Below are 70450 nucleotides of genomic sequence, written 5' to 3' on the forward strand. Positions count from 1 at the left end.
TTTATGCTCTTGTTTTTCCTTTTGCACCATGTCCTAAGTCTCTCTCTCTAAAATACATCTTAGGTGCTGCTGCTCTCGGACAGGGAGGGTATCCCCACGGTGTTGCAGGAAGGTCACCTGGTGAGGCTATGGAATAATTTTACTGTCTGTCTCTGTTCTGATGCCTTTTCAATCTCACTTTGTAATCTGTATTCTTAAGGACCTGCTCCACAAACCCACTGATGCTATGCAAAAAGTAGAAGTTCAGAATCAGGATTTTTCTCCACCTGAATTTGAATGTTCAGAATGTGAATGGAGCTGACGATGCACAGTAGATCATGTGTCACACAGCAGGAAATCAGCTGTTACTTCTAATTTGCCTTGTAAACCAACCATTTGCTTGTGAGTTAAGCTGTGTCTGAGTTCATCTTCACTTTTCTTTGAAGGTCAGAGGAAGAGTTACAGTATCTTTCTTTCCTTTCTGGTGAATAATTGATAGTGCTTTTAAAAAAACATTTCAGTGGTCTCCAACTTGAAGTCCTGTGTATGTTTTTTCCTCTTCTTTTGTATGCATGGAAGTCAGAGCATCAAAAATATTTATTTCGTAGTAATTTTCTGTGTTTCCGTGTCATTTGTCCCAAGTTAAATATTGATGTCTTTTGGTAAACAAATGCAGAAGTAATGAGAGTCTGTCTCAAACAATATGGTTTGAACGTGTGTTATCACAGGCTATGGTGATGGAGCGACAGGATACCTGGGTGCTGGGGCTGGCAACGGCTTTGGTAAGTGGCAACTCAGCAGTACGTGCACAGAGAAATTCAAATTCTACTAGTCAAATTGTGTACTCTGCAGGAGGCAACATAGAAGCTTGAAACGAAGCTTAAGCTTGAAATGTGAATTGTCTGCGTGCAATGACAGAGGATCATTGTTCAGTCTATTTGGTGTCAGAGGGAATCTGCATCAAAGCCGTCACAGACAGGACTGATGATATTCAGTTAAGACAGGCTGATCCTTTGTGTTGAGTCACTGTCTTTGTTCTGTTCTCACTGTAGGTGGAGATGCTGGCGCAAAAGCTTTGTCTACAGGTATTTCACATGCAAGCTGAATACTCTCTTGAACATTTCCTTTATTTTTGGTGCTGGGTACAGTCAGAAATGTCAAATACAGCACTGACTTGAAAATATCAGCTTTTAAATTCAGTTTTTAAAGGCAAATGTTCCTTTTAAATGTTTTAAAACGTAGCCCCTTCTCTCAACAGGTTATGGAAATGGTTACAGCGATGGTTACGGGGCTGGTGAGTGTCATTTAAAAAAAAAGAAGGGAGTTTAGGGGGAGCTCAGTCTATTTAGAGTTATTAGCTTACAGACATAATATAATGCTAATTAGAACTATGTTTCAGGGCTTGGTTACCCTGCAGAGTTAGCTGATGGTGCAGAGAACAAAGCAGGGAAGAGTGAAGGTAACAAAAGTTATAACCTGCTGAAACCCATAAGAGGTGATGGCACTAACCTGTAGATGCTTTAACCTGCAACGTTTGACAGCTGAAAAAATAAGAGGCAGTCAAGGAAACACACTTCTTCTGCTGAACGTGTCCAGTGTGATCTTTTATCCACTGGGTGTAGCTATTGTCTCTTATCTATAGAAGCTGACCAGTTCAATCTGGTGGTTTCTGACTTCCTGCTTCTGTAGATGCTTCTCACACAGCTTTATTTAAAGGTGTGAATCAGTTAATGCATGAACAGTGTCTGACTTGCATGTACTTGTTTTTCTGATTTTTCCAGCCCTCAGTACAGGAGGCTATGCTGGACATGTCCAGGGGGCGTATGGTAAGAGATTTAAGCATCAGAGATGACACTATGTATTCCTCTGGCTGCCATACACTGTTACAAATGGACACAACACATGGAAATACTAGAAAGCACTGAGAGTGTAAATGCCTCCCCCAAGGCTGCACAATCCAATTCATACATACATTTTAAAATTAAACTAGTTGAAAACATCATATGAACAAACAATTGTCCTCTTCCCAGCATGCCAAGCTGCAGGCTCTGTAATGGTTTAAGTTTGTTCATAGTATCTTATTAGTTGATTACCTAATAAAAATCAGCATAGTTCCAATCAGATAACATTTCCAATTACAAATGCAGCATAAAAGCTACAGTTCAAAATATCTGTCTGCCACATTTCAGTCAAATCTATTACTTTTTGAGAAACTAAAAGACAAGATGGAGGAAAAACAGCCTCCTCCAATTCACCAATAAGAGCTCCGTATGAATATATTTTCTGTGATGTTTGAAAGCTTGTCACTGAAGCCCCTCTTGTCGTCTTTCAGGAGCACTTGGTGCAGGACTGGAATCAGCTGGTGGCAAATATGGTGAGCACTGCTGATATGACCCCATCCTTCTGTCACACTGTTAGTCAAGCTTCTGTCAATGTGGCTTTCCAAGCATGAGTCAATCTTGAACTAGTGGATAGCACAGAGCTGGTTTATAGCCTGTGCAGGTGAAAGGGTGAAAACAGAGAAGAGATATGAGTCAGTTTGCCCATCTGATTGTTTACCTGCAGGAGGAGGAGCTGCTCAGGTTCCTTATGGTAATGCTCCAGTGATTCCTACTGGACTGGAAGGTAAGCGCTGCATGTGTTTGCAACTTCATTTGTGTTACGCTTCATAGTAAGTTACCACACAGACGTGAGAGTGGTATTCACCATCTCATCAACTCTCTGCAAGAAAAAATGTTGAACTATTCCTTTAAGGTAACCATTGCAACAGTACTTCTTACTAAAGTTATAATACTAGTGGATCTAACTATGAGTTGTGACAATAAAAAACTTAATGATAATTTAAACAGTGTCTCTTCTTGTTATACCACACTCATCCTGTTTATCACAACATCACAGCTACCTCAACAGTTAAACACAAACGGATTTGTGTCATCCCCTCAGGTGATGGTGGCTACCCATATGCTGCGCAGCAGCTTGGCCTCGGAGCTGAAGGCACCAAAACCGCCAACAAATATGGTGAGGATGACTGATTGTGTGAGCTGCAAAGTGTGAAAAACTGTATGTGATGGAAAAAGTACTGTCTGGCTGTTTCTCTAAAGCAGCGGGCTGTTGGTTAGTGTTCATTTAACCAGATAAGTCCCAGATAATAATGAAAACAATACTAAAAAGGTTAAACTTAATTAAGAACACAGACAATAAGCAGAAGAGTAATTTACAGTTTTTTCAATTGTCATGAATTCAGCCAGAGATGTCAGATTCCCCATCTTTCGTTCCCATCTCTTTTTGTATGTCTTGTGATATGAGATAAGGCTATGCTATGAGGCTGTGCTGTGTGTGTGTTTGTTATATCTCCAAGTATCGACATGTTTTGTGTTGTTTCAGGAGCTGGTGCAGGATATGGAGCTCAGCAAACAGGTGAATTTTCATGCACTCTCTCACCCAAAGAAAGACCTCCTTAATGTCACACCAGTACGTCACATTGCAATTCACAGAGATGGTGGTAGTATTTTTAGTATCGGTATGTCTTGCATAATTAAGATTTAAATTTTTAAGCACACATTTCTCCAGCCACTCCTGAAGTCCAAAAAAAAACACCAAATCACAACATAAATGTATTTTGTGTATTTGCCTTTTGTCCTGGTTTGTTGTAACATCTTTGCTTGTGTTTTATAAGGTTACGGTGCACAGCTAGGAGCAACTCAAGATGCCTTGGGTAAGCAAGAAAACCCCCAGACTTCCTCATTTATTATCAACTTCCACTTGTTGTTTCTAGTGACCTTATTTGTCATGTCTTCTTTCATAATATTACGGTGACAGCACATAGTGCACCGCATATTTTGCTGTGCTACAAAATAGCTTTCGTATCTAATTATTGTGCAGTTTTGCATGTGTCTAAATATTACTGCACTTTCAAACATACACATTTCTTCCTGAGTAAAACAAATAAGGTAATGCTATTTTTGGAAAATGAACTTTTTTACTCACAATTGTTCTCTTTACATGCTCTGAACATGTACTTTTACTTAAATTGCTTTCACACAAAAAGCACAACTGCATGCATTATGGATTATTTTCCACTTTAGGGTATGGCGCCTGCATAGTGAGTTGGCTGAGTCCTCTAATAAAAGTCAAAGCCCTTTTTTTGCAAGATTTAACTCAGCTGTCAAACTTCTTTTTCTTACTGCTGCAGTTTCCTTCTGAGCACATTTATAACATTGAACTGGATTGATCTTTTCACAGGAGAGCAACCTGGCAAATATGGCGGAGTGAACGGGGCCCTTGGAAATGGATACAAAGGTGAGAATGAAAAAAGCTTTATAATTGGTGCCTGAAGGTCCAGTAAAACATCAGTGTAGGTTCTCTCATTTTTAGCTGGTGTTTCTTATTAAAAAGAAAAGTAGACTGAATATACAACCTCTTTGTGTCTGTCTTTAACCAGGCTGATTCAAATGACCTGGACGTCTTCAAGTGGATCGTTTCCATAATGTCTTCAGTGTAATGTTAAAGCTTTTTGTGCGTTTCACTCCATTGTCTGTTTTGTTTTCTGTTTTATTTTTCTTGACCCTGTCGTCTTTCTCTGTACGTGGACATTTGTTACCCATGTCTGTTTGTCCTGCAGTGCCCCACCAGTCTTATTCTGTCAACACTGAAAAAAATGGTGGTGATTGATGAACATAAATAGATGTTAAGTCCACGAAAATTGTCTCTATGTTTTAAGATAAATATTAAAATGATGATTTTACTGTTTGAATCCAATAAATTACATGTCAAATGATGCTGAATAGAAACTTCTGAGTAAGAACATTTTACATATTGTTTACTAGCACGCATTGTTCTCTGTAATAGCATCAGCAAAGCCTCAACTGCACACAGGAAGTTTTACCACTTCCTTTCACATGTCGGGCAACACAACCTTAGACAAATCGAACAGGAACATTCAAATCAAAACTTGAACTAATAAGATGAAACATCAAATACTACGGACAGTTCAGATACTGCTTTTATTCATGATAAACAAACATGTCAAGAATCCATCAGGTGATGGAACTGACCAACGTGATTAAGATACATAAAACACACATGTTTATATAGATAATATAATGCCACAAAATGATTGCACAATACATAACATCTGCTGGCATGTTCTTTTTGAACACATAAAATGAAAATAAAAAACAAAGTTCTAAAGTTCTAAAATAAAGCATTTGATTTCCAAACAGACATACTTCAGTTTTGATAAGGAGTGTCAGTTCTGCATCTCATGAAAAGAGTAATGTTGCTATATAAGCGTGTATATCATAGCTATATAAGTGTTATACCACATCAAACTTTTGACTCTTGACAGTAAGACTCTGGTTTCTCTGTGAGCTTGTTTTGTCCACAAACACACCCATTTCCAACAGCATGGCGTTTGGAACAGGGTGGGCATGACGGGACACATACAGCTTCTTCAGACTTTGACTCATAGGTGAAGGTTTATAGTCCATGCATGAATCTCCTCTCAGACTTGGAGCACATTTTACCTCCAGTTTGTAGAAGAGCCGGCCGTGCTGCAGATTACAGAGATCCTCCTTGACTCCAGCAGACAGAACTTGCTCACAGTTTCCCAACAGGTCGTCGTCCCAGTTGTTGTCCTCATCCCACACTTCAAATCTCACTTTATTTCCTGCTGACAAATCGTTGGTGCCCAGGTCGACGATCATGGCCCAGTGTGGGTTGTTGTTGTTGGGAATGACAGGAGAACGCCGAACCATTAGCCCATTGAAGGACACCTTCACGTAGCCATCCGTGGCTGTGGTGTGGTCTCCCCAAAGGCCAGAAGCCCGTTGTACCGTTATGATGACCCGTGCCATACCCTTACGGGTCGGACAGCAGTCTTGTCTTACAGCAGGGTCGTTGTGGCATTGGCAGACGCAGGAATCCCTCGAGTCGCTCTTGATGCCGGCCTGACAGCTGTCACTGCAGTTCCTCCACAGGCCTTTCTCCAGGATGTAATGGCTAATGGCCGAGCGCAGGTTCTTCCGGACAGGGGTGTTAATAGGCAGTAACTCATGAAGCGATTCCAGCGAATATGAAACTATGTCTGGACTCAGTGGTAGTGTGTCAAGCCATTCTTTGTAGGCTGACGGATTTTTGTCAGCAGAGAAGAGAATGTCTGGATCTGTGGTATGGCCCCCCTTTATTTCTGTGAACCTGTAGAGGAGAGAGTTGCTTAAAGGCAATTTGGCTTTTCTGGTGCTGAAAATAATCATTTATAAGAGTGTATTGAGTCAAAGCGTGCAACTGAATAGAAAACGTGAGAAAATATATGAAAAATGTTCTATACCTGTCGTTGAAGAGGCCAGAGAAGGATGTCTTACTTTCCATCTTGTCAATGTCATTCTTGCAGTGTTTTGATTGAGTACTTATTGTAGCTTTGAAGCTGGCGGACGCCTCGACATCCAGGCACATCTGCACCTCCTCCACGCTGAGGCCCTGCAGGCTGGCCTGGCACTGCCTGATGCTGGTCACAGATTGAACGCTTCCTCCCAACTTTACCTAGAATTATGTATTTTAACACATAAAGCATAAGCAAATGTGTTACTTTCTATAATTATGCCAATGTGTTAATGTTTTTATTTTGATCATTTTGGTTCACCTTGGTGATGTAATGGGTGCCAAAGTTGTCAATCACTTTGTAGAATCGTTGCTTGTATTCAGGGCTGTATGTTTTGGGGAGCTGTTTCACTGCTATGCGAAAATCTTTGTGCAACTTGGGAGTGCTGGACACTCTGTAGCTGTTTGCAATGAGGCACCAGAAAATAAAAGACTGACCAGTATGAAACAGGCATACAACAGTATTGCATTTGAGCATTAAAGTTCTTTCATTTTGTTCATTGCATTAATCTTTGCATCCAGGGGAGTGTGTGGAGACAGTGTTCATCTTCTTACCTGTAGTACTCACAGGATATGCTGTGGCTTGTGAAGCTGAACTTGTCATTCTTCGTTTTTTCCATGGAGTAATCAGCCAATTTAGAATTTGTACCAGCTAGCATCAATGAGCCGCTTCTCCCCTTTACATCAACATCTAGATTGACCTGCCAGTTGTTTTCAACCGATGAGGTGCTGGAACTGACCAGAGACTCACTGGATCGGTGGAGTTTACTGGCCACTTTCATGCTGCAGGAGTGCTTTGGTCTCCAGTCCTCCACGGACAAGGGCAGCTTTTGCTTTTTGTTCTCCAAATAGGGGTTGGCACACAGGGTGCAAGTCTTGTCCTTGCGTTTCCACTGATTCATGTCGAGCACAAAGGCCCCCTTACGTTCCATTTTGATGATGTCGAAGCCCTCCCCGGCCAAATTTGTACCTGGAGCAGATTCTGCATCCAAGCACTGTCTGGGTGTCCCCTCTATGCATGATTGATACGTACACTGAGGGAGGGACAGCATGAGGCTGGCACAGATACAAATATTCAACAGAAACATGTTGCTGGTAAGTTGGGTGATGGATGCAAACTGATGGTTTATTCTGAAAAACAAACATTTTAGTTTAACAAACAGGAGCAAGTGAAGCAGTTGATTAGTGCGCCACTACTACTTGATCGACATATAGTAATTCCGTCACTCCTTCTTGAAGAAGTTTTTAGTAGTTTATCCATAACAAACACCTGGTTGATCAATTGTTATGTCTCATCCTCCTTCAAACATGCAGCGATACACTTTGATCAACAAAACCTACCAATCTCAAACTTGTCATTTTTATCTGAGGTCTTTCTTTTCTTAGCTTGTCTTCTTTGTAAACATCAACAACATTTTGGATAGTGTCCTGTCGACTTAGTTTGCTCTAATAAGGGTAACAAATGACGCTGTGATGTCTTTAGACATTATAAATGACGTGATTTTAATTGTTTTAGATCCCTCTACTGCTTTTGAAAGTTTATCTTTCTGTTCTCTTTGTCGTTTGGCTTATAATCAGGGTATGGTCTTGTGGTTCGAGTCTTATCTGCACAATAGATCAGTTTCAGTTATGAGTGACAACTCTTTATCTTTCTTTTATTCTTTCTCTTGTGGTGTACCTCAAGGCCCCAAATAAGAAAGGAAAAGCATTCAACACACAATGTGTTTTGGTGAAAAATACTGAATGTGAACATAACTCTTGTTTGTTTACAAGATATCTTGGCAGGACACCTTTAAGTGTCTTCTCATTTGAGTCAGACAAACCCCCTGCGTTTTCTGACCCTCGGTTTCCATCTGTGGTTTAACCCACATTCTTGGGGCTCTATTAGTCCCCTCCATTCTCTGCTCTTAGTCAAAATCCAAATGTGATCAAACATTTTCCATTATTGACCCCCGGACTGTGGGACATTTTAGCCCTTACTGTCAGGTCTTTGCAGTCCATTGTCATTTTCAAAATCCTGTCTTAAGACTAATCTTTTTACAACTGCATTTGAGTCTCCACAACTATCACAAGTAAACAATGCTGTGGTCAATATTTGTTGTTTTCAAATGTGCTCCATAAATAAATTGACTTGCCTTACACTGAATATTTGAAACTACTGCTCTCACAAATGTGACAGGACTAAACTATACAATAGAATTTCTCACACTGCACCCGGATGCTTAATAACTCAGCACTATATTAAATAACCCACAGACGGTTATTCAAGTAAAGTGAAAAGATATTTCAATATGAGCACATCAGCGTGGACTCACCTTCGTCTTGCCTGTTCACGCTGCATTTGTGAAACTGACTGAGAGGATGGATATCAGTGCTTTGTGTTTAAATGTAAAAAAAAAACAGGGCAGGAGGTGGTGAGGGGGGTGAGGTGACGGTGGTCTTAAAGAGAACAGGGGAAAAAGGTGGTGTGACAGTTTCAACGATGATGAGCAGACTCAGCGCTGAGGGGGAGGAGCTGGTGATCTATAAAGGAACTCAAACAGATAGCGACAACATGAAAGTCAGACTGGCTTTCCAGTCAATGACGAACCAGAGACCACAAACCTTTCATTTCTCTGAAGTGGTGGGCTGTGGCCATACTCTGTGAGAACTGGAGACTGCCACACTCTAACGATGAAATTCTTAAGTTCATCACAAACACAAAGTAACTAACAGTTGTGTATGACAAGCTGGGATAACATCTGGGCAGTTTCAGCAGCAAAGAAATTGAATCTAAATTAAGATACACCAACAACGTAGAAAGGGGTATTCAAATTACAGGTAAGATAACAAGAAAACAATCATTGAAAGCTGATAAATGCTTTGATTCATACACTGCTCAAACTTTTAATCAGAGTATAGCATCAAGTTAATTAAACTTCTGGGATATTGATCTGGTCAGTTAAGTAGCAGAGGGGGTTATTAATCAGTTTCAGCTGCTTTGGTGTTAATGAAATTAACAACAGGTGCACTAGAGGGGCAACAATGAGACGACCCCCAAAACAGGAATAGTTTGCCAGGTGGAGGCCACTGACATTTTTTCCCTCCTCATCTTTTCTGACTGTTTTTCACTAGTTTTGCATTTGGCTAGGATCAGTGTCACTACTGGTAGAATGAGGCGATACCGGGACCCTACAGAGGTCGCACAGGCAGTCCAACTCCTCCAGGATGGCATATCAATACGTGCCATTGCCAGAAGGTTTGCTGTGTGTCCCAGCACAGTCTCAAGAGCTTGGAGGAGATTCCAGGAGACAGGCAGTTACTCTAGGAGAGCTGGACAGGGCCGTAGAAGGTCCTTAACCCATCAGCAGGACCGGTATCTGCTCCTTTGTGCAAGGAGGAACAGGATGAGCACTGCCAGAGCCCTACAAAATGACCTCCAGCAGGTGTGAATGTCTCTGACCAAACAATCAGAAACAGACTTCATGAGGGTGGCCTGAGGGCCAGACGTCCTCTAGTGGGCCCTGTGCTCACTGCCCGGCACCGTGGAGCTCGATTGGCATTTGCCATAGAACACCAGAATTGGCAGGTCCGCCACTGGCGCCCTGTACTTTTCACAGATGAGAGCAGGGTCACCCTGAGCACATGTGACAGACGTGAAAGGGTTTGGAGAAGCTGTGGAGAACATTATGCTGTCTGTAACATCATTCAGCATGACCGGTTTGGTGGTGGCTCAGTGATGGTCTGGGGAGGCCCCGACGTTGTCAGGCATGCTTACAAGCACGTGGGGGCAATACACAGTACTGAGTATCATTTTGAGTTGCTGCAATGGAATTTCAGCAAAATGGACTAGCCTGCCGCATCATTTTTTCACTTTGATTTTCGGGGTGTCTTTGAATTCAGCCCTCTGTAGGTTGATAATTTTTATTTCCATCAAACGATGTGGCCGAACGATCCTTTCGTTCCTAACACATTACACAGTCCATATCAGTATAGATATCCAGCATGATTTTTTTCCCATTGAGATCTGATGTGTTTTCAAAGTGTTCCTTTAATTTTTTTGAGCAGTGTACATTAAAAATATATTTATATATATTTCGCACTAAGGAGATTTAAAAAACATTGCAAGTAGGAGCGAAACTAACCGACTATGAAATGCATAAAACATTTATAATATGATGGCATTACATGTGCAATGAACTCTGCATATGTGATCTAAACAGTACGCTTTATCATTCTATTCTTTACTTCTCTCTTTAGAAATGGGAGTCAAATATGTCAAAAATCAGCAAGGCAATAATGTGATTAAAATGTATGAAACACACTAGTTCATGTTATAAATGCCTGTATTGAAAGAAAGAAAGAAGAAAATGCTAAAAATAATGCACAGATAAAAGAAATAAAGCAAAAATAAGGTTGTTTGCAAAAGCTGCTTTTAATCAAACTCACATTTCAACAACTTCATGAACTTTTAGATGGTGAACTGAATATGCTTTGCTGTCCTGTTAAAGATCAGGCTGGTGTCTTCAGCATAATGAGCACGTTATGATGCAAATACGTAGATATATGAAACAATATAAAATATAAAAATGTAATTTTAATTTTAATTCATAAAGACCTTAATATAGATTAAACTGAAGTAAAAACTGAACACACAAAAGTGACCAGAGTTCTCTCTGCGTTCAAGCCTGTGCTGAGAGTTCCTCTCAAGTTTTCGCAATGTTTGCTTTAATTTGCGGAGCTGACTTTCTTTGTTTTTATTATCTTCTTTTTTAGAGGTTTAATAGAGTCAAGTATCATTCGCAGTGAGTCTGCAGCACTATCAGTAAGATCACCAATAGCATAAGAGTATTCTGTTATATTGAGACATGGCATTGAATGAAATGCTGATGGAATCACTTCCTTAAATTTAGCTACTGGCGTGTAGTCCAGAAATAGGAATTCAAATGTTACTAAATAATGGTCCAATAAAAAAGGATTCTGTGGAAAAACTATTACATGTTCTATTTCAATGCCATGTGCCAGAACAACGTCGAGGGTGTGGTTAAAACAGTGAGTGGGTTTATATACACTCTGACAGAAGTCAATCGAATCTAATACTGAGATAAATGCAGCACTAAGACTATCATCATCAATGTCCACATGACATTGAAATCACCTACAATAATTACTTTGTCCATTTTAAGGACTGAACCTGATACAAGCAAGAGTACGGACCTGGAGCGCGGTACAACAAATAGAATTGGCTGTAGTGTTTTCCACGTTGGGTGTGAAAGACCAAGAACTAAGAATCGAGAGTAATTCTGAACACACCAGAAGGGGGGGGGGGGGGGGGGGGGGGGGGGGGGGGGGGGGTCGTGTTTGTGGTGTGGTTGCAGGCGGCAACATGTCATAGGGTCCAAGCAGCAGAGAGAGGTGAGAGGTGGCGGTGGTGTGATTCATCCGGCTCCTCAACAGTCCTCTCCTATTAGAGGAACACAGCACGTCACCTGCTGCCTTCAAGTGCTCCTCGGAAGCTTCTAACTCCAAGTGCATGTATTACTTTTGTGCAGTAATAATAGCAAAATCGACCATATCATGACAGTATTTCAGTTGTTGTTTGTAATTAGAAGTCAACAACACGCAGCATATTTGAGATTTGAGCACTGCACTCAAATTGTCATGTGTCTGAGTGGATTCTCTCAAGATGAAATATGAGACTCCCATAATTTCTGTAATTATGAATAGTATTTTGTTTCTCTGGTATAATCATAGTTTTCAGAAAAATTAACATGGAAACATTCTTGAAGGGCTGACCTTAATAACTTTCTGTAATTACTATTATTATTATTATTACTACAGAAATAAGTACATATTTTGTTGCTGTAATGAACATATTTGTTTTTAGTAGTAACTTAGAAACAATAATCATGTTCTTTATGTTAATCATGTGTGCTTAGTTGGTAACTGCAATATTTCCGGCTGTAGTGAAGGCAACTACAGCTCAGTCAGTGTTGGTATTCACACTGCCAAGTGCGTCCAAGCAGCACCAAACTAGTCTCAGTCAATGAGAATAATACCGGAAGTTAAAAGAGTTCGCCTTCAAAATAAGATTTGATCTTTAAATAAGTAAGTGTATTGAAAGTGTTCTCTTTTTTTATATAAAGAGAAAGATGGATTACCAAGTGGGCAAAGTGGGCAGCTGGTTTAGGTCCCCAGACTTCCAGGGGCCCCAAAAGCCTAGGTTCACTGTGTGTCTGTTGGTTTGGGTAATTGCACATTTGTTAGAGAATATGCACCAACAATTAAGATGGACCTTGTGGACCTGTCTTGTATGTTGCATTTATGATTTTTAGTACATATTGTTCCCACATGGCGCATGTTCTTTAATAAAGTTTTATTTAATTAAATTATCACAAAGAAAACCTGGAGCCGGGTAAGTAGTATTATTACAGCGCAGGAATACAGGTTGAAAGAGTACATACACAATGTACACAAGGCAGGAGGTGGAGAACCGGAGGGCCAGTAGTGGCCCAAAAGCAAATATTTGCCCTGGGCCAACCCTAAAGTGTTTCATCTTGTGTATTTGTGTTAACCAGGCTTAGCTAAACTCAACTGAACAATGAACATGCATGATCTTGATGAGCATACTGCCTATACATCAACATCTGTGTTAAAATGTATATCAATATAATTCCATGCATTCAATACTACAGGAACCTGCTACTGCATACTACACACAAATTGGGATTAAGGGCCTTGCTACACAGCGCCTGGACTGTTGACATATTTCCCCTCATTTGTAGACTTGAACCTGCAACATTCTGGGCACCAACACATCTAAAATACCAGTTAAGATAACAACGGCACCAAATGCAGTTTTTATTTCAATGTTTGAATTTTGTAGCCACTGTGCTGAAAATGTGGCATGTCCATAGAGCTTGGTTTTATTTTGAAAACAATGACCGGAAGTGTCATCCCTTTCATAGTATATAACTTGACACTCGTGTAGAGGCGATGCAGGGGACTTGAGGCCGCCAGGGAAGACTCTGCGTTTCAAAGAATACAGCTAGCCAGAAATAATGGTGTTAAATAATTGGATAAAGCAGATGTTGAAGACACTGAATATAACCTTTATGGACCGGACTGCGTGTGTTTGGAGTCAGCCGGCTCAAATATCAGGTTCCTCAGCCACAGTGACAGGACATCGGTAGCCGAGTACCCGGCTTGCTAGCCCGCAGTCCTTCCCAAAATCTCCGCTCCAGAATCACGGATCTCATCTGTTTTTTAATAGCATTACGAAAGCGAGGCAGCTTCACACGTAACTGCCCTCGGCATATGGCGCACGTTTGCTTCTATAAAAGTAAAGGTATGACCTGCTAGTCCTCTATTGCAAATCTGACCGCTAGGATCAAGCTAGCATCATCTGGAGTTGGATGGAAGCACGGCTCACACTCCAACACCCACAGCATCCCTGCCTGGGACGCGTTCAAGCCTGTGCTGCTGCATTGGAATGCTAACTAATGAGGAAGCGGCTTTAACATGAAGAGGAACATTGCCTCTCAACCGCTCAAGGCTTTTAGGTGCTACACAGACATTTTTTAGATGCCAAATGTAATGACCGTCCCGAGCTTGCACCATGTATGTGGCTGGCCGTGTCTGTCTCCAACCTTGCGGATGACACTCACACAGGTACCGGCGGTTCAAAGCAAACAGCGGCGGCGCGGATTCACCGTTGCCGGGTAGTGCTGAAAGACTTAACGAGAGCTTGCTAGCGCCAAGCTAGGAGGCTAACAGCACAATATAGAAACCCTAATGCCAACACCAATGGTATCCCATAAGGTTTTAGTCGCAATAATCTTATTAAATGTGTATATAGGTGTACAGTCTGTTTTTTACTTATTCGGCGGCGTCCTTTTAACGGTCTTGTTTGCTATGGCATTTTTAAATGGACCCAGGCTGCTGGACTGGGCGAATTCACCTCCACATCTTCAGTTTAACAAATACGTCCTAACGGGATACCGGCCAATCTCTTCTGTGCAAGACTGCATCAGAAGCCTGTTTTACCTGCACAATGAACTTGGAAACATATACACTCACGGTGAGTACAAAAAGCAGCATGAACAGCTTAGTCAGCAGGTGAGATTTCTGTAGCCGGTGTGACTTTGAGTATTACCCCACACCTGTACAGATACTGTTCCTGCGGAAGGATGCCAAGCCAGACGCTGCACTAAAACCTGGGACATTTGCATTCAGGAAGGCACACATGACTTAAACCCTTCATTTTTTTACTACATATATTTGAGCTAAATTGATATTTGTGTTTTAAAAATGTGTCTTAATGATGAAAAAGTTGAATTTCATGTATAATATGGGCCTGTTTTTGGTTTATAAAACATTGAGTGTTTGTCTATGTATGAGTGATGGCAGGTTGGTTTTGATCAATACATCAGTCATCAGTGGTGGAAAGTAACTCATTACATTTACTCAGGTAATGTACTATATAATTTTAGGCACTTGCAATTAACTTGAGTATTTATGTTACTTTTACTCCACTACATTTTAGAAGAAAATACTTTACTTTTAATTCACCAACTTTATTAGACCGCTGTAGTTACTAGTTTGCTGATAATGATTTTACATACAAAACATATGATCACCTTATAAAATATGCTATAATGTAGTTAAAATTTACTCTCGCTCAACCAGCTACTGTAAAAGTGAAACACTTACTGTGAATGCTACTTCCCCGTTCATGCATCAGTAACATTTTTTTCAGTATTATGATGTACAACAATACAACAATCACAAGGTAATCATAAGTACTTTTACTCTTTACTTCTGTACTTTTACTAAAAACAGATTTTGAATGTAGGGCCTTTACTTGTAATGGAGTATTTTTACACTTTGTATTGCTATTTTTACTTCAGTAAAATATCAGAATACTTCCTCCACCACTGTAGGCCATATTTGACCAGCCATGTACCTTCGCTAACAAGCGGACATATAGACACATAACGGAAACTGCCATGGCCTTTTCATCTTGTCCAAAATGCCATGGTTACACAACAATATGCCATTCTTTTAATAGCTTGGCGCAAGCCAAAATTAATTGCAGTAATGTGTTAATCTGTGCAGCCAGAGGTGAGACTGATGTGTCAGCTTGTTAGCAATCTGCATGGTGATTTTCTGTTATCAGACTATGATTAGACTGTCAATAGCTTGGCACACAGTAGCATGACTTGTTTCTTTGCCCCCTCCTCTTATTACCATCTAAATAGAACCTATAGCCATAGAGGGTGCAGTAGATCGTCTGTGTGTTCACTGACTTCTGACAACTTCCTCATTTTGAAGGTCATCATTTCACGGGACTTTAACTGCCAGCAGTCACAGAATAAAGTGCAGTAGTGATCATCAGGGAAGTGGCCCTGGAAGGCTTTATTACACTCCACTGACGTCAGCTGAGCATGTGACCTTAAATGCATCCTTAACATCATTGCCTACATAAGGAAGTGATGTTTAATCTAATGAGCTTTTGTCCAATTTTCCAAATTTAGAAGAAAAGATACAGAGCTGTGCTTGAAACTCAAGTGGAACATTGTTGGGTTTTATTTATTGTGTTGTAACATTTCAGATAAGTTTCATGAGCTGGTTTACTTTGCATTTAAACTAAAAAACATCCTGCTAGAAGCTCAGCTCCCAGACACTTCACCACGTTCATGCTGCCATCAGAGGAAGTCCTCTCCACTGTATCCAGCCCTGACTGGGGCTGAGTACAGCCGGTCGGCTCAAGACGAGTGGGGGGAGGAGCAGAGATAACACACTTAAAATAGATGTGTTACAGTAGATGGCATTGCCTGTATCACCTGGCTGGGACAAACGCCTTGACATTGGGAAAGGCAGAGTGAGCGAAAAAGGGGAAGGGAGTGCAATATGATAAATGATTGTAACAACTGTATGTGGATCAAATTTCAAGGTCTGGATTTTGTTCGCATAGCAGTGAACGCCTCTCCCCTGCCCAATAGAGAGACTTAAATTGGAGCTATGTAGCCATTAGCAATATGGCCCTTTACTGCATCAAAATATGAGCTTACTGGGATCCTTGTCTTTCCCCTCAAAGTGTAACACTGATACATTGGTGCCAATCATGTAGGTTTCTGCTCTGCTCCGCGTTATTCTTGCTGTGGTCTGCACACACTCAGCATAGTTGGAAACCCTTCGCAGCGACTCGGTCTTGTACATTTTGACAAACAACATCCAAAGGCCTCAAAAGTCCTCAGCTAGATAATCCATCACAATAAACATGACACCTTAATTTGGTTTTGTCAAAGTTTCCGTGTTGTTTTATCCAATGGTTTTTGTACCAAAGTGCACATTACCTCAGGCTTTTTCTATCAATCACTAAACGGCCACAGTAAAAAATCCTTGAAAAACTGTTACAGATGTTACTGTCAAAAATATGTAATTACATACAGAAGACATTGCAAAATGACTGCACAAAAAGTCAACTAGATTTATTAAGTACATGACACTGTGTACAAGAAAGGAATTCTCCTTTTAAAAGCATGCGTTTCAGGTTTGTTGAGCCTTGACAGGAGCTACACGGGCTTCATCTTTAATTACAGCTAAGGTGTTTCTCTCCCTCTCTCCAGGCATCCCTTTGGTTTGCTTCCTGGTGCTGCTGCCTCTCAACATCCCCTGGTCTCAGATCAGCGTTACATGGTTGGGCGTGGTGCACTTCCTGGCTTGCCTGTCGCCCCAGCTAGGCTCTGTGCTCTATCACCTCTTCATGAACCACGAGGGAGGGGAGCCCGTCTACCACACCCTCCTCAAACTCGACGTGTGTGGAATCTGCATGATCAACACATTGGGTAAGACTTCTTCTTGGCAGCTCAGCATATTTCTCAACCTTTTATCATTTCGGACTCATTGTTGCCCCCCCCTCTGTTATTGCTGCTCTGTTTACTTTGAGGGGGGGTTTTCTGTATTGATTGTCAATGATTTACCATGGAAGTGTTTTGCTTGGAGGTGTACCAGTATTGATTTGTCAAAACAAATTTGACTACTGAGTCAATCGGCCAATGCAAGCAATGATCCAAGTTCTAAAATGATTATTGATCTGTCCATGCTGCCTTTATAAAGTGCAATATTTTGCATTTATTTATGCACTTATGTATGTTAAACCAACAATTTAGATTGGCCAATGACCATACTATACTTATTATTCTGATAATAATACAGTAATAATTAATGCTGTGACACAAACTGTATTTTATAATATCACCATACAACTTAAATTAATATGATGCAGCTGTTTCTGCTAAGTCAAATTAACGAGAGTCAAAAGAATTTTCAGAATCGGTCATCATCATGAAGAATATTCTGGCGTGTAGGGCTGCAACTAGCGATTAATTTATTATTTGCTTTGTCTGTAAAATGTCAGAAAATAGTAAAAAGAGGCCCATCACATTATTGGCTTTGTCCAAAAGAACAGTCCAAAACCCAAAGATATTAAATTTACTTTCATATGAATCAGAGAGCATCAGCAAATCCTCAAATTACATAAACAATTCTCAAAATAGTTACTGATTGTCTGTTCTGATTGACTAATGGAATGATTGACTTCTTGTTTCAGCTCTAGATCAGTCTAACAAAATGGTAAATGATCTCACTTATATAAGTCTCATTCACACATTCACACACCGATTGCGACCGAGCTGCCATGCAAGGTGCTGGTCTCCATCGGGAGCATCTTAGGGTTCAGGGTCTTGCTCAAGGACACTTCGACATGACGGGGGGAGCTGGGCATCGAACCCCCAACCCGCTCTAACCAGCTCTACCTCCCATGCGACCACTGCGCCCAAAAACAGATCTTTTCTACAAAGGCTCCTCTGCTAAACATAAAGTGCTCTCCCTATGGACTTAGTGAATTTTTTACTGCATTTCAGCAATTTTCCTCCTGCTGAAAAGTTTCCTAAGGAGCTTTCACATGACAAGAGTTGATCGCTGCATTTAACACCCAGTCTAAGCTCTGACTAAACATCGGAGGGTCTGAATGCTGCTAACCACACTCTGAAAGAGCAGCGTCACACTAGGCTCAAAGAATTTGACCTCTTAGCGTTGTGGCTTGCACCAGGTGTTCAGTATCTGTATGCTGACTCTCCTTTGTGTGTTTTCTTGTCTCAGGGGCGCTGCCCATTGTCTACAGCACGCTGCTGTGCTACCCATTCATTCGCACTGTGGCCCTGTTAGTCTACATCCTGCTGTCCAGCCACGCCATCTACTGCGCCGTCACGGCTCGGAGCAGCGTTCGCCGGCTACGCTCCTTTGCCTGGCAGGCGCTGTTCCGCTTCTCCTTCTTCCTGCTGCGCTGGGTGGGGGTGGGTGGCGGCAGCCCCACCTCGCTACGCCACTTCCTCATGATGGACGCGCTGGCCGTGCTGGGCGGGGTCATCAACATCACACGGATCCCGGAGCGCTTCCGCCCGGGCCTCTTTGACTACTGGTGCAACAGCCACCAGATCATGCATGTACTGGTGGTGGGCTCCATCCTTTACCTGCACTGGGGTGTGCTGGACGACCTTCTGTGGATCAACAGCTACAACTGTCCCTCAGACTGACCTCCCCTGCAGCCCCCACCCCCTCACAATGAACACTGGGATGTAAGGTTAAAGGACCTCTGGGTGGAGGGGGGTGTCTGGACAGGGAAGGGGAAGGAGGGGAAATCAGGGGGAACTGATACTGTGAGGTGAGCCGTTATGTTGTCCGTGCATGTGTTCACCTCATGCGCTCAAACTCAGAATGTTCATATCTTCGTCCATCTTGGTACTTTGTGCGAATGCAGGCAAAATTATGTCAACACGCACAAACATTTTGACTCTCTCACTTGCCGCAAACATGGATGCACAGTCGTATAAGGACACACACTAACACACACACACACACACACACACACACACATACACAGTAAAATGGAAATATTTTAAACAGTAAATTTACTGACTGAATATTGAACACTATAAAGTCTTAAGTAAAGGCTGTAGTAAAAGGTTACTGCTGAGTTTAAAGCCTTTACTTAACAACAGACGTTTTACCTAGTTGATGTGGTTGGTTGAGACAGTCTGTGGCTAAATGATATCACATGCTCAAGTCCTCTCAGATGTCACTGTTGCTACCTATGCAACACATCCATATCTCAACTCATGCACATCACATACACAACACACACTCAGACACCCTCACACCTATATTTTTATACTACATGTACATACTGTAAGTGCATAAAGTTTTCACTTCGTCCAGCTGACTGGGTTTTACTGGCCTGGTTGTTCTGTCCGTGTTTCCTTGTTTTCTGCCACTGCCTCTTTCTTTATGTGTGTGTCAGTCTGGTTTATCCTTGAGGACGTGAAGATGGGTAAGGGGGTTCATTCCTGAGTGTGCTAGCATGTTGGCAATGAGTTTACTTGCTTTAGGTGGCTTGGACCACACATTAGAATCAATTGTGCAGTGTTATCGGCTTTGTTTGCACCTGAGCTCAGTGCCAATGAAATTCAGGCATTTTTAATCAGAAAAGAAAATGCACACGTTTACAAACTGAGTTCATTGGAGTTACTGTTTGCCAAACGTTTGCTTATGGGAGCCCATAAGCAAAGTCCTAGTTATTTATTCTTGTGCATTTATGATAACCTCCCATCATAAGGAAGATTGTCACCACTCTTTCCTTTTGTGGAAGATGAGGTTTTATAACTAAGTGCTGTCTTAAGTTTAACATTTTTTATGCACATTTGTTCTGTAAAAAAATGTGCATTTTAAATTGACAGCACAGACATGAACTTGCAGTCTGATGATAATCTCAAAGATGACATTGCTAAGTTTTACACTGAAATGCCTCCATATGTACATTAGATCTTGATGTACGTGTGGCAGCAAGATGCACTGAAAGTTGCAGGGTTGCCACTTAACAATTGCCAACTTGTATTACTTGATTTTAATTTAACAATTAAATATCTTTACACTGTAACCCTGTTTAGACAAACTACAGATAAAACTGACCTGCTTGTTGGCACAATATGCACAAAATACTGTAATTAAATATATTTATCATGCTTTTTATTCAGTTGTATTTATTTGCTGATACAGGTAAAATTCTGTTTCTGTCTAAACAGTTTACGTTGTTGCTGTGCAGGATCACTGGCTGACAAGATCAAGTTAGAGGTCAGAGAAAATCTTTTGTTTTATTCAAATCGTGCAAATCCCAAGGATTAGCTCCTCATTTTCTCCCTACACACCTTCATTCATGTGACATGCAACCCTCTTCTGAAAAGGTTATTTATGTCAATTTTTCTTGGGCATGAATGAAAAGGGTTATGCTGTATTTGGATGTTTACTGATGGTCTATAAGGGTCAGTCATTATTGCCACATTATGCTTTCTTATTTAAATGCTCCGCTTTTGCTCTGCAGCTGGATTTGTGTTTTGTGACTGAGCACAGCTTGACTTGCACTTTTTTTTAGTAACCCGAATAGAGGTTAGACAGTCTGAGTCTTTTTAAAGTGGAGTTGTAGTTTATTAAGCTGGCCTTGCCAAACAGGAATGAACCCCTATGCCCTCCTGTCACATATAAGTTATCAGTTCTGCGTGAATGTCCGTGATTGTTTTGCCATTGTATTCCTCTGTGGTATTTCAGTTACTACTCTTGAGTAAAAGTAACTGTTGCTCTGTTCCTTCATGCTCAAGACTAGTGGTTGAAGTGCTATTTATTTTCCAGAGGTAGACTTTACTTTCTTAATGACATTGCACTTGTTTCCCATGCCAACAGTCATAGCCGCCCCCCTGACTAGTTGCCAATCTCGTCAGCCCCACTTCATCTTGCCAAATTAGCAGCGTCTGAGGTGTAGCACATCCTCTGCTTCCTGTGCTAACACTGACTCAGAGGTGAAGAAGGATTTCCCACAGTCTTTATCACGCACACTAGTCTCAGACTGCATCCCTCCACCCCAACACCCCCCTCACCTTGATAAAGAGCCAGATATTGTACATCTGCTACTCTCACTCTGATGATTATTACCTACTATGACCGTGGCACAATGTAAAAGCTGAAACTAATGTATTTTTGGCCATTGAATGAAACTGAAAAAAATGCATGGAAGTAGTTGTGAAACAGAAACTGATGTCCAATAGTGTTGGCTAATAGTTTGTTCATCTTGCTCCTGGAAATGACCGTGTGGGTAGTGGGGAAGATTATTGAACAGGTCCAATTAGAGGAAATACATCACTATCAGATAAACTGCACTGTTCATCGTTCTCAAAAGGGCTTTGGATAAAAGTAAATTACAATTCTGAAACATATTTAAAGTCCATATAAATAATGTAAATACATGTATGTAGATTATATATACATACAGTGCAAACAATATACCCTGATTCATTTTTGATGCATATACCACATGTTAAGGGGGAAAAAAAGAAGAAATGGGAATAATGGTTTGCCACATTTAAGCTTCTGCTCTCTTTCACAACCAAAGCGAATTGTGAGAGAGGGAAGCAGACGCGGCTCGGTGCGGTGCTTCAGATTAATATCAAAGACGTTTGTTTGCTTAGCTATGTCCATATGTATGTGAACAACACAGAAAAAAATAATACTGAAATTGGTTTCAGTGCTAATGTAGAGTTGTTTGACCTTTTGTGACCCTAACTAAGAATGCTTTTGATCATTTAGATGTAACCACTTTTTTAGACACGTGGGAAAGACATTTCTGACCATCGTGGGGAATCTTGGCGGGCATGTGAATACCTCGTGACTACCACTGGTCTATCTATGCATTATCAGCCGAAGGATACGTAACAGTGAAGTCGATTTGTGTTTGGTATGATAGCTCTCCGATCCACTGTAATGGAGGGCTTCGCTCCAACATCCTGGGTCTCCCACTTCTCAGGGTGCCATAACAGTAGCTGTAACATCCGAGACCTGACCTCTGCTGTCTGAAACATGGCTGCGAGACTTTGATCTACCTCCACCTGCCCTCTTTGTCCAGTCTGTTCATGCTATGAACTGAGTAACAGATTGGACAGAAGGGAGAAAGAAGGTGGAAAGGGAGTATCACTCAGAAAACCATGTTACAGGAGTGGAACCTGGCCAGTAAAATTGGTCTTTGTCCTTTTGTCTGTATGTTAAATGAAAAAAAATGACATGATGTATGAACACATCACTAATGAAACAAAATTCAGTTTTTTAAATATAACAGGTGCCGGATAGCCTGTTAATGACCTGTTTATAATGGATTACCTGTATTGTTATATACTGATTATTATGATTACTGTTATTCTGTGGATCCTAATAATGACACTGGTCTATGTGTACAGATAATGAGACAAGCCCTTTCCTTTAGGATGAAGGGAGCTTTCTGGAGGGTCTGTCTGTTATCGTCTCTTCATATCTGCAATGTCATGGCGTTTTTAAAATGACAAAGGAGTGAGTGTGGCTCCATCTAGCGGAAGTTCATGTGCACTGATGCAGGCATTACTGTAGCCATACTGCAGGCAAATGAAAATAATTGACAGGTTGCAATACTGTCAGCGCTGGTTTGCAGTTATTCACCATGTTGTTTATTTATATTTCCAGACCATGTATGTATGAGCTGTCCTGCAGAACCCATGCAAGCATGAAATCTGTATGCTGTCAAATTTACTTTCTCCCTTTGCACTGACGGGGTGCTGATTGCATCCTCAAAGTGCCTCATTGTCCAGTCTGTGTGCTTGCAAATTAATGTGCACGAGCACAGACACACAGTTTGTTCCTGTGCTGTAGTTCACACATCTGTCCAACATTAGTGTCCTGTGTAACAGACAGGCTCTCACACTCCTCAGTCTCCAGCAACGATTGTGCAATAAACTGAAGTCTATATTTTTAAAACCGCCTATAGGCCATCTCTTTCATCAATGTTTCTTTTATTGAAGTGTGTGTGTGTGTGTGTGTGTGTGTGTGTGTGTGTGTGTACTTTTGTACTTCTGTGTTTCTGAGGAACAATTAGGACTGGAAAGTGAGGACATTATGACCTCCTCAAACAGCTGTTTGAAGGTTAAGACTTTGTATTAGAGATAAAATTAGGTTAAAGTTGGCATAAAGGTTGAGGTTATGCATGTGGTTGTGGGGCTAGGGTTGTGTTTCCAGACTGGGTGGATTTCTGCCCAATTGAACACCTTTTTATCTGATGGCACGGGTACAAATGCTTTTGATGGGGTTGTGATCTCTTGGGCTACTTGTTGTACCATTAGGGGAGAATTTCCCACCAAAAAGTGATATTCCGACAAATCAGGCCCTCCTCTTTTCTAATTAGCATAGAGCTATCATGGAGTTTGATAGGGCCATATGACATTTAAGTTTATTATAACAAAGCTAAAACCTTTTTTTCCTTTTGAAATTATTGTCCTGTGATAAAGGCCTTGTAAAAGCTTACATTGGTTCATATAATACATTATCTCAAATGAGGGGCCCCACAAGTATAGAAGTATGAGTGCATGTCTAATAAGCATTGAATGACCTCACAATGATAGAAAAATTAGAAATGACTTGACCTCACCTCTTCAAGGAGAAGATAAGAGCTTGGTATTGTAATTGCACAGGTTTTTTAATGGTTTTAGCTCAGGTTTAGGGGTTTAAAGAGGTGCTTCAGCAATTAAATATTGCTTGTCCATAACATTGGGGGACCTGCAAGAGACATTAAATAATATTCTAAAATGTTATTATTATAAAATATAATATATCTAGATATTGATGCAGCAAAGGCTGAGATTTCCTGATTTGAGTCCCTACTGACAAACTCCAAATACACTGAATCCTACATTTCCCATAATGCAACTCAACTCATATATGCCCATGCCTTTCAAACTTGATTTTCTGTTTTTGTTATAAATTTGTAGTCTCCAAGCCCAAAGTGAAGTCATTCTTTTCCGACTTTACAAAGCTGACTCCACAGCCACAAAAGACTCTATACAACTGGTTTTATAGGCTGAGTAACCGTGACTGCTAAACTGATCTTCATGTGTAAAACTGGCAGATTTAATAAAAAAAATTGGTTTAGTATCAGAAAAAGTGACCATCAAAGTGCAATAGGTTAGATTAGGGGTTAGGTCCTCGCAAATATTGTAAAACATGAGAGAGATAAGGAAATATGTTATTTCCTCCAATATATAATTTAGTTTGACGTAAGCAAACTATTTGGGTGAAATAAGATCATGCGGCCTTTGCCCCTGACAGTTTTCCAGCTGTTTCATTATGTTGCAGTGACTGACAACACAACATTGTAGCTGCATCAAAACTTTCCTTCTCAGATTTCAGGGTAAAGTGCACCTTCGGCCCTCAACTCTGCATCTCAGCAATGCATCACTTCAGTGATGTGTATGAGAGGCTTTAGAGCTTCTGTAACCTGGTTATGCTTCTTAACCCGTTTAATGATCACTACACTTTTCAGAAATGTAGTGATTCTGATTATTAGGTGACACCTGAGAAACGATGGCCTGAACGTGCTTTCAGTTGTTGACGCCTGTGGCCAGTGTCAGACTGAACTTTGTATGTAAGTATTTATTGTCCTGACATTTGTAAATTGATATAATTCTGCAAAAGATCTCATAAAACCAGCACAGTCTTCCTCTTCATGTTGCCTTCTGCAGTTTTTCAACCCCAAAATGTTACAGGAGACACCTCCCACTTCCACTATCATTTTGAAACTGTCACTTCCTCCATGTCGTTTTGTGATGTACTTTAACCTACCGTTTCTGCTAAGTCCTCATTCTGGTGGCAGGGTGTTAGGTGCACCGCCGAAACTCCTTGCTGAATCGCTCCCACACAACTCCCAGGTAGGCCTGCAACATCTGTCGGCAGTTTGTCATACAGTTCATTTACACCTGCAAAACATCTCTGCAGATATCAGTTTATCTATAATAGGTATATTTATTATATAATAGATTGATGCTTAATAACTTGACTTCAGCATCTTTGATCCTCATGTTCCATATGGCTTGAGTTCCTCCTGTTTCAAGTTAGTGAATCGTTTCCTACTTTGTACCAGGCAATGTTTTCCATCACAACAGAGAGAGACAGTGGTAGAGAGAGATTATTGACATGCATTTGGGCTCCTGATAAAATTACAGCTCACTCTATAATGGATTATTAAATTAGGCGCAGAGCAGCCAGAGAGGTCTTGTGATGCACATGCAGCAAAACTGTTGTACGCTTATGAGCCTGAGCTTAGGCGCGGCTGCAGATTTCAGGAAGTAAAATCTACAAATGGAGGTAAAGCAAAACATATTCTGTGTTTTTGATTGGTGTTAATGTTGCTAAATAGTGGAAGGTTTGTTTATTTTGCAGCTGGTGTTGACACAAATCTCATTACTCATTCAGTTTTGATTTCTGCTTTGGTAAAGGGTGCATTTATTGTATGTATTTAAACTTGTGACTTGCTAAAATATGTATTTGCCGGTATGTATACCTGTGGGAAAATCGATGAGACTGACAAGTTTGTCAAGAGAAAAAGGTTGGTGGTTTTATTGCTCACTCTGAAGGATGTGGTGTAACTGCTGCTTTGGGTAACTCATCTACCTTTTTAGGCATACAGCATGTGCAGCTCAACTGATGGTACATAGCATTGTTTTTTATGAGCCACCTTCATACTGTTGTCTTGCACAATTGTCTTCAGCATGCACAATTATTTAAGTAACACACAGAATCCCAAATTAAAGAGTGACAATGGGGCATAATATCAGTCACAGACAGACTAGAGGAAGCTGTTGTGAAAGCTTTTGCTTCCTCTTTTTTTTAGCTTTCCTCTGTCGTGTCTTTCAGCCGTGTCGTCAGCTTTGTGTCTGTCAGTTTATTTCCACATGAAATCTAAAACTATAAACATAAAGGGAATTACTACAGGTAACGTTTTCAAATGATGATATTTGGTGTGCATTTGAAATGCACAAAGTAATAGATGTTTCGACTATTTCAGGTTTTTACGACAGACTTCCTGCACACATAAAATACTGTCACATTAACTCTTGATTTCTTTCCAGTTCATCATGTCCAGGAAGGTTGTGAGGAGCAGTAAGTTCCGTCACGTCTTTGGCCAGGGTTTGAAAGCTGACCAATGCTACGATGACATTCGAATCTCCCAGATGACATGGGACAGCAACTTCTGCTCTGTTAACCCCAAGTTTGTGGCCATGATTGTGGACGCCAGTGGTGGAGGAGCCTTCATGGTGTTGCCCCTGAGCAAGGTGGGTCACAGGAAACACCCTGCTTATATAGAGACAATCAAGAAAGATGTATCTGCTGCTTGGCTTTCGTTGTCCTACTTCCCTTAATACCATTTTGAATGTGTTGATAATTTCAGATGCAAGTTGGTGTTATGTCTTTTTTTTCTTAACACTATGCTCACATTTTAAAATTTGAATATTGCCTGTCACCATCACACATTCAGCTGAATAAGGAAGTTTGATGCCGACTTTGAGTCTTTCTACACGTCACTCGCTCTGCTGTTGAGAAGTTTTCACCATATTAGGAGTTTGTTGTCAGCTCAGTCAGGGCAGGATGTGGCCTCAACCCGGTTATTCTGCCGTCACTTATGGAGTACTTTAGGTGGCTTGAAACGTCTTCATTGCGTTTTATGTGCTTGAAAAAGTGGAAAATTGCAAACCTTGTGGCCCTGTTTATCGTCATCTGAACATCTGAATTTGTCAAAGTGTGTGAACTTAATGAAGATAAGATATCTGATGTTAGGATCACCTGCATGTTCCCTCGTGTGAATTTAACATACATAGGGTATCTGCAGGTCTTCAAAAGTCTTAAAAAGCGTTGAATTCAGTTTCTTCAAAAAGAAGGCATTAAAAAGTCTCACATTTCATCTACAAAAGTCTAAATATATTTTCTCTTGCCTGCTGTAGGCATTAATGTAAGATATGAAATGTTCTGTATGTGATTGTGGGCTGTTCAAAGACTTTATATACCTATAAACTAAAAGTGGAATTGTTTGAACTGTAGATTGTGCTGCAGGAGTTTCAGTCAGCACCATTAGACCTACAGCAGCCAGGATGCTCATTGTCTCATAATGGGCAAGTGTCAATTTTAGCAAAAACTTGAATGGACTTGAATTAATTCATCATTTTTTATTGGTTAATCCATCTATGCATGTTATACCACTTATCTGACTCCAGATTCTGTTAATGTAATTAATTAATTATTAAGAAATATTGTTATATACTGCTGAGACAAAAATGTGCTATAATGATAAATAATTCAAGGCTGTATCATGTGAAACAGGTATGGATTTGTATTCTATGTGGACCAATCATTTGTTCAGTTTTTTACCCGTGTTAACAAACCAACTACAGAAACTCAGTGGAACCACATGTCATTGATACGGAACACTGGAAAAACTGCAAAAATATGTCTATTCAGGATTTTTCAGTCAAACAGATATAACTTAATAGGAATCGTCATGATGCCCTGGGTCAGGCATGATGCATGGAAGGAGAACCAGAGGAACCATGGGATTTCATCTCCTTGGCCCTGATCTTCTAGATCTTCTATCTAACCCAGTTACTAGACATTAGGAGTAATTGGAGGCATAGCTGTGAAATTTGTATCAGCTGACTATTAACTTCCTCCTCCCACCTAGACTGAATCATCATGTTTAGTTGTGTGTAACCTTTGAGTCCCTTTGCTTTATCTAACCTGCTATCATTACCTTTTGCAGTTGCCCTGTCTCTTTTCACACTATGGATGAGTTTTGAGAGTTGTATTCATCACCTTCTTGATGTTTCTCTCTCTGCAGACAGGACGTATCGACATGTCCTACCCCACTGTGTGCGGCCACACAGGACCGGTCCTGGAAATTGAGTTTTGTCCTCACAATGACAACATCATTGCCAGTGGCTCTGAGGACTGCAGTGTCATGGTAGGCATTGCTATATTGTGACAGCAAACATGACGAACTCTTCCAAGCATCTCAGTTTTCACTGAAGCATGACTTGACATTGTACTGTTAAATTCAGTGTCTAAATTGTTTCCATGGTAAATAGATTTGGGAGATCCCGGATGGGGGCCTGACCACACCACTCACAGATCCTGTTGTCAAGCTGGACGGCCACTCCAAACGTGTTGGCATCCTGAGCTGGCACCCCACCGCCCACAATGTGCTGATGAGTGCAGGTATTACACCCTCCATAGACCTGCTAAAAACACAGATGCACCTGCTACCGGAGCTGCACTTACATGAGTTCCTGTGCGTATATGTAGCTTGAACAGGAAGTTCTCTCAGTCTCCACCCACTGGTTTCTCTTTGAACATGGATCAGCGCTCTTGTTGACGCTTACTCTGTGTTAGACAGTCAACTCATGCTAAACAATACTACTAACAGCTGAGAGCTACTAGGATTTGGCAATATGGCTGAAGTTTATAATATCATGATATTAATAGTAGATAACGTAGATAAAAAATTGTTGAATTGTCACTCAGCTCTAATGCTGCTAATGTACAGTACAAACCTTTGATTTAGGGATTTCTGGGATAAATCACAATGTGATAAATTCCTAGTATAGGGTTACGTATTTTGTTAGTGTGTAAACGTGTTTTTAAATGAGCAAATAAGGCAGATTATTACGGTATAATAATTTTGATTTATGCTGTACATTCATTTCCACAGTGAAGCCTTTCACCCCTCTTTTCATTTACCAGTTTTGTCACTGTTGTGTCCATGCAGGCTGTGATAACGTGGTGATCCTGTGGAACGTGGCCTGTGGGGAGGCAGTGATGAGGATCGACAGCGTACACACTGACCTCATCTACAGTGCCTGCTGGAACAGGGACGGCTCCAGGATTCTCACCTCCTGCAAGGACAAGACTATGCGGGTGCTGGACCCACGCAAGGGCACCGTCCTCATTGTAGGTTTCCTCCCCTGTAACATCGCACCGGCACCAATGTCACTACAGTTTTACCGAATTAGTATTCATTCATTGTAATATCTAATATGTGAAATGTAATAATTCTTATTGTCTGCTCATAATGAGTAATTATATGTGTCTGTAACACCTCCAACTGTGCTCCACCTTACACTCCTACAGGAGAAGGAGAAGCCTCATGAGGGCTCCAGGCCTGTCAGGACGGTGTTCATGTCCGACGGGAAGATCCTCACTACCGGCTTCAGTCGCATGAGTGAGAGACAGGTGGCGCTGTGGGACCCAGTGAGTGTCAACAACCTTACAGTCACTTCTGTCTCTGGCTGGAAACCTTTTCACTTTACTAAGATTCATAATCCTTTTTCTTATCCTTGAAGTCCCTGAATTCAAATCTTTAGTATTTCTCTACATTACTGATTGTGCAGCAGGCAAAGTTACTGTTTGGAAAAAAAACATTTCTTAGGTATTATTTATCAAAAGTAAAAGTTCATCTGCTTCATCAGGACTGTGTGGGTGTGGTCTGATCAAATTTGACTAACAGTGGCATGGCAACATGAACAACAATCCTGCCCACTTCAAATTATCACTAATTTGAAAAACACAAAACCAATAATAAAGAAAAAATCTCATATAATTTAACTAAACAGTTGGAACTTTGGCAGAAAAGTTTGTGTTTATACACGTAGTAAGAAAATAGGGCATTTAAAGTTCCCATCCAGATGTGTTTTAAGACAAATAAAAAATACACTGCTTTGAATAATAATTTGTTTCTGATATAGATTTTCTACAAAAAGGTTAAATTACCTTGTTAAGAATTCGTAAAATGAGATCTATATTTTTAATTTAAAAACTTTAACTTATTGAACACAAGATGTCTCCTACTTCAATGAGAACTTTCCTCCTTCAGCAGATGAATGTAAAAGCAGCCTTCTAGTGTCACACACTGTTACAAGGGAGTTGTTTACTGTATTTACAGCACTGCTGTTTCACAATTGCCAGTTTACAGCACTAAGGGCGGTGTCAGGCTCAATTAAATGAATCCTTGGCTCACCTGCAGTCTGTTTTACACAGGATGTTACATTGGATTTAATCAAATGTATAACTCTATGTATCTGAATCTCTTTGAACAGAAGAACTTTGGAGAGCCGCTGACCCTGCAGGAACTGGACACCAGTAGTGGCGTCCTTCTGCCATTTTATGACCCAGATACTGGCATTGTCTACCTCTGTGGCAAGGTCAGATTTGGATGTTGAAATAATTATCTTTCTGTGTTTGTCTCATCCACATGGACACATACAGCTGACTTACATGTCTTCCTCACAGGGGGACAGCAGTATTCGTTACTTTGAGGTGACAGATGAAGCTCCTTATGTCCACTACCTGTCCATGTACAGCAGCAAGGAGAGCCAGAAGGGGATGGGATACATGCCCAAAAGGGGCCTGGAGGTCAACAAATGTGAAATTGCCAGGTAGTGACATTTATTTCTTTATAAAGACAAAAGTAGCTCAGTGTTTTTAGCTACTCTAGCGGTGTGGCTCTATGGATGGCAGTGCTGCTGGTCAGTCGGTCCATCACTTTGGTCCAGACTGAAATATCTCAACTATTTGATTAACTGCCATGAAATGTTGTACAGACATTCGTTTTCCCCGTACGATTAAATCCTAGTGACATTGGTGATGCCCTGAGATTTCATCTAGCGCCAACATCAACATTTAAATTTCTGACTAAATACCTTTAAAACTGACATTCCCATCAGCCTCAACTGTACATTGTGTTTAGTGCTAATTAGCAAATATTAGCATGCTAACATGCTAAACTAAGATGGTAGACATGGTAAATATTATTTCTGCCATTGTGAGTATGTTAGCACGCTGACCTTAGCATTTTACCTCAAAGCACCAGTGTGCCTAAGCAGAGCCTCACTGAGCAGCTAGCATGGCTGTAGACTCTTAAAATGTGTCCACTTCCTCCAAAGGAAACATATTATCTCAAGCTAGGCTGACTCAAAAACTTAAAATATAATAATAACAAACATTTCTACCACCAGGTTCTACAAACTCCATGAGAGGAAATGTGAGCCCATAGTCATGACGGTGCCACGCAAGGTACAGTATACAGTATTTGTGCTTTTATCAGTCAAAATGAGGTTGTGAGTTTCGGTTCATTTGTGCGTTTCTGTCTTTAACTCCCTTTTTCCTTCTCTGCCTGTGCAGTCTGATCTGTTCCAGGAGGATCTGTACCCAGACACCATCGGTCCTGAGCCTTCAGCCGAAGCTGATGAGTGGTTTCAAGGAAAAGATGCCCAGCCTATTCTGATCTCTCTAAAGGACGGGTCTGTAGCAACCACCAAAGCCAAGGAATTCAAAGTTCACAAGAGTCTCCTGAAGACCACGACTGCCTCTGCTGCGGTTCAACAGGATAACAGCGGGGTGAGACTTTTAAAGCTGAATTCAAAACTGTGTTAGTTGCAGTGGTGGAAGGTAACTAAGTACGTTTACTCAAGTATTGTAATTAAGAAAATGTATCTGTACTTGACTTGAGTATTTCCATTTTATGCTCTTTTATATTTCTACTCCACTACATTTCAATGGGAAACCAGTTAATCTTTTAATAAGGTTTTACATACAAAGATTAACTTCATTTCAACTTAAATGTAAAATATGGTGCATTTTGTACAAGTACTGCATATAAAGTAGTTAACACTAGGTCCGCCTCGAGCAACTACAACAGTAAAACGCTACTTACAAATTAGAGCATCAGTAATAATGACTTGAAAATTAGTTCCACGGCTGCAACCTAGACAACAAATGTAGTATTAACCAGTTCTACAATATGTGCGCAATCAAACATACTCACATCACATCTAACTCTGTCTGTCTGTGTCTGTCTGTCTCCCAGGAGATTCAGTCCTTGAGAAAGGAGGTGAAAGACCTCAAAGCAACGATTGAGGAGCTGACCAAACGTGTGAGTGAGCTGGAGACCAAGCATTAAATTAGAGAAGTTTGAAAAAAATAAGAAATACAAACCAAGAGCAGACATCAAGAGAGACACAGTGAAGCAAAAGAAGACGGAGAGAGGAGAGGGCTGTTTTCAGAATCAGAATCAGAATCAGAAATACTTTATTGATCCCTGGGGGGAAATTGTACAAACTTAACTTCTGAGACAAAGGGAGAGATTTAAGACAACAGTTGTTATGAAACTTAATTTTTCTTTGGCTTAAAGCTTGAATTTGTTTATTGGTTCGTCTGATCAATTTGAAAAAAAATCTTATTTTAATATATGCTTTTAGTTTGAAATAAAGTCTTCTGTATTTTCAAAATATTGTTTTGATTTTTTTTTTCAAACACATGGAAAACACATGAAAGACACATTTGAATTACACCAGATTTTAATCATTTGTACTCATCATCATACAAAATGAGAAACAAAACAAAATGAGCAATAACAAATGTTATATAAAATGTTTGAAATGTCATGTGGACGCTTAAGAGCGTATCATCAGAGAAACAAATGCACACCGATGCTCCCTGAGGCCTGCTGAGGTGCCTTTGGTTAAAGACTATTTTGAGCAGCTTTTTCTGACTGTGGATAATAGAAACAGAAAAGATGGAAGAGAAACAGACAAGTGATAAAACATGCAACATATACAGAATTGTTGATCCAAACTACATGTAAAATATGAGGCACAAGGCCGGACGGCTCTTTTATGCTGAAATGTTGAGTTTAGAGCTTTGACTATCAGATCACTTTTCTTCTCACAAATACACTTTTCATATTTTCACAATCTTTGAAGACACTTTTGAAGTCAAATATCTCAAGAAAAATAAGGAGAATGGAGCATCATGGTTGATTTTGTATATGTCAAAGCAGCGACCCGAATAACAGCATTTTAATTCTAAGATCACAAAATGTTGTGAGTTTGGTGTATAATTTACAGCCTGTACACCATTTGTTTTCCGTGTACTTTCAAATACCTTATGCATAACCCAGCACCTAATAGTAAAACAGCTTTGAAATTGAAAACATCACCAGTATTGATATGATAATATAAAAGAAAAAAGTTGGAGACAGTTATTATCAGCATTCAGTATTTACAAAGACTTTTCTGTTTTTTCCAAAACTCTCGGTGTCATCTACTTTGTTGCTCCCCAGTCTTTCACAAACTAAATCCCCCTCCCCTCCTTTCTCTCAAACACCAGTCCCCTTCATAAAGCCACTACACGTAGTTTTTATTAGGGGCGGAGGCGCCGTTGCTGTAGTACTTGGCGGTTCCACCGGAGCTGCCAAATTTGGGCCTGCTGAAGCAGCAGAGCAGACCTCCAGCCAGAAGGAGCAGCACACCAGCCCCCCAACCCACAAAGATACACGCTCCCAGCTCTTTCTTCTGGGAAGCAATCACCAGAGGGTTGTTGAAGTCTCGCACAACAATGTGGGCGGACCAGCTGACGGGGATGATCACCAAGAGGCCAGCCAGCAGCAGGCCTATCCCGGCCACCAGGCTGATCTTGGGCTTGGCGTCTTCGTTCTCCACACAGGTGGTGAAGTCGGCCCCGCAGAACAGGATGAGGAGGCTGAGGATGCTAAGCATGCAGCTGATGATGGTCATGGCGCGGGCCGCCTGCAGGTCAGAGGCCAACACCAGCAGGGAGTCGTAGTTCTTGCACTGCTGCTGGCCGGTACTCTGCACCACACAGTTCATCCACAGACCATCCTGAGTGCTCTACTCACACACAGAAAGAAAGAAAGAAAGAAAGAAAGAAAGAAAGAAATCTGTCATTTCATGACCAAATGACTTAAAATGTAGTTCTATATGTAATATAATGATGAAAAATAAACATTTTGTTTGTTTGTTAATTGTTTTACTGCAGTATTTACAAACATTAATAACATAAACAGTATGAGAAATCATTATCATTCATTATTATTTAGTTGTTGTGTATTGTTAGTCCCTGTATTTAAAGACCTGTCAATCAAATTGGGAGTGAAAGCAATCATGTGTTTAACATTTCTATTATGGGTTAGGGTTAAATGTAAGAATGCACTGTATGTTGGGCTTTAAATGTTGGTTTTACATCCCTGCCATACCTACGAACTCTCTTCCTATTCATTACCTTTCATAATAATAGGTTTAAGTTTTTCATTACCTGTGCTGTCACAATGTTGGATCCTGTGAAGGAGGACACTTTCCAGCGTGGGACAGCGCAGCATACGATGGCCCCGATCAGGCCGAGGATCCCGAGGGCCACACATACAATCTGAACTCCAACAGCTCCCATTCTGGAGAAGGACAAGAAGGAGAGAAAAATCAGGAAAATGTTATTGCATCCGAGGAGAATGGGGAGGCTCTTTTTAATTGGCTCTCCCAGGATCTAAGATTTCTCCCTTTTTTCCTCTTATATGCTATGAATTTTGTTTGTTTGTTTGTTTTTGTTTCATTGCTCAAATACGATTAAATTCTACTTTTATTTTCTAGTACTGCTACTTAAATGTTTGAGTAAAACTCATCTGTTTCTTTGGTTAGAGAGGAGGAGCTGTTGATTTATCTGTTGTTACTGTGGTGTTACTGTTGATCTGTGGGGGTTTTTAGTGATCACATATATGAACACACACTCTGACAAACACCCATTACCTCTTACAGGCCTTCACAAGAATATGTGGCTTAGGGCTACGTTATAAAACAAATTCATGTCCTGACAGGCCCAGGCCTCTTGGATCTCCACCCACGGCTGGCTGGACCACTCCCTCACAATTTCTTACTTTAAAAATCTGCCTTACTTATCTATTTTAGGTCTCTGTGAGATTCAACTTCATACAGCCAAAAACTAAAATTTTTGTCAAAAAGGTGGAAGGAAAATGGACCCACACCTGACAGGACAACTATGAAGAAAGATGCAAATTCTTGTAAAGTGATCCAGTTTAAGGAAGTACTTTTGATCACAAGTCAGAGGATTTTTAATGAAATATAAATCAAACATTAACTTCAATTGCTTTATTTAATAAATGGTGTGTTTCGATGTCGGAAAAATAAACAAAAGTAACAAAATTAGAACTTTGACATAAATTCAAGTGCTAGAAAAACAGCACAATAAATTTAAAACTAGATAAATGAAACACATGCCTGTTTATTTTCAATTCAGTATGTGTGTTACAGACATGTGAATAATCTTTTTTCCATGTGAGGAAGCCCTTCCCTTTGTTCTTCAACCATGCAGACAATTCAAATTATCCTTTACCATCTGAAAACACCCAGAGGAGCACATTTTGTTGCTTTTTTGGTAATGTCAATAAATAAATGTCTCATATTATACCCACAGATGACCACCAAAACTAATTTCCTACACCACCCCCAAGTCTAGTGAAACAACAAAGGAGAGTTAGTAACCCAGTCAGGATTGGACCGCGAATTAGACCAGGACAAAAATATCTTACTTTTAAGCATATGTAACCCGCCCCAGATCACAAACTTTCAGAGCAGATTGAACACTGAAAACTAATCTGATGTGGGTCACTGGATTTAAAATCTGATGTTTTCATTCATATTTCTGAAAAGTCTGTAATTTTTCCCCTCAAAATTATTGATAGTACACTTCATTGTTTTAACTGAGTGACACATGTGAAGTCTTATCAAAACTCCCTTAAAACGGAGATCACAGACACAAAAAAAACAGTTTCTGAAAAAATCACAAACATGCTGCTGAGCCTTTCATACTTTTACTATTTTTTTTTTATCTTTTCCTCTCTCACAGCTGTGTGTTTGCACTTTTCATGATTTTAGCTGGTGCCCATAAAAAGGTACTCAACTAATCCTCAACCAATCCTTTCATCCTCTGTCATTTCAAGCTTTTGCAGAATCATATCTCTTTTCAAAGCACAGGCTGTCCATCTGAATAAAAAGTGGATAAAAAAGGATGCCTACCTTGTATTCCGTGTCCTCTGAACTTTATGTGAAAATTTAAAAATTAGGTGAGGTGTTTCTTGAGGTTCTTCCTTTGCTCCTGCCTATGCGTTGTTTTGAAGATGCTGTTTTCTGATGTACAAGTGTTGTGCAGAGACTGGGTGATAAGATGGGGTATTTGTAGAGGAATGTGAGGTGTAGGGTGGGGTTGAGCTCGAACAGGGAAGTACACAGGAGGGAACCAGACTGGACTTGTCCTGTACATATATTTCCCTCTCTTTTTCCACCTTAGACCTGGAGTTCTTACTGAACACACCTCTTTGGATAAACCTCAGAGTTTCCATGAAAAAATGTGTGATCAAAAATCAAACACAGAGGTTGTTGTGATGATGCTGAGTGAATCATTTTTTGAGTCATCTGGAACACTGCTGATTTTTCTCTCTATGTTTCCAGTCTAAACAAATAAATACCACCCAGGCATCCAAACCTTCACATCCTAGACACCCCCCCACCCCACCTACCTCTGTCGAAACTGTGATGACGAATGTATGGAGACTGATTTAGGAAACCGAGACGGGTTTAGTATTTTGCGTAAGATTATAAGCAGGGTTTCAGGGATCATGGGAAAGAAAATGAGGAAATAAAAAGGAATGTTGTGAAACCAAATATGTGTATCTGCCTCAGACACACTTAGGCAAAGTGACATACTCACACACATATAGTTTTAGTTTGGAAGAGTGTTCAGTGATGGTACACAGAGCATGTGTATGTTCACACAAACTCACACATATAGTTGAAATTTTACATAGATTTTAACAGTATTTTAAAAGAGGCTGGAAATCACCTGTAATATGTAATACAAGTAATACAGGGATGGACTTAATTGCAATTCAACAAGAAGAATCCCATATTCTCAACAACAATGAGGAGCTTTTTCTGCTGCTATTTTGTAGTTTTACCCCTCTGCAAGTACAAGTACATCAAGTATTTTGAATTTGTTCAGTGTCCAGTGGTAGACTTCTTCTTCTTTTTCTTTTACTTAAGTAAAAGTCTTGCATTGAAAATGTTACTTTAGTATTAGTGCAAATGTTTTATACTATCATATATAACATTATTATTATTATTATTATTATTATTATTATTATTATTATTATTATTATATGAATGTGTTTTACTGCTATAGATATAACAATGTCATATCCTGTTGAGTACTTTTATCTATAAAATATTTCATATTTTATAAGCTCATATGTTTTGTATGTAAAATCTTAATCTGCAGTCTAAAGTATTTATTTTTGTAACTAAAGCTGTCAAAAATGTTTTCTAGAAAGTACAATATCATTTTCCCCTCATTTTGGTTCTCAATAAAACTGAAAATGATGATCCTCCCAAAGGTGTTTAATACAGAGTTTAGTTTTAGATTTCCTTTGACTGTACAGGTGCTCTCTGTCCAGCTTCCTGTGGGCTGGTCAATAGATGGTATTTTCAGGTTTAACACTGCAATTCAATTTGTAAACACTCGGTGGCGCACTTTGAGCTCTAATTTAAATCTCCATTGATGCCGTTGTAAACGGCTGGGGGAGGAGCATCAGTGTAAGACGGACCCAGCAAGCGTCCAATCAAATACGACAATTTGAGTTCTAAATTCCAAGATGGACCAATCATATTCTGAGAAACGTGTGAAGAGCTCGGTTTGATTCAGCCTCCTACGTTACCGTAGACACTTCGGTAGAAACGGCCTTCTTTTAAAGTTCCTGGGGAAAGATTGAAGGGACCCGGACAAACCTAAGGAAAGGGGTCAAGATTGACCACATAGGATACATATTTAAACATTTTTCATCCCAGGAGGACTGCTGTTAAACCGAAGACAAGGTTCGGGGACATTTTGTATTTGTTTATAAGTTGTATTACATAGCTAACGTTAGCTAGCCGCTTAGCTTTGCTGCTAGTGGCTACATAGCTTAGCTAGCTTGGTTAGCTCAAGCTCGCATAAGATCATTCATTGTTCCAATTCGCTAACATTGCTCGAGTAGCTAGTGCGAGCCACTCGTTAGCTAACCGATGTTAAAACGTATATTTTGAGTAACTAATGGTGTCCGTCTCTTTTTCTTTCCGTTCTTGAAATCTAAGGTGCTACACGGAAAGCCAAGGTCTTGACTGCCCGAGAACGTCAGAAAATAAAGAAAATGGCGGAGCCAGACAAATTAAACATCGACTCTATAATTCAGCGTCTCTTGGAAGGTGAGGGGAACCTAACCCACTGTGCAGCAATGTACTTAATTTATAGTATGGGATATCTTTGTGGTAGTGAAATGTGTATTTTATATACCAGGTAAGTCTGTTAAAGTTAAAGGTTGTCACGTTATGTTGTAGCAGCCTACTTAAGATTGCTTTGCTCTCAGACTCGATGGTTGGGTTTGGATGAACGGTTGTAGCCAAATCGACCCCGCTCTTAGCAGATAGCTAACATAATTTGACTGGAGAACATTCATTTATTCATAGCCATCGATATCTGTTTCCATTAGAACTCCATTGTTACGGCGTTGTCTGCAAATCAAGGGGAAATAGGTGAATTAGCACGAACATGGAGGAACATCACACACACACTTCACGCAAATCACACCCCATACATTACTGTCTTAGGGTTTATGGTTTTTGATTAATGCATTAGCTTTTTCCATCGAGGATGTGATTCTGGGCTGAGATTTCTTATTTGTATTTCAGAATATGAGAAATACCCAATCTGAATAATTATTGTTATTAGTTGGAGGATCTGAGAGTGGCTATTCGTAATATTGCAGTGAGAGATTATTAGTTTATTTTCTTTGACACTGTATGAACAGTCATGTAGTCATTGTTTCAACCCCCTTCCCCACCAGTGCTTCTCAGTTACATGGGTGGACTGTCCTGTGATGTGCTTACTGTTTTGCAGCTGAGGATCTGATTACAGTTTACTGCCACAACCTTCCCCAGTGACTTGTTAATGAGGTGTACACATAAAGATGCTTTGGTTGGCACATGCTCACTGTAATACTGTGTGAAACTTCTGGTGGGCCATCTCTGCTACTCCACTGCCGTTATTAAGCAAAATATTAACTGCTTACATCATGTCTTTTTCATACATAGCAGTGTTGGGTGAATCCTAGGTACCCTTCGTGGAAACATAACATTTCCATAAGTGCATATGTTAGAATAGTTATAAAAGTAATTTTTTTGTTGTAACTGTAAAACACATTGTGTGTGTGAATGATTCAAGTTGCAAAAAAGAAACTTGAGACATGAGTTGTTTTTACCATATCTACCACCCTATCTAAGCTGTTTTGGCTAAATAGTAGGTTTTACATGTCTGAAAGCCCACTGTATACAATGTGCGGAGACAGATTTGTTGTGGTTGAAGGTGTGTGTGAGTATGAGGGAAAACAGGGCTGTTTTATCTTCACATTCACATGATGATTGTGTAACAGGAGCCCCAAGGACATCAAACAGAAGCATAAATCACTTCACACCGTGTAGTGTGTACAGTTCATCTAAAGAGGACAAGAAATAAGGTTGTGACCCCTGTAGTTGCCCTTGCAAGGCAAGTGCACTGGGTTTGGAAAGTTATACCTGCTTCTTTGTGTGACTCTTTCACAGGAGTAGCATCACATTTGTTGGTTAGTGGTCTTGTGGCCTTTACAAGTTGTGATTCATAAAAATCGCCTTTAGTCATAGTATCAGAAGATGTTTTGGCTAGTAAATGAGGAACATTGGGTACAGAGAATTTTCCCAGGCCTAACAATGTTAATGAACTTGACCTTAGCCCTCTGTTTATTTACCTTCTTAAATATAGGCCCAGCACGATCGGGCAAAGCTGGGCTGGTGAAGGTGATTGGGATTATTCACAAATGTGCATGTGTAGTCATAGTGCCTCCTGGGAGTTTGACTTTGACTGTGGACCCTGCCGGCTGCTGGAGTGTTTTGTACATGGATTGTTATACTTGGGTCGTAATAAGGTTGTCTGCCAAACGCAGGAGAAGACAAACAAGCCTGACAGTGGCAGTATTTATATCCTCTTATGTAACTCACTTGACCTTTTTTGTCAGCATTTGTGGTTTTATTGCTGAGAGTAACCACTCGCCAGTTAATGTTACTGTTGTGTTGATCTACTTTGTTCAGGACTACAGTTGACTCAAGAATACTTGTCCTACTGCAGGTGCTGCGTCAAAAGGTTGATAAATTATATCCCACACCAGCTCAGTCTCCTATGTGGACACCAGGTAACCCTCCTGCCTGCTAACTGGGTTTTGAGACAAACCAATTAAATGTGTTTGGATAATGAGCGGTTTGAATTGGATTACTTTCGTAGAGCTAGAGCTAAGTGAACTCTGGGAGTGTGTGTTGCTAATAGCATGTCTGAAGAGCGTGACATCACACAAGCTCAGCAAGAACACCCAGCACTGAGTCAGGAGTGCTGGACCAAACCAACTGTTGATTCCAGCACTCCTGACACCGCAACAGCTTTTCTGTTGTGCTGGTCCAGCTCTTTGTTTTCTGCCCCCTGATCAGCGTAGTGGAAAGCCTTTTTTTGTCTGTACCCCTCATGATAAGCTCACTGTTGCCCACTGGCTATGTGGCTAACTTTGGAGTAAGCCCTGTCAGGGCTTAGCCTTCTGTAATCCAGGTTTAAAGTGACAAGCAGCACTGCAGTATTTATACCTACTTTTCATTGTTTAGGTCTTTGCTTTTAGTTGCCGCTTTAGGATAGTGCCATTATTTTACATCCATTCGATGCTTTGCAATCACAAAGTGGATTTGTTTTACTGAGAGATGGCCTGTCATTAAGTGTCAGGTGCTCTGCATGTAACAAATATTCACAAGGAGTAAAGAATATCTGTGATTTCCTCAAGCAAATGTTAGTTTGACAATTATCAATTATGTTTCTTGCAGTGGCAATGACCCAATCTGAGTTTATCAAAAGTTGCCATATAAGAGTTATGTGTGAACTTTCGATTTCCAAATTCTTTACATTTAATTTAATCCTCCTTTGTTTCAATGGTGTGGTGTCATTAATTGTTTAATAGTTGTAATAGATTAAATCAGGATTTTTAGATGTCACAAGCTAATTTGATCACTTGTGATATTGTGTTTAAGTACCTGCTCTGGTACATGAAATCAACAGCTCTGTGTCCACATGGAAACGGCTTTTCCAATAACTGAAAATTTGGAATTTGAAACAGGTTTTAATTGCGTAATATTAACAGTGTTAAGTGGTGGTAGTTTTCTGTCAATGTTCAACTGGAATATCTTGTTTATTGGATTGATAACCATCATGGGCAATTGTGAGCTCAGTATTGACCAAGCAACATTATTTAACGTGTCATTGTGTAGATTTGCCTCTGAATTTGCTTCTATTTTTGCCAGTGCAAAGTAAAATACAAACTTTATGTTGTTAACATATCTAGTTTGAATAGAGATATAGTTCTTCTTCTTCTTCTTCTTCTCATTATTATTATTATTATTCACCCCTGATATGCAATGCGTTGATTGTTTAGTATATAAAGGTGAAAGCCTTCGTCTGTCTATTTGTCTGTTTACCGGTGAACACCTGACAACCATTTAATAAATCCCATAAACATATTAGAGAGAGCTCTGTTCACACCCAGTTTGAAAACAATTGTCAGACGGTTGGAGCCGTTCAATCTCCACTGTAAGTACATTACCTGTTCAGTAGCTTGTGATAGAATTTTTTGGGTGGGAATGAGACTCCTCATTAGTAGGCTTGTTGTTTGTGTTGGGATCTACTTTGGCATTACATGTAGGAATGGGTGTGTGATTTGACTCTGTCAGTGACTCAAACAAACCAAATTCCATCACGGGCAGTCTTGCGTAAGGCCACAATACACATTTCTGAGATATAGTTACATGGCATCACTTCCACAACCTACACATTGGCATGTGTAAATATTTTGATCTGAATTATGAGCTGTAGTGCATATTTGACATAAATCATTTGAGAATGCCTGTGAGACCACCAACTCCTGCCTTCTCTAGCATTTGAGCCATGACGACATGTATTGCTGTGATGTGTCATTCTAAGACAAATCTGTCAGGAAAATAAATTGTGTTCCTTGTTCAAGTCTTTATCATGATTTGTGTTTGGCTCCATTCAGTGTGTGAGTTATATGTGAAAAAGCATGACAAGAAGAGACTTGACAAACCTGCTGAATTCTCCAGATAGCATCAGTGAATGTAGTCAGATGACAGGAACAGAATGTTACCCTCATTATTACATGATAGTTTATAGTTGATTTAATTTTATGTTACAACCTGTTTCTTGTCCTCGTTTTTTATTTGAAACTGTTATTACAGCCCATGGTGTGCCATTCTTTATTTGTGCACAGTGCACACTAAGAGAGTCCGAATTACATCTTTGCAACATCTTTGCCGCAGCGACATCAGCTAGAAGGGGGAAGTGGGTTTGATGTCTTTCTCCTAGCTTGGGTTTGAACTGCCACCTAAGCAGAAAGACGTGCCTTTGATCAGGTTTTCTCATGCATGCTGCACAGACTCATCTTGTTGTGTTTGGGTTTGATAAACATTAAACATGTAGCTTGTGTTACAAACTTATGATTTACAAAATTATGAGTAAATATTACGTCTAAATGATGTACTTACCTGCTGAAATGACTATTAGACTGGAATGCTAACAGAAATTGCCAGCATTTGGCTGGTGGGAGGTGTTAACTTCCCAGTCTGGTGGCCTGGCTTGAAATCAGAGGATCACGTTTCATGGCTATACCTTATGTCCTTCATTCAGTCTTTCTTACAGCTCTGAGCATAGGTGTGTCTTTGTGGTGCATCTGTGGTATCTCCCATAAAACATCTGGCCCTTGTATCTCCCTTTTTTCAGTCAAAGGCTCTCGGCCAGGGAAGAATGTCCAGCTGACAGAGGGTGAGATCCGTGGCCTTTGCCTAAAGTCCCGTGAAATCTTCCTGAGCCAGCCAATCCTGCTTGAACTAGAAGCTCCCCTCAAAATCTGTGGTAAGTTATTTATTTATTTATTTTTTTTAATGTGGTAGTCAGAGAGTTTCAATAATGTATCAAGACAAAGTGTGAAATATCAAAGTCTCAGAGGTTACACTGTAGACTGACTTACTTGACAGTTGTATCACTTGATAAGTGTGGACTCCACAAAGCAGCTACACCCAGTAGCACTAAAAGTATGGTGTTTAAATTGCACTCCTCTGCTGCCCCCTGCAGGTGATGTCCATGGTCAGTACTATGATCTGCTGCGGCTGTTTGAATATGGAGGCTTCCCCCCAGAAAGCAACTACCTGTTCCTGGGTGACTACGTTGACAGAGGGAAGCAATCACTGGAGACTATCTGCCTGCTTCTAGCCTACAAGATCAAATATCCAGAGAACTTTTTCCTGCTGCGTGGAAACCACGAATGCGCCTCAATTAATCGAATCTACGGCTTTTATGATGAGTGTAAGTGCAGAGTATTTTTGTAAATAAGAAGCATGTTAAATCTCTTCCCTTGACTGTTGCGCTAAATTCTCATCTCTCCTTTTGTTTGTAGGTAAGCGACGGTATAACATTAAGCTGTGGAAGACCTTCACAGACTGCTTCAACTGTTTACCTGTGGCTGCCATTGTAGATGAGAAAATCTTCTGCTGTCATGGAGGTAGGTCCTGTTAATATAAGATGTTACAGGATGCACATTAGATAAGAAGAACCAGACTAAGATGGGTGTATGATCCGTCTCCAGGCCTCTCTCCTGATCTTCAGTCTATGGAGCAGATCCGCAGAGTAATGCGACCCACAGACGTGCCTGACCAGGGTTTGTTGTGTGACCTGCTGTGGGCTGATCCAGACAAAGATGTGCTGGGCTGGGGTGAAAACGACCGTGGTGTCTCCTTCACATTCGGGGCAGATGTGGTGGCCAAATTTTTGCACAAACACGACATGGACCTAATATGCAGGGCGCATCAGGTAATGTTTAGCCGGGAGGCCTTGTGTCCTGGGTAACTAAAGCTATGGGATGTGCATTTGTTTTCTGTCATTGTATGAAAGAAGTCGGGGTGTACCAGTATTTGCATCTTATTTAAGTTCAACATATTCAGGCTTGTTGCAAAAAGTGATTTTAGATTAATTTCACTATAAAGAAATGCAGGTATTTACTTCAAATATGCTTTATTGTCATCCGTGTCAGTGACAAGTATAGTGACATTTGGTGGGAGTCAAGATTCAGGACTCGCTGAAAATTTGAACCTGTGTTGCTTCACTCAGCCAACTGGACTAAAACGGGACCAGTTCATTTTCTTGCTTCAGTTGTATTGTATGTGGTCTCATTTCTGTCCTAAGGTGGTAGAAGATGGGTATGAATTTTTCGCAAAGAGGCAACTTGTGACCCTATTCTCGGCTCCCAACTACTGTGGAGAGTTTGACAACGCCGGTGCCATGATGAGTGTGGATGAGACACTCATGTGCTCCTTCCAGGTATGTAAAACAGAGCCTTTGTTAATAGTTTTCATTTTGGAATGAAACATATTTGTATGTCTTCTGCTTATATTTTGTTTACCAGTATCAAAGGTTGGTGTGTATGTCAAACTTTTTATCTCTCTCACAGATTCTGAAGCCAGCAGATAAGAAATTGTATCCTTATGGCGGAGGGGGAGGAATGGGATCTGGGAGGCCGGTCACCCCACCACGAAATTCAGCCAAGGCCGCCAAGGCCAAGAAATAACACCCGCTTGGGCCCCCTCCCACAACCTGCCACCCCCCTGTCGGCCCAACACTCTTTTTTTCCCTCTACCTCCCAAACTTGTTTCTCCCTCGTCACCAAATGGCAACAAAGCAGACAAGTGTCCAGGGTTCAATCATGTTTTTTCTCTCTAAAACAATTTTTAACTGTTTGTTTGGCTGTTTGCGTGCACTTTTTGTGTGTGAGTGTGTATAAAAAAAGTGAGAATGATGCTGAGAAAATTGCTGTATTCTGTATGTACGTTTTTTTTCTTCCTTCTGTACCCTCTGTTCTGTTTTCCTATCATTTTGTAGAGATGGGTTCTTACCTATCTGTGATGTAATTTCAAACCTGGGTGCAGGGGAGGAGGGGAAGGGGGAGAGAAAAAGAGGAGCCATAGCTGTTTATGTTAAGGCCCTGCACTGTTTAATGCTAAACACAAGCTTTTGTACATCCTGTTTCAGAGGTCTGTGTATGTCTGTGTGATGGGTGGGGAGGGGCGGGGGCATGGGGTCAAGTTGCACGGTCAAATGGTAAAGGCACATACCACACACACTGGGTGCACAGGTGGATATATGTGCAGGCGAATCCTTGAATGAAATGGATTCCCAATGAGATAATTTTTTTTCTCTTCCCTTTCAAAAACCAATGATTTGAGAACATGGTCATGGATGTGAAATAGTTTTGCTTCTTTTTTTCTTTCTTTTTTCTTTTTTTGTAGATACATGAAACCGACATGGTTTGATTTTCTTTCTTGTTTTTGTTTTTAGTTCACTGAAAGTTGAAGATGAATAAACATAACCATGTATTTGAATTATGCCATCACGCTGATCACTTCGTGTTTGCCATTGCTTTGTCATGTTTGTCAACTATTTTTGCCATGTATAGTGGCTGCGCTTGTCTTTGAGTGTGATACATTGAGTTGACAATACAGCAGCTTGAAGAGGTGTTTTATGAATGAGACTCACAAATGTAGAAGCTGGAAAGTGTAATTTTGGCCCATCTTACACTTTGTTAAAACAAAGGCTCATTTCACATTCAGCTTCAGTGTGATTTTTTTTCTTTTTCTTTTGTTTAGTGGAAATTCATGGACTGGTAAAGAGGACAGCCCAAAGCTGGTTTCAAAACCAGGTGTTGCCTTTTTTATCACAAAAAATTATAATTAGGAATCTCTCTCATTTTTTCTAGTGATTGTTGGATGATTATGAAGTCCAAATAGTTAATGAAGTTCAGGAACAGCAAGTTATGGTTCTGTCACTGAGCTTCTGTTGCTCAATGCCTCACAACGCTCAGTTCTCACGCATAATACAATGTCACCATGTGCAGTTCATGTGTTCCACAAGTTGATACCACTTTTTATCTGACATTTAATCTGTATTGAACTAACACAACCTACTCAAGAGGCCTACTGAGGAGAAAGTGGCTTTAAGGTTTTCCATATTTTGCTTTGATCAAAGGGAGATGAATCAGTGCTCTGACCTTTCCAGTTTGAAGTGCTTTTGTCAAGACCACTTCAGTTGAGTCCATCATAAAAACAGAGTGGGTTTATTTTAAATCTAACCCACACCAAATGAGGCTTGCATGCAAGCTAAAACTGGTAACATGAGAACTAAAGACTGTTTTGATAGAATGAAGTAATGGATCACATATCTGATATGGTAGCAGACAGTCCTTTAAACTTGATGGGGAATCTGAGCAAAAAAAATCATTGTTTTACTGATTTAATCAAAATAATCATATACCGCAAATTCCAAATGAATCTAGCTTAAAGTGTTTGGTTGAAACGTCAGGTGATCAAAAAAATATACTTGTTTATACAAACAGGAACTATCTTTATTACCACTTAATGTCACAGATGGGCCGTTTTGCATTCCTTCTACTGTGCATTAAGCTCTTTTGGCATACAGCGTGTCCCCAGTGAAAGCAGTCCATAGTTCAGCACAGGCTGTTGCAACTGGTGAAAAACATTTCTTTCTACTGCGTTTCAGGGTATCTCACTGCCCTTTTCTAAAAGCCCAAACACTCTTTCCCCCCATTACATAATTGGTGTGTCTGGTTTTATTTGCTGTCTGTCCTCATTCTTCAGCCCTCTGTCCAAGTATGAACAAATGCGACTGCAGCTCTCCAGATTGCAAAGCCAGTAAATATTGGTCAAGTTGAGCGTGGTGCATGCGCATGTACTTAAGCAGAGGGTTGGGAAGCTGGAATTCAGCAGTCTTCCTGCCCCACCTTTCTCCCTCCACTTTCTCAGCAAGAGGTTTCCAACTCAGTACCTCAGAAAATAAATGTTTTTTAAGAAATCAAATCAACGTAAGTAAGCTTTATTCAGAATACTGCTTGGCTTTTTAATAATTTGCATACAGTGTAACTCATAACTTCATCAGATATTATGGAGTGGGCAGGTGAACAAAAATCTCATTGGACCTTGTTGTGTGCTCATGTTCAATTCACATCCAGTAAGATCAACTCAGGAAGTGAAATTTAAATCAAAATAAATGGTGTGAGGAAATCATATTTATATTCATATACTAAGAAAAAAACATCAATAAATGCCATTATTACAGGATATTCACAAGTCAGATGACTTGCAGTTTCTGTTCACGCTTTAAGGTGGAATTGAAATTGAATTGAATTGAATTGAAATGCGTTGAGCCCAACCTTGGCATGCTGGTGAGTCCATGGAGGAACAATGTTCAGTGTGATCTGTTGCTTTGAAAGTCATTTCTTTTGATTTGTAAATGATACAGGCACACCCTGTGTTGATTAAGTTGTAGAAAGAGATCTGGAAATGTACAGACATTTATGGTATTAAAGTCTAATAGGATAACAAAAAGTTAATACAAGGCTGCAGACCTATGATGTTGTGGGGACGTTCTCCAATGGAGAGAGATTGTGTCTTCAACAATGCAAAACAATTAAGTGGCTCCTGTAAGAAACAATATAGTGCTGAAACATTATGGAACTTGTAGAATAAATGGTCCAATAAAGGCCACTTTCATTCCCATTTTCATAGCTGTACAAACCTTGCTTATAACATTTTTTAAATTGTTAAGCTGTATTTACTGTTATTACCTCTAAGAATCCGGTCTTTAATTACTTTTCTGTTCATATTGTTTTTACTGACAAATTTAACGCTAGATACTGCAAGCTTATTGGTGTAGGATTTTTTAATCAATCAGGGATGTTTTGCACCATGCACTGTCGCTGGGTAGATATGAAATTATTAGATTATTACAATTAAGAAAAAGAAACAACAGAAATTAACCATATTTTTTATTTGTATTTCATTTGTTTTCAAATCAATCACAAATTGTCTCTGTTACAAGGTAGAAATAAAACATAGAATTTGTATATTTGTGTCTGGTTTTCTTTCCAAATATTGAAGAAATATTAAAGCTAACATTTCACTTCCATAAAGTAAAAGTAGCATCAGCCACTAGAAAAGACTCATTCAATGGCACAGATCGTAGTCATTTTTACACGTCTTTCCTGCCTACAGGCAGATTTTTGTCCCCTTTTCTTTTGCAGAGGCTCCCTCTTTCTGTGAAACATTTCAGCATGAGTCAGTCGCCAGTGTGTTTATTTACTTATTTATTTATCAGATGTCACCTAGCTCAGACAGCACACAGACACTACCAAATCAAAGAGTCTGTCAATTTACCATGTTCAGTGTGAACTGGTTTATGAAAAAAAGAAAAACAAATAAACAGATGGCACAGTCTTTCTACATGCCAGCCACTTCCTTCCTTTTCTGTTTTAAAAATGGGGCTGGGGTTGGGCAGCTTGGTTTTCTTCCGTCTCTCTGCAGTCTTCTTCTTTTCCCCTTTGCTTATCTTATGGTTTTCTGTCACTTTCAAAACAACTGCATTAAATTATGTTAAACAATTACTCTGAATTGGACCACATCCAACCCACAAATTCTCTGAAAATCTATTTAATTTCATGCAGGCCTTCAGAAGCAAAATTCTGACTCCACTTAATGGGTTAATATGTCAAGATAATTAGATAGATATTATTAGTTTGAAAAAAATTACAAATGGAAATAGGATTATAAAAAGTTGGTAAGCATGTTATACAATACAGTCTATATACTGTAAAAATAGATATTTATGAGTTAGTGTGTATACTAAAAGAAAGCTATAGAAGTCACAAGAAGCAACAAATGCATAGTAAATATGACACTAATAGTTTCTGATGAAACACCTGAGGGTAACTTGATGTACCTGCAACATTCACATTAGGTGAGTCTTGCCTGTGATGGTCCTGTAGATTTATGACAGTGCAGCCTGACTCTACAGTGAAGTCACCACCTGTCAGCGCATAAATCATCCTGTTGATCCAGCAACATCAAATCTTGTGAGTCCAGTGTTCTTACAACAGCCAACATAAACATAAAAAGCTGAACATGAGCTTGGGTGGTGCGAACAGACTATATAAATGTGTGAACAACTAAAAACAAAAAGTCTAGAGTAGACTGACAATGACTGTTTTCTGATTGTCAGGAGAGCTTGGACAATGTGTTCCCCTGGGTGAAGGCGTTAAAGGGTGTTGCTGATTGCTGAGACTTTGTAGTGACAGAGCGATATTTGCTTTTCTCTTCAAGTCCTTGGAGTTGTTGTCAGTGGGAGCTTAAATGCCTACGCCCATTAAAATATGTAATAGCACTACTCTGGATTGTTTTCCAGTTGGGTGTCTTGATTTCCAAAACATTTCAACACTAGATGGGTTGTTGGCAAAATCCCATTTTTCAACTTCTCCTTCATTGGCAGCTCTGGATGAACTTTCTCTTGAAGGTGGATCAATTTGAATTGTTTCATTGTTAAATGAATGAGTATAGATGTGTTAATTGGTACATCTTACAGTAGATTTGCAAAAAGATAGCAGATCCAGAAATGGCTTACTGGCTTCACAGTGGTAATGCAAAACAAAGCCTATTGGAGAAATATATAGCTGCATGTAGCCAATTCTTAAAATTCTTTAAGAAACCATTTTTTAAGACTGTTTCCAAAAGGGGGTCAGGATCGATCAGCCTGGACTATGGCACCCCGGACTCCAAAGGAAAGTTTGTTATTCAAGGTTAGGAAGGTGCGCATCAGATATCAAAGATATGTACATTTCAAACAATGTGGGAGATAAAGTGGTCTTCAAAAGTTAACTTTAAACCTTTAAAGGCACAATCAGTGATCTAAATGTAAACAAGACCCAAAACTCAGATGAAGATTGGAACATTTTCTCACTTTCAAATTGATTTGACTTGGCTATTTAATAAATATACACGAGACAACAACTCAGTCTCTTATTAATGTTTTGGATGTTAAAAAGGTTTGTATGGATCTGCAAATATAGTGGTAGAGGCTTGTATTTTGAACTATGATGACTTTGTATCTGACTGAAACCCTTCCATTTATGAATGTTATTAAATTTTTTATGACCAAAACCAAAATACTGGTTGGCCCTTTCACTGTGATTTCAGCTATGCATCTTGCATTCCTCATTACAACTGGCTTATTATAAAGCTCAGAGTTTAACGCTTGATTACAGTCTGTACATTGTAATAAATTGTCCATCTGAAATAAAATGGTATCCTTCTGAAACACCAATCCAAGGAATTGAGTTACTTACTAATTTAAATTGTATACTAATGATAGCTGTTCCTAACAATCCCCTCCTTAGACATCTAATTTACAGTAAAGACGCTTAATATGTGTGGCTTTTCTATCATGTAGTAGCAAGCAGGCAAGTTACAGTATTGCTCCTGGTGACAACGTCTCTTCGCTGAACTGGCGTGTGACTGATTTTGTGAGCTGCTTCTACTATCAACAAAGTAAACCTAAATCTATGGCCCCGCCTATATAGAGACTGACCAATCACAGAGCTAAAAACACTGTACTGGGTTTGATTTGTAAAATTGACCTTGACCTCAGCAAATAGCGCAGCGTGTGGGCGTGGCCATTAATAGTTCGGTTGCACTGGACATTGCCCATCAACTTTTGCTACTAAACGAGCGTTGTGCAAAGCTAGTTACTTAGCTACACAACATATACATTTTTCAGCTGATTTGTCGTCGTGTGGGGTTCATTTCAAGCTTTTGTAATTCAGTCTGCGATTTGCAGTCATCCACAAACCAGTAAATTCCAGAAGTGACGAGGAGACTCCATTTTCGTACGCGGCTGACCGGGCTAGCCAGCAAGACGGCGGAAAGCTAGCTGGTTATGTTGCTAGGCTAACTTTCCCTGCTAGGCGAACGGGAGCCAGAGCAAGCGAGTAGCTTGCGTGAAATTGGCTATCTGGCGATACTTTCGTTGACTACAAAACACTCCCAGGTAAGTTTTCGATAACCACATTGTCAGTATGCACTGTGAGCATATTGCCTCATAGGTCGGCTCTCCGTACCTGAATTTCATCAACGATCTGGTGCAGTCATTTTGCATTAGCTGCAGACCGCTATTGCTACCATAATGCTATCCACCTTACTCCCCAGCTGATAGCGTATTTTCCCAGCAAGCTGACATGCTACGCTAATGTGCTATTGAAGCGAATGTGAACTCAGTCACATTCTCAAGTTTCACGTAACGTTATCCGTAACTGGTTATTGTAAGGATATGATACAGAATACAGATAAAGACAGAGTTGCATGACGCGGTTGTAAGCCAACTTTAGCAAGTGAGCATGTAACAAATGTTGTGCTAATGCCGTTTGCAGACTGGATCTGCTGATATGCACAACTCATTGATGATTGTGGTTTGTTGTTGTTATCATAGCGTTACTTTGACCCTGTGATTGCAGCATGCTGATGGTGGGAGGCAATGGACGGATGCACTAGAATGAGTGTGAAGGAGCTTTGTGAGACCGATGACCTGGCCACCGGTTTGGTGCTGGACCCTCTGCTGGGCTTCAGCACCCACAAAATGAACATCAGGTAATATGTCACTCTAGAAATGTCAATTCAAACAATATCACAGCCCTAGAGTCTAATTAACACTTGATCAGTATTTAAATAATTGTTTATTAATCATTTATTTTGGGTTTCCACATCAGTACAGTATTATTCTTGCCTTTTCTGTTTATGTATGAGTATGTCATGGCACCCACACCTGTCCTTAAGGTGTCTTTTATACAGACACACAAGTTAAACATTCCTTTATTTGGAAAATGATAGTGTGTGGAATCAAATAGCAGTGGTTCTCTGTCCTGTATCTGTTCAAAAGACAGATCTGCAGTTCAACACAGTTCCTGCACCTCCATCTACAATTAGAGTAGGTGTTTTTGAGACTATTGCCTAGCTCAACACAATTGGAGTACACATACTGTAAAAGCTTTTGAAAGTTTGACTTAGAGTAAAAGGCTTCAAGTTTGATGCTCATGCAAGCCCTCCCTTTTCACAGGTAAACTGTATGACCAAACATAAGTTTTGATAGTGGTGTGATTGATGTTTTCTGCTTCCAATATAAAGTGTGATGTAACTTGATTTGCTGTGGAGGGAAAAATGTACTATTTGATGATTAAAATAATAATAATAGATTATTAGATGTTATTGTTCAATTATTTGTTTATTTAAAGTAATTTGTATTTGTAAGTTTATTAAATACAGTGTCAAATTAGAATACGCGAATACAACTAAACTAATTTACTGGGAAAGATGCACAAATAATTGGTGATCATTATCTAAATTTTTAACAACGTATTTGTGGTTATTGTTTAGTTCTAGTCCGTTGTAAGTTTAACCAGTGACTGATTTTGGTGTTTTTGTGATCTCATGTTCTCCGAGCACATCAAGCAATAGAAATGTTAAATTAGCAACTCTCACAAAAAGGCAAATCCTTGAGAAATGTGATTATTTATTCATATTTTAATCTTCTGACAAGCCTGAGCTTGATGATGATTTTGATGATTTATAGCATACATTGTGATGCAGTCTCCTGAAATCTATATCTGAAATTCAAGATTAAAAATGGCATCTTACACAGACACGCCTTAGACTAACACAGACTTAGACTTTGTCCTGTGACTTTTTCTGTTCCCTTATATGCCATTATCTACTTTTCTCTCCTCTTTAGTCCCCCACCAGAGATCCGGCGTTGGGGTAACCTCAAAGAGACCCTGTTGCGTTTTCAGCGTACACATGATTTCAACGCTACATTTGAGGCGCTGACAGTGGGAGATCTGGCTGGTGACTACTTTAATGCTTTGGGGAGCCATCGACAGGAGCTGCTGAGACAACATGTAGGCTGATGTTTAAGCTTACAAATCAGTATAAGTATAAAATAATGTCCAACAAAATCACTATATAAAACCTGTTCAGACAAAACACGAATTAGAGCATGAATTAATCTATCATGTCTGCAGGTGTATCGGTACCTCAGTGCCTTCCTGTTGGATAGCGGTGTCAAGATAGAGTCCTGTGACAGATACTCCTCAGAGACCAATGGAGCAAAGATAACCTCAACAAGGCACTGGTAATCACTCACACTCATACTATTGTATTTGTCAAGCTAGCATGTAGCTGAACAATAGCTGCTACAGGTCCTGGACTGATTTCTTTTCTTTTTAATTGTAGATATGTGACGCTTGAATTGTTGCTCCGCAGGTTTGCAGGAGAGCGAGTGGAGGTCCTGCTGGGCTGCATAGCAGAGCTGAGCCCCACTGACAGCGCTGTGCTGAGGGCAGGAGTCAATGACTTCAGTGTGATGTATTCCACACGCAAACGCTGCGCTCAGCTCTGGCTAGGGCCTGCAGCTTTTATTAACCATGGTGAGTTTGTTTGCATTCATGACTCATTCTTTCCCAGTTCACGCACACATGTACCAATTCAAAATGTTCCGAAGTGATAAGAGTTCTCGCATGAGAGTTTCATTAGCAGAACATTTTCACCTGCCAGGAGTAAATGATTAAAGCCACAGTGTATGATCCAAATGTCAACAAAAGGTAATCCAAAATATCAACATTCAAAATGCAAGATTGGATTACTCTCAAACTGATTGACAGGTTTTATTGCATGTGTTCACATTACACGACAATTAAGCTCTGGTCATTTGTTGTCTAATAATGTTTGATTACTGACATACATACCGAAAGAGACCTGCAGTTTCAGTTATGATCATTTGAGAGACACAAAATGCTGCTTTTTCAGCTGTATATCCAAATATTTTTGCAATTTTATATGGTCAAAAATGACATTGTCATTTAAGTACTACATAGACATTGGGAAGAATTAATTGGTCAACCATTGAATTCATTCATAATTCATAATAATAGCAATTTCATTACAAGAACATTTTGTCAATCAAATAAGTCATTACAACAGATAAGCACAAGCATTTTGCTCTTCAGACCAGGTGTCAGTCCACAGTGTGAACTGACATAACTACAAAAGTTCCAGTGAAATTTTAGTTAATTCTTTGAATCGAAAAATTAACTAACATAAGTTTCTGACATCTTTTAATAATGTTTGAGAGTTAATCACCTTAGCCTTTGAGCCTTTGCAAAATGAATTCAGTACAAACAAAATGACAAAATGTTGAGTCCTTTTATTCATTGCTGTGATTTAATTAATAACTTGACTTAAATCTTTTATCTCTGTTTTTTGCTCTTTGTCCTTCTGGGTTGAAGACTGCAAACCAAACTGCAAGGTAATCAGCAATATTTATTTACTTTGTTCACTATAGAGATTTAACAAATTGAAATAATTGATGTATTACTGACAAATGCTTTTATCTTATTTGCATAATTAATACGATTTTTTGTCATGAAATTTGGCATATTGAAAATTGTATTTTGGTTACAGAATTACACTCCTGTTCTGTTTCCTAACTGCTCTGTGTTGATGTTTCCCATGGGCCAACCAACCTTTGTCTTTGTCTCTGTTTTTTTCTTTCCCTTTTCACCCGCCCAGTTCGTCCCTGGTGAAAAGAATATCGCTTGTGTTGAAGCAATTCGACCCATCTTACCAGGGGAGGAGATCACCTGTTACTATGGTGCCAGCTTTTTTGGGGAGGGCAATGAAATGTGTGAATGCTGCACCTGTGAGAGGTGTGTTCTTCATTTGATCAGACAATGTCTTTATTATAGCATCGTTTTTGCTCAAAACTGAAGATTTTGTTTATCAGATATGAAAAACTGGTGGACTTTTTAACTTAATTTCATTTTGCAATTTTACCTGTTCTTAAGGAACGGAGAGGGTCATTTCAAACACAGAGGGAAGCAGCCTGAATGTGAAGAAACAAAGGACCCTGTGGGCCAAAAGTACCGCCTGAGAGAGAGATATCTTCGTCATCACAGAGAGAAGGGTCACTTTCCTACAAGGCCGATAATACCAGGAATACACTCAGGTATCTTTAAAGGTAACAGCTTTTGGATTTTCTCTAAAATGTCATCCTATCTAAAATCTTTCTCAAATCAATTATTATTAACCAAAAAAAGTAATTACTAGCACAGCTATTCCAAGTACTGTTAAAATACCAGTAAAAAAAATGAATATTGTCAGCTAATTCAAACAGAGGATCTGCATTGCTGGCTTCCTAAAAACCCTCTCAGCACCACAGATGTGGCTCAAAACCAACTAACAGGAATATTGGCTGTACAACATACCTTTTTTTGTAAAAGTCAAATTTCAGCACTTGCCAGCTTTATTACCTCACACAGATTACTTTAACATTATGAGCGCTTGATGATCTCAGTATTGCTAAATGAAACATGTTTGCAGATCCAGGAATCTTAGCCATGATTTAGGAATTGTTAGCACAAATGTTTTTCTATTTTTACTTTACCAAAAATGTGACCTCAATGATTTATATGGAGACAGCGTGCAAACAATTATGGGACAGCTTTGATTATTTTGTGACTCAAAAGTTTAATCATAATGAAATTGCAATGGTGAATTGATGACATCTTCTTTGGAAACAAACAGGGAACATATTGTTGAAAGTTTTTTACCTCCATATTTTACTTATGTATTTATGTATGTAAATCTCGTCATTACTACAGGTGACATAGTTTTGATTAGACTGCATGCGATCCCTGCAGATTTTGAGGAGCATGCTTAAAGGTGTAGTAATGCAACAGAGGGAGAATTGAGTAGATCTTGTGCTCCTGTGTTCGATGTTGGACATTTTATTTGCAGATGCAGGAAGCAGCATTCCCTTTGCCACAAACTCCACACACTGCTAGTCTGCAGGGAGTTCTTAGGCTACTTTAGGTTGCATATAGATTTATAATTGAAAATTTCTGTTCTTTTTTCTTTTGTTTTTTTGTCATTTTCAGTGTCCGTAAACACAGATTTCAATGCATATTTCAGGCCAAATAATTAGATATGGTAGAATCATACCATTTGTAATATGTCCCACTGTTGCTGTGATGTCCTTGTAAAGAGAAAATATGCTAAAACTGGCTCGATATATTTCACAGCCAGTGTCGTCTTTGTACACCCTGAACACTTTTGTCCCACACCTTTCCAAGCATCACATGCTTTGTTAGCACTGCAGGCAATCCTGGCATCTGCTGTGCACTAAATTGCTCAATAGATAGTCACTCAAATGGCTAGGTATTTTGCTTTTTTAAACAGATATTATTAGTGTATTAGAGTTACCAATTTAAGATAATTATATACAACAGAATTTCAGTGTGTTCATGATTTTCATGCACTTCTTATGCTGAATAAACATACATATTGGCAAAAGAGATGCTTTTGTATACAGCAACCTCAAGTTCAAGTGCTTCTTTGTTGTCTTTCATTCATAGCCATCCCCTCAAGGAATTCCTTTACCCAGCAGATGAGGAGAAATGCCTTGAAGAACAGAAAATTTTGTCAAACAAAGAAGTGGAGACGAGAAAAGCACAGACGATCAGGAAAGCACCCATTGAAATCCTCCACAGTAAAACAGTGTCGGACAGTTCCAGTTTTGTCTGAGGTTACTCTGAGGGACCTTAGTATCAGAGTACGGCGCCACACAGTGGATTTCTTACTAAATTGCAAGGATCCAAAAAGCAAAGAAAGGGCCTTGCTTCAACAACTGGAGGAAGTGAAACCAAAAGATAACACATTGAGTGAACTGAATTCGACTGGTGAAGAAAATAACAGCAGTGAGGTAAACTTGAAGCCTTTTACTCTAAATTCCTCCATGTCAGTTAATCAGAACAGTCTACCTGCAGTAGCAGCAGGCCTTAATGGGAAGTCTGTCAAAGTGGTGGATAAGCAGACAGTTCCCAAGAGGACCTCTTCGAGAACAAGAAGCATGGTTCACCCCACGCCCACACATCAAACAGGGTCCAGTAACACAGCTAACACTACAACTGTATGCCACCCAGCCGAAGGTGACAAAACCTGCAGTGCAATAAAACAAGAGAAGACTGAAAAAGCAATCGCAGAGAGTCAAAGCAACAAGTGCAGCAGCATTGAATCCTGCATCATTGACCAGGCTGAAAATCCAGCCATTAAGCAAGCGGAGCACAGGACGATCAGAGCTTCATCCCTGTTAGAAGTTTGTCAGAGTGTCACAGATAGACTGAAGAAAGCTGGGGACAATCCACTAATATCACTCAAGCAATACCTTACAGTTAACCTAACAAGGTTATCAGTGCCACAAAGTATAGAAGCAGAAAAGACCTCTGAAGACTGTAAAAGAAGAGTGGAGCTAAGAGGAAGGAGCAGGCAGACCCAGTGTCCTCGACCAGCTGCTCTGAATGTACAGTCAGGAAAAAGGGTGTCTAGATCTCAGCAGAGGCAGGGAGGAAGTTCAGAAATATGCACAGCTGAAGGGAACAGAGGGGTTAGGGAAATGTTTTTCAAGGCCATCGATAAAGTAAATTTAAGGAAGCGACCGGCAAGTGAACCTGTAGGTGATTTATCCCACAGCGAGAAAAGGGGGAATGACGAGGTTATCGAAATACAAACGGTGTCAAAAGAAAAAGATGATATACAAAAAGAGTCCCTGGACATTGTAAAAAGTAACATTGAAGGGCAGAAAGAAGACAGAAATGCTGCATCTACAGTTATGGATTGTAAAAGTAACAAGGCCCTGGAAGAAATGAAAGAGTCCAAATGTAAAATAGTGCCCAGCGAAAAACCTAGAGGACAAAATATCAGGCAGTGTGTTAGAAATAAAGTCATGGATGCATGTAAGGAGGAAGAAGTTGTTAAACTATCAGAACAAATGTATAGGAGTGTTGGTAAACAGCCAGTAAGTAGGTATGAAGAAGATATTGTCATAAAGCAGGCGAAGGTTCTGCTATCTGATATTTTAAGAAGGGATAAACCCTTAATAGGTAAGACATTACACAGAGATATTGTAGGAAGAGGGTTTTCTACCTCAGCCTCTAAAGAAATGCAAAGTGCTGAGGAGGAAGAAGAACAGACTGAAATAAATGGAGGCACGTACCATTGTTCAGTGCAGAGGAGGATTATGACACGGCGAAAGATGAGGCCTAGAGCAGTGAAAAGAAAAGCCGAAAGTAAGCAAAGCACCAAAGGACACTTGAGCAAAGAAGTTCGAGCTACAGTGAAGAATGAGTTGAGTGAGGATAGTTTGCAGCTTCAGTCACCACAGAGGCATAATGACCCACTGGCCACGTGCCTCAACCCCCTACCTCATAACTCACTAATTTCAGCAACAGCAATGACTAATCTGCCTCCAGACACCAATCCACAGGCACACATACAGTCCAACATACCTCTGAAGAAACGTACATTTCGCAGTTCTGTGGAAATAGACTCTGAACAAGGTTTGAATTTAGCAGCAGATCAAGCTTCTAAAGAAGCCACTGAGTTAAAATCATCCACAGAGCTGAGGCAGGGCGATACCGCTTGTTCAGGGGAGAGTAGCAAAGGGAAAAAAGATAGTAAAGGCCGATTTAGGAGAACAGAAGTCCAGAGGTTAACTTCCAAAAGGATCACAACAACAACACAACAAAACTCCTTTAACCGAGTGCTTCGCTCCCGAGCTAATGAAGTTCAGCGACGCCATTTATTTAGGGAAGTTCGAAAGTGTAAATTAGAGAGGCAAGATGAGGATGACGTTGACAAGGCTCAAAGGCTAGAGAGTGATAAGCTTGCAGAAGGCAAACGAGCCAAGCGTCGTGCTAAAATTCAAGAACAGTGTGGTAAAAATCAAATGCCAAATAAATCTCTAAAGGAAGATGAGGTGGAAACATTAATCCTGCAAAGTGGTGTGGAGGACACAAAGCCAGGCCTCGATTTTAAGATTCGTTTTAAGAGGAGGAGAGGGAGAGTATGGGAGATGCAAAGAGCAGGATTAGAAAATAAGGCATTAAAAACAGAAAAGGGAGAGGAGTTGGTGACTTGTGATCCGTTTAAAGCCATCATGGATTCTGTATCAGTTTTAAACATGGAGATGGAGGCAGCTCAGGCTCATGTGTATGCTAGTAAGAAGTCAAAGAGCAGATTGCATCGTTTGAAAAAAAGAGGTGAGAGGCTGACTGAAAAGCAATCCATAAGTCTCTCCTCAGATGTGAAATCTGACAAAGACCTTGAAAATGTAAAGAATGAATGTGGATCCAGTGAATCGCCCAATGACAAAGTAGGCATTAAAGAGAAGCTTGATATGGAACACCTAGATGGAGTCAAGCTGCTGCCACAGAAACTCGAGAGTTGTAAAAATGACCGTGATCTGTTGTCATCTGTAGTGCAACAAACAAAAATTGAAGATCATTTAGTAAAGAATTGCTGCTTGTTTCAGACGGGGTCACAACAGAAACTGCAGCCTGAATTGGATTCAAATGGCCTTCTGTTACCAGTAATTAAACTACGCAGAAAGACAGAGGATATTTGGGAGGTGGACAGCAAAGAGGAGCTCATACAAAGCCAACTTAAAGTAGAGCCCAAAATTAAGAAAGAGATGATGGGTCACATTTTAGGGAAACAAAAGAAAGGAGGTCTTGATTTTAACAAGCTCAAAGAAGAGTGCCCGTCTTTGCAGAGACTGAACAGCAACACTGCGCAACTGAAAACAGAACCGCCACCATTTTCCTTGTCTCTGTCACCACTGTCTCTGTCTTCCCCTCTTAATGACAATAAAGCTGAAGTCATATCCCCGGCTGCAGGTACAGTCACTGAAAGGCCAGAGATGAACAGCGAAGGAAGGAAACAGAGGCACAAAATGGAGAGAACACGCAAGTGTGGGCCTGTAGAAACCCCCACCACTTGTCTTAGTCACACTCTCCAACAAATTGACAACAGTCTCTCTAGGCTATCTGAGGGCTTGTGTTCATCTCAGACTTTGGAAAAGCCAACAGCCTGTTCCAGTGCTTCTAATTCTGTTATCCAGCCCCCGTCCCAGTCTCCTCCATTCACAACTGCAGATAACATGCTTTCTGGTGAGCCCAACTTCACAAACTGCTGTGATGATATTCTGGACTTTCAGTGTCTCAACTTTGAGGGGTATTATCAGCCACAGAACATACTTCCATCTTCCCCATCAGATCTGTGTTCACTAGATCCACCCACAGATCCTTTCAGCAGTCCCCTCTCTCACAGCCCGTCTGATACATGGACCACGGAAACACCGTACCTTGGTCCTCCCAGTCCAGGAAATAACTTTACCAGTGATGATCTGCAGTTTTTTCCGGGTTTCATTTCTTCCAAAAGTGACTCTGTTCCTCTGGAATGTGAAGCGAAGGATACCTCCAAAGACAGAAACCCACCCAACCCCAGTTTCAGTTTTTCAGCTCACTGCAGCTCTGACTTGACTGCTAGGGATCGAATCATAAGTAAAAATCCAGGAATGAGGCTGTCCAGAGAAGACTTCAAAACTCAGCCCATGTCTGTAGTCAGCAAGCCTCAGTTGTTTGGTGCAATATCATCCTCTGTTGCATCTCAAACTCCTTTTACTTTAACCCAACCCTCCAGCAACGTTAAAGCAAGCACCAGTCAATCAAAAGCCCATTCTAATCTTAAAACCTATGGCCCCTTCCATCGTATGACCATTCCTAGTAAATCACAGTCTTTTTGTAGTACTCAGCCAAACACAGTCAGAGGAGTGTCCCAGAGTTGCCTGACTAGATCTGTCCCGCCATCTCAAATGTCTAACAAATTCCTCTCTCCTCAACTCTTCACTGTGAAAAGCCACAGTCCTCCTGACAATCCATTCAAATCCCATGAGAAACCCTCTACAGTTATTCACAGAGTGCTTAAGTTTCAGGGCGGGAACCAGAGTCAGAACTTGTATAGTGCACCCTGTAAAGACTCCATGGCTGCTGGCAGCCTGACCGTCACATCCAGAACACTTGGTGCAAAATCAGGTTCTATTGAGAGGACCCAGCAGAGTCAGAAACTGGGTGTTAGTACAGACGGTCATCATAAAGGCAACATTTCCTTTCAAGGGTTTGGAAAGGATGTTGGCCATCATGGTTCCTCCAGCAACCCCGGCAGGTCCATCCCTCACTTCAACAGACCCAACCCCTCTTTCTCTCAGTCTTTTAGTAAAAGTAAGATGTCATCTGACAAACACGAAAGTGTTGAAACCAACATGGCATACAAAAACCTTTCAGCGCTGCCAAGACCCTTCTTCTTTCCTAGCAAAATGTCTGACGGTTATTCAACACCACAAGACAAGAATTTAAAACAGGATAAATCCACTACGCCGACCTCAGACAAGCACCAGCCATGTTACACTCAGCAAGACCCTTTTGATTTTAGTTTTGGCTCGTCTCTTTCGCCCATGTCTCACAACAGCCCCCATGTGGTCCACAGTACACCTCCTGGTACACCAGCAGCAGCAAACAAGAGTCAGTCCTCAACCTCTTCAGCCTCTTTCCCTTATGGCTATCAAGGTCCTCCTTATGTACTAAACTTCAGTGGAGATCACTCATTGACCCTGGGTCTCAGGGATGGAGTTGACGGTTACCCGGGATTAGGCTCGACAAACTACACCTACCATTGCCTGATGGAACCTTCAGGCACCCAAGGACGGCTGGTTCTCGAGCCCTGTGGACCCCAGCTGTCTAACCCAGCGTCTTTTTCCATGGGTGGATTTTCAGGGCTCAAAGGTCAGGATGAACATTGCAGGAAGGACATGCAGCAACAGTGCCAGCCTGGGGAACACCAAGGCACACCACACTATGGACCTGTTCCATCGTCTCACTCCATGGGTGCCACAAAACCCAAGAGAGTGAGGTTAGTGGTGACAGACGGCACAGTAGACTTAGATCTCCAGTACTCAGATTGATTTATACCCGCCGGAGGCACTGGATCCCAGAATACATTTGGATGTTGTTTTCCTCAAGGGGGATTATACAGTATCTGCCAGAATATGTTTTTGTAAACACTGTAATTCATAGTCTACCAGTTACTAAAGCCCACTGACTGATTGACATTTTTCTAAATCATTATTTTGATGGACTGTTAATGTATGAATGACTTGTACAGGGTTTTATGTAAAGCGGATGTATCAGCGTGTTTTAACTACTGTATGATTTTTAAGAAATTGAATATTCCATACAATTTGCTGAGAATACCAAATTAAAACATGCATAAAGAAAATAAATAATTAATATATTTGTGACTAGGAGTTTGAACCCTGTAAACTTTGAAAGTTCTCTTACTGTACTGTAACATAGCTGTATGAACTTTTCTATACTATGTATGGCCGTAGAGACAGGAGCACCATCAGTGGTTGCTGGTACTTGTATTGGTTGGTTTTAAAAAGGCAGCTTTGTGCCTCAGTCTTTGATATGTTCTTGTGACTTTTTGAAACACCTGTTGAAACAGTTCACACTTGGTTTTTATACTCACAGTAAGCTCTTTTGTGTGTGTGTGTGTGTGTGTGTGTGTCAGGTATTGAGGGATCAAAGCAAGGTGTGTCGTCGTACCTGATCGTGTGACTGTTACTCTGCCAGATGTTAGTAAGGTCTTTAGTGCATCAATGAAAGGTTTGTGCATGAACAGTATACAGTAAAATGTTTTCCCGACCTGAAACAATATATATTCAAAGACACTTCTACTGAGTGAAGACATGCGTGACATGAGCAGCAGCCTTTCACAGCTGCTCTCTATGTGGATGAGTGAGTGGGAGAAACTGCAATATGTATTTTTTTTTTTAAGCCAGTTGTGCTTAATGGACTGAGGGATAGTACAACATGTATCTGTGTAATGGGAGTTCTCCCAATTGGAAATGTAAGAGAAACATTTCAATATTACCATGTTACATCAAGAAAAGCGACAATCTTCTCACAGAGTAACTCTTGTAATTGGTCTTTTTTCCCCCAAATGGTTAATGATTATTATACAGAAAGAACCGAAGAATAAGTTGTTCATCTGTCTGTTATTTTGTCGTTGCTGACGGAGCTACACATTCTTAGGTGTTTATATTGTAAGAGTCATTTGCTGTTGATTGTGGAAGTCACGTGAGCATTCCCCTCATGTCACGATGTACTGTATGTTGAACCCATTTGACATCATTGGGCAGGAGTATTCAGTGTGACTGCACAGCCTTACATTACTACCATGAAAATGTACTGTCTTGATATGGAAAGGCCAATTATTTATTTTAATATCCTCATCCTTGAAATGGTGCTTTAATGTAATTTATATTTCACATTGATTGTTCAAACTTAAATGTTTTTTTATTATTTAATGGGACAAAATACAGAACTGAATATTTACATTGAGTATTTAATTTCAAAGCCTTTGACATGTTATCCAATTTTTCAGTTGTTACAGGTAAAACTTTCTTGTCTTTTTTCTAATTGGCAGTTAGTCTTACTGAACGTCTGCTGTAGAAATGTACAAATGTAGCCTATATCATTAAAGACTTAATTCTTTTTTTGTACTTCCTCTCTTTGACTGTTTTTTTAATACTTAATTGTAAGAGACCACAACATTTGATTACATTACATTATTTCTGCTATTTATATATGTCACACTAAAAATGGTAAGGTAACGTCTTCAAATTGCTTGTTATATCCAACAGTTGTCCAAAATCCCAAAAAGATTCAATTTATTCTGTTTATTGACTAATCAATGAATCGACTAATCGCTTCAGCCTTGATAGACAATCATATTCTTCAGACACCTTTTTATCCGGTTGGTCTCAAATAGTTTAGTTTGTAAAAATCCTGCTTAAATTGTCTCCACCTGATATTAGTTCATGAAACTATTAAATAGCAGCGATGGAAAGTAACTAAGTACTTCTGTTCTTAAGTACAAATTTGAGGTACTTTAATTGAGTAATCCCATTTTATGCTACTTTAAACTTCTACTCCTCTATCTTTGAGGTAAATATACTTTTCACTCCACTATATTAATCTGACATCTTAAATGACTTTGCAGACGCAAGTTATTCATACAAGATAAAATCAACTAATAAATACATTTAAATAAATTATAATGTAATATTATAGATTAGCAGTATATAGAATAGTTAACGTTAGCTCCACCTTAACCAGCGGCAACATTAAAGTGATGCTTACACATTAATCCAATAATATATATGATTCTGAAATGAGTACTTAGTACTTTGAATATATTTTGATGCTAATGCTTTTACTTATAACAGTATTTCTACAACATGGTGGTATTGCTACTTTTGCCACATTGACATTTAGATGAATTGTTTACATTTTAGCAGTTTGTGTTATGTGATATGTTCACCACAGCATACAGTCAGAAGAATAAGTTATTGTTATAAGCTACAGTCAAGTGTACAGAGAAAGTTCCTCTGCAAAGTTGCGTTTTGCTTCATGTTCAGTCTCTTCCTGCTCTAATGTATTCATCATAATGGTTCATTTCAAAGCTTGGGGCTTTTCCTCTCTACCTGTGCTTTCATCCTACCCAACCAGCATTTGTGTTCTTCCCCTGGATCCCCTCCTCTCCACCAGCACATGACCCACTTCTGATTTTCTTTCTAGCTCTCAGTAGCAGCAGAGCAGTTAATTCTGATGCCAAGTATAACAATTTTCTCATAATGAGGATGGAAAGAGAGGGAGGGATTATTCGTTATAGTAGTGAGGGAAAGGGTGTCTTGGAGATAGTACAGTTAAAGGGACAGGAAAACCAGGGAAAAATAGGAGAAAAAAAGGGACAACTATTAATATTTAAACCCAGTGTTCCTCAGCTGCCATAACAGAGAACTCAGGTTTACTGTTCTTAGATTTATGCACCCATTGATTCAGCATTGATTTCAGTTTGGTTGCAGCTTTTAACCAGTGGTGGAAGAATGCATTTAAAATCCTAGTAAAAGTACAGAAATATTATCAGCCAGATGTACTTAAAGTATCAAAAGTAAAAGTGCTGGTGCAGTAAAATGTCCCCTGTGACTGATAAATTATTATATATTACATTATTAAATTGTTAGTACTGACTGCATTTTACTGCTATTGAGTAATGTGGAGTTTACAGTAACTACTTAATATACAATTTGGTAGTTTAGTCCAGTGGTTCCCAACCTAGGGCTTGGGCCCCTCCAAAGGGTCACAATATAAATCTGAGGGGTCGTGAGATGATTAATGACAAAAAAAGTTGTATATTTTTATGAAATATTGGATACTTTGACCTTTTGGGCCTCAAACAGTTATTTAAATGAAACCATCTGAGAAGTTTAGAGGGGAAATGTAGTTAACTTCTTGAGAAAATATACAATACAATACAATAATACAGTTCCTTTTTGTGTCACATGAAATATTTTACAACCATTTTAACCCTGCTTGTTTTCCACACTTTTAATTATTCATTAAAACGTCACCTCTTTCGCTTCTCGTGTTACTCTTGTGTACATCACAATTCCATTAAATCCTAGCTACATGTATGTATGTAGCCACATGGCTCCATGTTCTCCATGTTCAGGGCTCTGGGGATTATAATCTGTCATGGGATATGAGCGTTGCAGTGCAGCGGCAGCTGTGTGAAATGGCTGACTGTGTGGAGTCGCTGTTGGATTATGGTCTTCATCAGCAGTAGAGCAGTCACCCTTGTGGTGAACGAGCAAGAGAAACACAAATGGTCTTTAAGCCTGAGAAACAAGCTTCAGCTGGGAGGAGAGAGCTTTAGAAAGGTGTAGTGGCATTGCACATTATTTCCCAGGTGACAGGTGGCAGAGGCTCCAAATTACTGGCTACTGGCTGAGGTGTCAGTGCATTAGTGTAAATTATGACTGTAACAAAACCCTGTGTGTCTGACAGAGGGGGCTGAATAAATATGTCCGCTGCACAAGCAGGGATATTGCTCTTATCATTATTATGGCTATCTTTCTTTATTAAGTCTGACTGTCTGCTATTAAGGCGACTCCCCCGTCTCCTTGTACAAGCTGGTGTGTGGTTTTGATGAAGCACAGCAATCCCTTTCAGTTTACTGCAACTGCTTGCTTACTCGTCCAATTAATACTGTTGGTCAGCCTGGACAGCTTCAGCCTGATGAACAAAACCTGACACCCTCTGATACATATACAGTAGACTCAATCAGTCAAAAGAGTAGGGCTGGCAGATCAATGCAAACCTAATTTAAAGAAATCAATAGATCAGATGGCATAATACTTTTAATACTGTGTGAGAAAGTTACCTCCGCATGAGTCACTGACTGAGTGAAGAGGTGGACAGCCCCCGCTGTGGGAGGTTTCATTTCATTCACATCCACATCCATTTTTAAATGCCCAGTTTGGAGCTAATGGATGTAATGTTAATGAGAGAAAATAAAGTGAAGGATGGGGATATTTATAGTTATTAATAACACTTTCAAGAGCTGAGATGTCAGGGTTTGCCTGTCAATGTAACCTTTGAGTTGAAGCACAGACTGCCTCACCATGCCTGAGATATGATGCCATGACATGGCATTTACTTCACTCATGTTAATAGTGTGAAACATGCATGTATGGTATTTATGAGAACATCTAATATTAGATGGCGCAGGAGGGCAGATTCAGTTAGAAAAAGGCAGATGATACAGTATCTAGCGCTGCAACAATTAGTCCATTTATGCGATTAGTCAATTGACAGAAGGTTTATTTGCAACTAGTCTCATAATCAATTAACCATTTAAATGATTTTTATATTTTTATTTAACATTTGATTGTTCCAATTTCTCGTCTGACATTTCTGCTGTTTTTCTTTGTCCTATATTTTGGTAAATTGAATATCTGTTTTGTACTTTTTCGATGGATAAAATAGTACATTTGATGACAACACCTCGGACACTGTGATGGACATTTTTCACTGTTCACTGACCAAATTATCAATTGATTAATGGAGAAAATAATCGTCAGACTAATTGATGAAAATAATCGTTAGCTGCTGCCCCAATGATATCAGCCCACTGAATTATAGTTTGTGCAAATCTATTGGACTAAAAGTCAGGAAAATGGAAAACGTAACATGACAAAAAAATAAACAGCACCATGGTATGAGATTTAGTAGATCCCTAACTCCCTAGAAATATTGTTTCTCGAGAAGGGAGAAGAATCCATAAACAGAAAAATGTAACCCGAGAGTTTAGGGTGTAAATGAGTAAATGAGCCATGATTTACAAGAGATGCTTATCAAAATGCACAGTGAGACTGCTGAGAGACTAAATCCAAAAGGCGTTTGTGTTGGAGAAGCCATTTTTCATAGTCTAATAATAATGTTTCCTAATGTAACAGTGTGAAACAGTCTGATACAGGAGAGCTTGCCCTCTTACAATAATCCCTGGATTCTGAAGTGATTTTTGTCAACATTTGACATGCAGCGTAGCACTTGTCAACATCAACTGTAACCAGACAGTTTTCTGCCGGGGGAATTTCTCCAGCAGATGGAGTTTTTTTTTGGTAATTCTGGGACTCTGGGATCTCACTTGAACACCCACAAGAAGTTCTGACTAACTGAGCATCGAGTAAGCCAACACAGACTTTGTGTTTATCAACTTCAGCTACAATCTGACTGCTGAAAAATATCTGTTGTCTCTGTGATCAATTATCATACACAACCATGATGACCACCCCCGCCCCCCAACTATTAAAGGGGTGTTACCTCATCAAAGCCAATGAGGCGACTTTGACATGCATCACTCATCAATGATTGGCTTAATGGAGTTGATTTCTAGTTGCTATTCAGCTCGTCAGTAGAAGGCTCCCTCTCCACCCACAGTCCTCTCCTCCCTCACCCCCCTCTACATATGGTAATAAGCATTGCAGCAGTGGCTTCCCTCATCCTCTTATACTCATCTCTTTCATTTCTTATTCATATTTCTGGGTGTGCGTCTGTGTGAGAATACACATGTTGGCTGCAGATTGCGTTATTCTGTCTCTTTGGATATAATCATTCGATTATGGAACGAATCTGTTAAAAATGAGAAATTTTGCTCTAATTGATGTGTGTTGTTTTGTTGTTGATATTGCGTGGTAATTATTGGATAATCTTTTATGTGTGTGTGTGTGTGTGTGTGTGTGTGTGTGTGTGTGTGTATGTGTGTGGGTGTTTGGTGTGTATTTCTGCACTGTTGGGTGGATCCCACTGTTCTATGGTGCTTTCAGTTCTGTGAGAAGGAAAAAAACTGAGTTTTTCACAGCTAAGAGTCTAACTCCATAACATCAAAGACAGAGAGAGAGAGAGAGAGGGAGAGAGAGAGAGATAAAGGGAGAGAGGGAGGGAGGGGTATGCCCTGTATCCGGGTAATGATGGAGGAGAGAGAGATGGAGGGAGGAGGGGGGACAAAAGAGAGAGGTATGGGAGGGAGGGTGAGGGAGAGAAAGCAACCAACCAGTACAAGGCAAGAGAGAGGAGAGAGAGAGAGAGAGAGAGAGAGAGAGAGAGAGAGAGAGAGGGGCACTCTGAACACGCTGAAGGGAGGGAGGAGGGGAGGATAGCGAGCGAGGGATGGGGAGATTGCCGGACCGAGCGGATAGAAGTGTTACTACAGAGCTGCTGCTGCTGCTGGAGGACGGGCTGGGAGCCGAGGATAATGCTCCATCCCTCAGCGTACAGCAGCACGCTGGACACCTTGTAATTTCTCGTGGCGGCGGCGGTGGCTGTGGTGGAGGAGGGTCTTCATTGTTGCAGCAGTGATTGTCTTTTCTTTTCTTTTTTTTCTTCCTTTAACCACAGTCTTCATCATCTTCCTGCTCGCCCCTCCTCACTCCTTATTCCTCTGCAACTGGCAACCGCTGGGCTCCCCCTCCTCTCTTTTCTACTTCTGTCCCTTTTTCCAGAGGAGGGATTTCTGTAATTCATCAGGGATTGTAGAAGACAGTAAGAATGTTTTCTCTCTCTTGTGCTTTTCTTTCTTATCTCTCAAGGAGACATGCATGGAGATGGAGGGGGGTGCATGGCAAAGCAGAGGAGAGTACGATTTTATGTTTGTGGAGGGATAGTGGTGGAGTCGAAAGGGAGTGTGTGTATGTATGTGTGTGTGCAGCAGGGGATGGGAGGTGGTTTGCATGTTCAAGTTTCCTGCATTGATCTAAAACATTAATTTGTCTCTCACATGGCTGTCTGTGCGTGCAATATCCCAGCTTTAAATGAAGATACACAGCAGTTGCACAAAATACACACTTGAAATGAAAATAAAATGAAATATGAAAAGCAAAATCTGCTGATGGATGCACAGACACAAGGAAGGCAAACCAAGCAGTGTTTGGCAGTGGATTACTCCTTGATGCCAGCAGATGTATACACTATCCCATCTTTACAGAGGGGCAGAAGAAGAGGGGACACGAGAAAGTGGGAGAATAAAAAGAGGAGGAGGGAGCAGTGAAGGGACACAGATTTGTAGATGAGGCAAAGACAAGACAAGACAGGGAATCAGACAATGTATGTGGCATCATCAATAAAAACAGAGATATAGGTAGATGTATGAGAGATGCTGCTTGGCATCTCTTGGATTTATCATTGTGTCAAACTGATAATCCCTCCCACATACATTTGCATGCCTGCCAAGGATTGCTGATGATCTGGTGCAGCTCACTGCTCAGTGTTCACATTAAAAGGCTAACCAGTGCATAAAATCACCTAGTAAATCACACTTTGGCCACCCTGACATATTGACTGTAGCGTGTAAGGCAAGGTATGCATGGATGAACATGAACACAGATGCACCTTAGCATTAAAAATGTGTGGAATAATGCACTCAGATATAGATATAAGTGTTTTACCATGCATTAAACAGCAGATGAACTTGAAGGCGGATGTTCAAACTGCTGTCTTCTCACTTGAGCAGCTGCTTCAACAAGAAAAGGGTCACCCTGCCAGCAGGGAACATGTGTTTGGTCTGCCCCTGTCATTATCTCTCCACCTGATTTTGGTCTATCTATAGATGCCTTTGTCTCTATTGAACACAGCCCACAGGAAGGTGATGGCAGGTCACTTTACAGGGCACACATAATTACACACAAGTTACTTCTATATTGCAGAGTGTTTCACAGAGTGGTGAGGAGGATTTCAGCTTAATGTGGCAGGATTTAAGTTAAATTGTGAATAACTTGTTGTCAGAGGCGTTCAAGCGCAAGAGACGTGGCTGTTTGTTCAGTTTCGTCTTCACAGAGGTTTGCACAATGGCATACGGCGGGCACATCGCCCACTCACAGTCATAGTATCTCACACATGCAATTCATGCTCTGTATGTGGTGTGTCGCCTCAGGGACATGGAGATAGAGGATGGCAGAA

The 70450-nt window shown here is 40.2% G+C and overlaps 6 protein-coding genes across 8 annotated transcripts; 4 read left to right on the forward strand and 2 right to left on the reverse strand.

Annotated features, from left to right (window-relative positions):
- Positions 1-4963: 4963 nt before the first annotated feature.
- On the reverse strand, positions 4964-8698 carry LOC139300277 (perforin-1-like). Its single transcript, XM_070923309.1, has 5 exons — positions 8673-8698; positions 6913-7488; positions 6620-6758; positions 6308-6519; positions 4964-6174 (listed from the first exon to the last, which is right to left on the reverse strand). Exons 1-5 carry the CDS (start codon positions 8696-8698, stop codon positions 5295-5297), a joined length of 1833 nt encoding a protein of 610 aa, XP_070779410.1. The 3' UTR covers positions 4964-5294.
- Positions 8699-14235: 5537 nt separating this feature from the next.
- On the forward strand, positions 14236-18935 carry paqr4a (progestin and adipoQ receptor family member IVa). The gene is made up of 3 exons (XM_070923810.1): positions 14236-14416; positions 16968-17186; positions 18502-18935. The coding sequence occupies exons 1-3, from the start codon at positions 14251-14253 to the stop codon at positions 18933-18935; spliced, it is 819 nt and encodes a 272-aa protein (XP_070779911.1). The 5' UTR covers positions 14236-14250.
- Positions 18936-25116: 6181 nt separating this feature from the next.
- On the forward strand, positions 25117-32567 carry coro1a (coronin, actin binding protein, 1A). 3 transcript variants are annotated; one of them, XM_070923642.1, is made up of 11 exons: positions 25117-25169; positions 26370-26573; positions 28130-28252; positions 28377-28506; positions 29057-29238; positions 29419-29538; positions 30384-30488; positions 30577-30722; positions 31302-31359; positions 31468-31683; positions 32153-32567. In XM_070923642.1, the coding sequence occupies exons 2-11, from the start codon at positions 26376-26378 to the stop codon at positions 32243-32245; spliced, it is 1371 nt and encodes a 456-aa protein (XP_070779743.1). In that variant the 5' UTR covers positions 25117-25169; positions 26370-26375; the 3' UTR covers positions 32246-32567. The 3 variants fall into 3 exon arrangements, with proteins under 3 accessions (XP_070779743.1, XP_070779744.1, XP_070779742.1); XM_070923643.1 differs by lacking the exon at positions 25117-25169 and adding an exon at positions 25544-25605 and having other exon boundaries at positions 32156-32567; XM_070923641.1 differs by lacking the exon at positions 25117-25169 and adding an exon at positions 25555-25605.
- Positions 32568-32624: 57 nt separating this feature from the next.
- cldni (claudin i) lies at positions 32625-36281 on the reverse strand. The gene is made up of 3 exons (XM_070923644.1): positions 36171-36281; positions 34399-34531; positions 32625-33974 (listed from the first exon to the last, which is right to left on the reverse strand). Exons 2-3 carry the CDS (start codon positions 34528-34530, stop codon positions 33471-33473), a joined length of 636 nt encoding a protein of 211 aa, XP_070779745.1. The 5' UTR covers position 34531; positions 36171-36281; the 3' UTR covers positions 32625-33470.
- A 1600-nt stretch (positions 36282-37881) lies between these two features.
- ppp1caa (protein phosphatase 1, catalytic subunit, alpha isozyme a) lies at positions 37882-45355 on the forward strand. Its single transcript, XM_070922519.1, has 8 exons — positions 37882-38021; positions 38280-38390; positions 43039-43170; positions 43390-43620; positions 43712-43816; positions 43901-44124; positions 44497-44631; positions 44762-45355. The coding sequence occupies exons 2-8, from the start codon at positions 38336-38338 to the stop codon at positions 44876-44878; spliced, it is 999 nt and encodes a 332-aa protein (XP_070778620.1). The 5' UTR covers positions 37882-38021; positions 38280-38335; the 3' UTR covers positions 44879-45355.
- A 6314-nt stretch (positions 45356-51669) lies between these two features.
- kmt5c (lysine methyltransferase 5C) lies at positions 51670-62179 on the forward strand. The gene is made up of 10 exons (XM_070923002.1): positions 51670-51794; positions 52933-53098; positions 53222-53331; positions 53463-53626; positions 54485-54504; positions 54768-54904; positions 55043-55203; positions 56612-57184; positions 58478-58671; positions 59566-62179. Exons 1-10 carry the CDS (start codon positions 51682-51684, stop codon positions 62050-62052), a joined length of 4125 nt encoding a protein of 1374 aa, XP_070779103.1. The 5' UTR covers positions 51670-51681; the 3' UTR covers positions 62053-62179.
- Positions 62180-70450: the final 8271 nt, after the last annotated feature.

Source organism: Enoplosus armatus, chromosome 17 (genome assembly GCF_043641665.1).
Source record: "Enoplosus armatus isolate fEnoArm2 chromosome 17, fEnoArm2.hap1, whole genome shotgun sequence".
In the NCBI taxonomy this organism is placed as follows: Eukaryota; Metazoa; Chordata; class Actinopteri; order Centrarchiformes; family Enoplosidae; genus Enoplosus; species Enoplosus armatus.

Excerpts from the sequence above, each read along its gene's own strand:
- kmt5c (XM_070923002.1), top strand. The coding sequence starts at position 51,682 with ATGGACGGATGCACTAGAATGAGTGTGAAGGAGCTTTGTGAGACCGAT. Across the intron at positions 57,185-58,477 it reads TGTATGCCACCCAGCCGAAG|CAACAGCAATGACTAATCTG; the intron begins GTGACAAAACCT and ends CACTAATTTCAG. Across the intron at positions 58,672-59,565 it reads AGCTGAGGCAGGGCGATACC|ACGGGGTCACAACAGAAACT; the intron begins GCTTGTTCAGGG and ends TGCTTGTTTCAG.
- LOC139300277 (XM_070923309.1), bottom strand. The coding sequence starts at position 8,698 with ATGCAGCGTGAACAGGCAAGACGAAG. Across the intron at positions 6,520-6,619 it reads GCACCCATTACATCACCAAG|GTAAAGTTGGGAGGAAGCGT; the intron begins GTGAACCAAAAT and ends ACATAATTCTAG. Across the intron at positions 6,175-6,307 it reads TCTGGCCTCTTCAACGACAG|GTTCACAGAAATAAAGGGGG; the intron begins GTATAGAACATT and ends TCTCCTCTACAG.
- coro1a (XM_070923641.1), top strand. Across the intron at positions 29,539-30,383 it reads AGGTGGCGCTGTGGGACCCA|AAGAACTTTGGAGAGCCGCT; the intron begins GTGAGTGTCAAC and ends CTCTTTGAACAG. Across the intron at positions 31,360-31,467 it reads TCATGACGGTGCCACGCAAG|TCTGATCTGTTCCAGGAGGA; the intron begins GTACAGTATACA and ends CTGCCTGTGCAG.
- ppp1caa (XM_070922519.1), top strand. The coding sequence starts at position 38,336 with ATGGCGGAGCCAGACAAATTAAACATCGACTCTATAATTCAGCGTCTC. Across the intron at positions 43,171-43,389 it reads AGCTCCCCTCAAAATCTGTG|GTGATGTCCATGGTCAGTAC; the intron begins GTAAGTTATTTA and ends TGCCCCCTGCAG. Across the intron at positions 43,817-43,900 it reads AATCTTCTGCTGTCATGGAG|GCCTCTCTCCTGATCTTCAG; the intron begins GTAGGTCCTGTT and ends ATCCGTCTCCAG.
- cldni (XM_070923644.1), bottom strand. The coding sequence starts at position 34,530 with ATGGGAGCTGTTGGAGTTCAGATTGTATGTGTGGCCCTCGGGATCCTC. Across the intron at positions 33,975-34,398 it reads CCAACATTGTGACAGCACAG|AGCACTCAGGATGGTCTGTG; the intron begins GTAATGAAAAAC and ends GTGTGTGAGTAG.
- paqr4a (XM_070923810.1), top strand. The coding sequence starts at position 14,251 with ATGGCATTTTTAAATGGACCCAGGCTGCTGGACTGGGCGAATTCACCT. Across the intron at positions 14,417-16,967 it reads TGGAAACATATACACTCACG|GCATCCCTTTGGTTTGCTTC; the intron begins GTGAGTACAAAA and ends CCCTCTCTCCAG. Across the intron at positions 17,187-18,501 it reads CTGCATGATCAACACATTGG|GGGCGCTGCCCATTGTCTAC; the intron begins GTAAGACTTCTT and ends TTCTTGTCTCAG.